We start from the raw sequence: 60948 nt of genomic DNA, 5'->3' as shown, positions 1-60948 counted from the left end.
TGTACTGGTCGGGGTCCGGGAATCGTACTGGTTGAATACCAGGAATTGTACTGGTCGGATTCCAGGAACTGTACGGGTCGTATTCCATGAATTGTACTGGTCGGGGTCCGGGAATTGTACTGGTTGAATACCAGGAATTGTACTGGTTGAATACCAGGAATTGTACTGGTCGTGTTCCGTGAACTGTACTGGTCGTATTCCATGAACTGTACGCGTCGGATTCCAGGAACTGTACGCGTCGGATTCCAGGAACTGTACGGGTCGGATTCCATGAATCGTACGTGTCGGAGCCCGGGAATTGTACTGGTCGTATTCCATGAACTGTACGTGTCGGATTCCAGGAATTGTACTGGTCGGGGTCCGGGAATCGTACTGGTTGAATACCAGGAATTGTACTGGTCGTGTTCCATGAACTGTACGCGTCGGATTCCAGGAACTGTACGGGTCGTATTCCAGGAACTCTACGGGTCGGATTCCATGAATCGTACGTGTCGGAGCCCGGGAATTGTACTGGTCGTATTCCATGAACTGTACGTGTCGGATTCCAGGAATTGTACTGGTCGGGGTCCGGGAATCGTACTGGTTGAATACCAGGAATTGTACTGGTCGTGTTCCATGAACTGTACGCGTCGGATTCCAGGAACTGTACGCGTCGGATTCCAGGAACTGTACGCGTCGGATTCCAGGAACTGTACGCGTCGGATTCCAGGAACTGTACGTGTCGGATTCCAGGAATTCTACTGGTCGGGGTTGAATACCAGGAATTGTACTGGTCGTGTTCCATGAACTGTACGGGTCGGATTCCATGAATCGTACGGGTCGTGTTCCATGAATTGTACTGTGTTGAAATTGTGGAATTATATGTAGGCAACCTGGAAATTGACGTGACCGTCTATTGGTCAACAGCTGATTGCAGTGATTGGTTTTTGGTCAGATATGGCCCTTCCCACTAGTAATTTTTGAGCCAATAGACGTTTGGTTTGCCCATGGTGAAATTGTGGAATTATATGTAGGCAACCTGGAAATTGACGGGTTGTGTTCCATGAATTGTACTGCGTTGAAATTGTGGAATTATATGTAGGCAACCTGGAAATTGACGTGACCATCTATTGGTCAACAGCTGATTGCAGTGATTGTTTTTTGGTCAGATATGGCCCTTCCCACTGGTAATTTTTGAGCCAATAGACGTTTGGTTTGCCCATGGTGAAATTGTGGAATTATATGTATAAAACCTGGAAATTGACTTGGATGGGTTTTTTTTTTTTTATGGCGGGCGTTACCGTTACACCCCCTTCGCAGTGATTGGTCAATGGCCAGTTGCAAGGCTGGGCTGAGTCTATAAAAGCAGTCGCTGTCAGTGCCGCCTTCAGAAGTCAAGCGAGCAAGCGCAAAAAAGGATGGGTCAATATCTGGAAAGTCCTCCTCCTGATTATGACCAGCAAGGTATGATATTTTCTTTGCATGTGCACTTGCAAAAAAAAAAATCATGGGGTCTCTTGACAGATGAGACACCTCCACGATGGATCCCGAGCATTGTGCTCACTACACTGGAGCCCCAAATGAACATGGCAATGGAAACAAGTCAAGGGTAAGTTGGCGATGTCTACATCCAGGATGGCAACCTAAATTCCTTAAAGATGACATGTAATTCCTTAAAGATGACATGCAATTCCTTAAAAATGACACGCAATTCCTTAAAAATGACACGCAATTCCTTAAAGATGACGTGTAAAATTCCTTAAAGATGACGTGCAGTTCCTTAAAAATGGCGCGCAATTCCTTAAAAATGGCGCGCAATTCCTTAAAGGTGACATGTAATTCCTTAAAGATGACATGTAATTCCCGGAAAGATGCGTTCATATTTGTAAACACTACTCAGTGAATTGCGTTTAGTGTTTTTTTATTTTTTTTTTCTATCTAGATTCACTTGGCCATGTTATGAGAGCGGATGGGCGTTTACAGAGCAAATGTGCCTCATCTCCATATCTATTATATGCATCTTATACTTTTCCACTACAAAATCGTAAAATAAAGTCTGTTTGTTGAAGAAAGCTTTTCTGAGTCACGCAGTTTTTGCTTTCACCACAAGGTGTCGCTTGACTGGCTAATTCTTAGCGTTTTTGTGTGGGGAGGAGGTGCCTTTGGCCAATCGGAAGGTGATTGGCTGCAGTACCGTGACATCACCAACACCAGACTATTTAAGCCTGCGTTTGTCCAACCCCCATTCATTCGCATCGAAGTGTGAGGGCAAGCACAAGAAAGCGCCGCTGCAGGTTCCAAGGATGAGTGAGGTGAGTTCCTGGAAATGTGCGTCGCCTTTGGGGAAAAGAGTCCGGTTTCAGGAATTCAAATCTCAAGCGAGTTCCCGCTCCAAGAATTCATCCACAACCAAGGTACAGTTCTAGAAATCTACCGATAGCCGATAGCTTTTCCCTGGCCTCCGAGGCGGGCCCCTTGCGTGTTTGAGGCCCCGCGAAGCGTCGCGTCGCGTGGTCGTTGCTTCGTTGCCCCGTCCGCGCCCGGTTCCTGGAATTGGACCCCGAACCAAAGTCCAGTTCCTGGAATTGGACCCCCAACCAAAGTCCAGTTCCTGGAATTGGACCCCCAACCAAAGTCCAGTTCCTGGAATTGAACCCCCAACTAAAGTCCAGTTCCTGGAATTGGACCCCCAACCAAAGTCCAGTTCCTGGAATTGGACCCCCAACCAAAGTCCAGTTCCTGGAATTGGACCCCCAACCAAAGTCCAGTTCCTGGAATTGGACCCCCAACCAAAGTCCAGTTCCTGGAATTGGACCCCCAACCAAAGTCCAGTTCCCGGAACTGTGCGGAGCGGGACCCAAGCGTAGCTAGCCCCCGCGAGGCCCCGCGCAGCGGGGCCGAGGACACCGGCCTCGCCTATGCCCGGTTCCTGGAATTGGACCCCCAAACCCAGTCCAGTTCCTGGAATTTGACCCCAAACCAAGGTCCAGTTCCAGGAATTCTACGGAGCACTCACTCCAGCCCCCAGTAAGTTCTGTGTCGCTATTGTGGAAGACATGACCCACACCCATGTATTATACATTGTTTTTTGTTGTTGTATAGGTGAACGTGAATTGCAATGAGGAGGAGCTCCCGGAAGAACCTTTCGAGCCTTTGACACAGGAGGTTTCTGTGCCATTAACACAGGCCTCCCCGCTGAGAACTACCAAAGATGTGAACAGGTCTGAGCAGAATGTGGGGGCTGGATGGCAACTTTCAAGGGAGCCCGGGGATCTCGTCTCTACTCCACAGTCCGAGGAAAAAAAGGTACACATTGGAGTAATTAAGGTGATATCCAGGAAGTCCCATGTCACTATTGTGGAAGTTTCCCCCCCCACCCCATTGCCATGGCTTCCAAATTGGATTTTGTCATTGTATAGATGTACATGACTGAAGACGAAGATGAGATGGACGTCATGGAACAAATTGTCTTTCCCTTAACACAAGAAGTCTCCCTGCCCTTAACACAGAAGGTCTCCTCCCTGCACCGGGTGAGTAGAATTCCTGGAAGTGGTTCAATCAAATGCAACACTGGCTCATGCCACCAAAATATGACTGTTTCCTTTCTGGTGACAGACAGGCTCACCTGGGGAAAAGAAGCAGCAAAGGAAGAGTGAAGACAGCAGCAAAAAGGTGAAAACATCTGACAAAACAGTGGGAGATGGACGGCAAGTTTCAAGGGAGGCTTCTCCCCAGTTGATGGAATTGGAGAATGTACGCCCGAGGGAAGCTGAGGTGAAATCCAGGAAGTCCCATGTCTCCTGTTGTTAAACTTGTTAAACTAACCCTAACCCTAACCCTAACCCATAGCTATGTCTTCTATTTTGCTTTTTGTACTATAGTCTGACTTCAGTGACTGGGAAGATGCGGAACAGATAATGGAACATGCCTTGTTGGTAGAAAAACATGTCCAGCGCCCTTGAAATTTGTGAGTATAATTCCTGGAAGTAATTCTGTCATTGTAATACACCGACATGAAATATTTCTTAACCCCCGGGGGGGGGGTTAGGGTTAGGGTTAACCCTAACCTTAACCCTAACCCGCAAAATATAACATACTGTGTCCTTAGGATTGTGATACCACTCACACTCTCAAGTCCCGCAAGAAGAAGAAGATGAAGGAGAAGATCAAGTTAAAGAAAAAGGACAAATTCCATCCAAAAAGGGAACGAAACACAGCAAAAGAGATCTCCCAAACCAAATTCAGAGCCAACAACACTTCCAGAAAAAATCAGTCATCATAATTCTGTAAGTAGACTTGGGCTGCGGAGGGGGACTCTAATGTGGAAATCCTAAAATTAAACCTTTGTCATTTTTATGTCTTTCAGGGTCAACGAAGAAAACTCGCACTCACACCACAATTTTATTCCATGGCCAAAACTCTCTTCGAAAGAGAGATCCAGGAAAAGTTGGTCCTGAAAAAAAGGATACGGGAGATCGTGGCTGAACAACCAGCATTTCGACAGCTATGCCGTGAGCTGGAACTATGTATTGAGAACATTTGAAACCAAGTCCGAATGATGATCAAAAGATGTGAAAATTAAAGTCAATTTGGAATGTTGGAGTTCTGGTGGGTCTTCTTCCAGGTTTTTTACATTGTATGTTTTAAGACAATGCTGCATGCCTCTCACAATGTGTCAGGGTCGGTGGTTCCATTTTCCGCTTAAGTCCATTTCGAGGAATCCAAACCCAACCAAGGTCGAGTTCCAGGATTCTTACCGATCGGCGAAGCGGGCCCCAAACACGTCGAGAACACCGGCATGGTGAGTCCCGGGCTGGGTGGTTCCATTCCCGGCCTGAGTCCATTTTCAGGAATTGAGCCCCAACCAGTTCCAGGTCCAGTTCCAGGAATCCAACCCCAACCAACCAAGATCCAGTTCCAGGATTCCGACCGATGGGCTAAACCTGAGAGCACCGGCCTGGTGGGTGGTTCCGATTCCGTCCCCCGCTTAAGTCCATTTCCAGGAATCCAACCCCCATCCAAGGTCCAATTCCAGGATTCCTACCGATCGGCTAACCTGCCCCGCGAAGTCCACTTCCAGGAATCCAACCCCAAACAAGGTCCAGTTCCAGGATTCCTACCGATCGGCTAACCTGACCCCCAAGCCCATTTCCAGGAATCCAACCCCAACCAACCGAGGTTCATTTCCAGGATTCCTACCGATCGGCTAACCTGCCCCGCTAGGTCGAATTCCAGGAATTCAACCTCAACCGAGGTCAACTTCCTGGAATCCTACCGATGGGCTAAACCTGACCCCCGAAGTCCACGATGGGCTAAACCTGCCCCGCGAAGCCGGGCCGAGAGCACCGGGCCCGGGGTGGGTGGTTCCGATTCCGTCCCCCGCTTAAGTCAATTTCCAGGAAAACAACCGCAAAAAAACCGAGGTTCATTTCCAGGATTCCTACCGATCGGTTAACCTGCCAGGTAGGTCGAATTCCAGGAATTCAACCTGGAGGACCGAGGTCAACTTCCATGAAAGCTACCGATGGGCTAAACCTGACCTCCGAAGTCGATTTCCAGGAATGCTACCGATGGGCTAAACCTGCCCCGCGAAGCCGGGCCGAGAGCACCGGCCCGGGGGGGTGGTTTGAAGTCGATTTCCAGGAATGCTACCGATGGGCTAAACCTGCCCCGCGAAGCCGGGCCGAGAGCACCGGCCCGGGGGGGTGGTTCGAAGTCGATTTCCAGGAATGCTACCGATGGGCTAAACCTGCCCCGCGAAGCCGGGCCGAGAGCACCGGCCCGGGGTGGGTGGTTCCGATTCCGTCCCCGGCTTGAGTCGATTTCCAGGAATTCAACCCCGAACCAACCGAGGTTCATTTCCAGGATTTCTACCGATGGGCTAACCTAACCCCCGAAGTCGATTTCCAGGAAAACAACCGCAAAAAAACCGAGGTTCATTTCCAGGATTCCTACCGATCGGTTAACCTGCCAGGTAGGTTGAATTCCAGGAATTCAACCTGGAGGACCGAGGTCAACTTCCATGAAAGCTACCGATGGGCTAAACCTGACCTCCGAAGTCGATTTCCAGGAATGCTACCGATGGGCTAAACCTGCCCCGCGAAGCCGGGCCGAGAGCACCGGCCCGGGGGGGTGGTTCGAAGTCGATTTCCAGGAATGCTACCGATGGGCTAAACCTGCCCCGCGAAGCCGGGCCGAGAGCACCGGCCCGGGGTGGGTGGTTCCGATTCCGTCCCCGGCTTGAGTCGATTTCCAGGAATTCAACCCCGAACCAACCGAGGTTCATTTCCAGGATTTCTACCGATGGGCTAACCTAACCCCCGAAGTCGATTTCCAGGAAAACAACCGCAAAAAAACCGAGGTTCATTTCCAGGATTCCTACCGATCGGTTAACCTGCCAGGTAGGTCGAATTCCAGGAATTCAACCTGGAGGACCGAGGTCAACTTCCATGAAAGCTACCGATGGGCTAAACCTGACCTCCGAAGTCGATTTCCAGGAATGCTACCGATGGGCTAAACCTGCCCCGCGAAGCCGGGCCGAGAGCACCGGCCCGGGGGGGTGGTTCGAAGTCGATTTCCAGGAATGCTACCGATGGGCTAAACCTGCCCCGCGAAGCCGGGCCGAGAGCACCGGCCCGGGGGGGTGGTTCGAAGTCGATTTCCAGGAATGCTACCGATGGGCTAAACCTGCCCCGCGAAGCCGGGCCGAGAGCACCGGCCCGGGGTGGGTGGTTCCGATTCCGTCCCCGGCTTGAGTCGATTTCCAGGAATTCAACCCCGAACCAACCGAGGTTCATTTCCAGGATTTCTACCGATGGGCTAACCTAACCCCCGAAGTCGATTTCCAGGAATTTAACCCCAACCACCACCCAAGGTCCAGTTCCAGGATTCCTACCGATGGGCTAAACCTGCTCTGCGAAGCCGGGCCGAGAGCACCGGCCCGGGGTGGGTGGTTCCGATTCCGTCCCTGGCTTGAGTCGATTTCCAGGAATTCGACCCCAACCATCCAAGGTCCAGTTCCAGGATTCCTACCGATGGGCTAAACCTGCTCCGCGAAGCCGGGCCGAGAGCACCGGCCCGGGGTGGGTGGTTCCGATTCCGTCCCTGGCTTGAGTCGATTTCCAGGAATTCAACCCCGAACCAACCGAGGTTCATTTCCAGGATTTCTACCGATGGGCTAACCTAACCCCCGAAGTCGATTTCCAGGAAACCAACCCCAAACAACCGGGGTTCATTTCCAGGATTCCTACCGATCGGTTAACCTGCCCGCTAGGTCGAATTCCAGGAATTCAACCTGGAGGACCGAGGTCGAATTCCAGGAATGCGACCGATGGGCTAAACCTGACCCCCGAAGTCCAATTCCAGGAATTCAACCTGGACCGAGGTCGATTTCCAGGATTTCGACCGATGGGCTAAACCTGGCCCGCGCAGCGGGCCCCAAGCGCACCGAGGCCCCGCGAAGCGGGGCCGAGAACACCGCCACGGTAGCACCCGGGGAGGGAGGTTCCGTTTCCGGCTTGAGTCGATTTCCAGGAATTCGACACATCCAGGGTCGATTTCCAGGATTTCGACCGATGGGCTAAACCCGGCCCGCGAAGCGGGCCCCAAGCGCACCGAGGCCCCGCGAAGCGGGGCCGAGAACACCGCCATGGTAGCACCCGGGGAGGGAGGTTCCGTTTCCGGCTTGAGTCGATTTCCAGGAATTCGACACATCCAGGGTCGATTTCCAGGATTTCGACCGATGGGCTAAACCCGGCCCGCGAAGCGGGCCCCAAGCGCACCGAGGCCCCGCGAAGCGGGGCCGAGAACACCGCCATGGTAGCACCCGGGGAGGGAGGCTCCGTTTCCGGCTTGAGTCGATTTCCAGGAATTCGACACATCCAGGGTCGATTTCCAGGATTTCGACCGATGGGCTAAACCTGGCCCGCGAAGCGGGCCCCAAGCGCACCGAGGCCCCGCGAAGCGGGGCCGAGAACACCGCCATGGTAGCACCCGGGGAGGGAGGCTCCGTTTCCGGCTTGAGTTGATTTCCAGGAATTCGACACATCCAGGGTCGATTTCCAGGATTTCGACCGATGGGCTAAACCTGGCCCGCGAAGCGGGCCCCAAGCGCACCGAGGCCCCGCGAAGCGGGGCCGAGAACACCGCCATGGTAGCACCCGGGGAGGGAGGTTCCGTTTCCGGCTTGAGTCGATTTCCAGGAATTCGACACATCCAGGGTCGATTTCCAGGATTTCGACCGATGGGCTAAACCCGGCCCGCGAAGCGGGCCCCAAGCGCACCGAGGCCCCGCGAAGCGGGGCCGAGAACACCGCCATGGTAGCACCCGGGGAGGGAGGTTCCGTTTCCGGCTTGAGTCGATTTCCAGGAATTCGACACATCCAGGGTCGATTTCCAGGATTTCGACCGATGGGCTAAACCCGGCCCGCGAAGCGGGCCCCAAGCGCACCGAGGCCCCGCGAAGCGGGGCCGAGAACACCGCCATGGTAGCACCCGGGGAGGGAGGTTCCGTTTCCGGCTTGAGTCGATTTCCAGGAATTCGACACATCCAAGGTCGATTTCCAGGATTTCGACCGATGGGCTAAACCCGGCCCGCGAAGCGGGCCCCAAGCGCACCGAGGCCCCGCGAAGCGGGGCCGAGAACACCGCCATGGTAGCACCCGAGGAGGGAGGTTCCGTTTCCGGCTTGAGTCGATTTCCAGGAATTCGACACATCCAAGGTCGATTTCCAGGATTTCGACCGATGGGCTAAACCCGGCCCGCGAAGCAGGCCCCAAGCGCACCGAGGCCCCGCGAAGCGGGGCCGAGAACACCGCCATGGTAGCACCCGGGGAGGGAGGTTCCGTTTCCGGCTTGAGTCGATTTCCAGGAATTCGACACATCCAAGGTCGATTTCCAGGATTTTGACCGATGGGCTAAACCCGGCCCGCGAAGCGGGCCCCAAGCGCACCGAGGCCCCGCGAAGCGGGGCCGAGAACACCGCCATGGTAGCACCCGGGGAGGGAGGTTCCGTTTCCGGCTTGAGTCGATTTCCAGGAATTCGACACATCCAGGGTCGATTTCCAGGATTTCGACCGATGGGCTAAACCCGGCCCGCGAAGCGGGCCCCAAGCGCACCGAGGCCCCGCGAAGCGGGGCCGAGAACACCGCCATGGTAGCACCCGGGGAGGGAGGTTCCGTTTCCGGCTTGAGTCGATTTCCAGGAATTCGACACATCCAAGGTCGATTTCCAGGATTTCGACCGATGGGCTAAACCCGGCCCGCGAAGCGGGCCCCAAGCGCACCGAGGCCCCGCGAAGCGGGGCCGAGAACACCGCCATGGTAGCACCCGGGGAGGGAGGTTCCGTTTCCGGCTTGAGTCGATTTCCAGGAATTCGACACATCCAGGGTCGATTTCCAGGATTTCGACCGATGGGCTAAACCCGGCCCGCGAAGCGGGCCCCAAGCGCACCGAGGCCCCGCGAAGCGGGGCCGAGAACACCGCCATGGTAGCACCCGGGGAGGGAGGTTCCGTTTCCGGCTTGAGTCGATTTCCAGGAATTCGACACATCCAAGGTCGATTTCCAGGATTTCGACCGATGGGCTAAACCCGGCCCGCGAAGCGGGCCCCAAGCGCACCGAGGCCCCGCGAAGCGGGGCCGAGAACACCGCCATGGTAGCACCCGGGGAGGGAGGTTCCGTTTCCGGCTTGAGTCGATTTCCAGGAATTCGACACATCCAGGGTCGATTTCCAGGATTTCGACCGATGGGCTAAACCCGGCCCGCGAAGCGGGCCCCAAGCGCACCGAGGCCCCGCGAAGCGGGGCCGAGAACACCGCCATGGTAGCACCCGGGGAGGGAGGTTCCGTTTCCGGCTTGAGTCGATTTCCAGGAATTCGACACATCCAAGGTCGATTTCCAGGATTTCGACCGATGGGCTAAACCCGGCCCGCGAAGCGGGCCCCAAGCGCACCGAGGCCCCGCGAAGCGGGGCCGAGAACACCGCCATGGTAGCACCCGGGGAGGGAGGTTCCGTTTCCGGCTTGAGTCGATTTCCAGGAATTCGACACATCCAGGGTCGATTTCCAGGATTTCGACCGATGGGCTAAACCTGGCCCGCGCAGCGGGCCCCAAGCGCACCGGGGCCCCGCGAAGCGGGGCCGAGAACACCGCCATGGTAGCACCCGGGGAGGGAGGTTCCGTTTCCGGCTTGAGTCGATTTCCAGGAATTCGACACATCCAGGGTCGATTTCCAGGATTTCGACCGATGGGCTAAACCTGGCCCGCGCAGCGGGCCCCAAGCGCACCGAGGCCCCGCGAAGCGGGGCCGAGAACACCGCCATGGTAGCACCCGGGGAGGGAGGTTCCGTTTCCGGCTTGAGTCGATTTCCAGGAATTCGACCCCATCCAAGGTCCATTTCCAGGATTTCGACCGATGGGCTAAACCCGGCCCGCGCAGCGGGCCCCAAGCGCACCGAGGCCCCGCGAAGCGGGGCCGAGAACACCGCCATGGTAGCACCCGGGGAGGGAGGTTCGGTTTCCGGCTTTTGTCGATTTCCAGGAATTCGACACATCCAGGGTCGATTTCCAGGATTTCGACCGATGGGCTAAACCTGGCCCGCGAAGCGGGCCCCAAGCGCACCGAGGCCCCGCGGAGCGGGGCCGAGAACACCGCCATGGTGCCACCCGGGGAGGGAGGTTCGGTTCCCGGCTTGAGTCGATTTCCAGGAATGCGACCCCATCCAAGGTCCATTTCCAGGATTTCGACCGATGGGCTAAACCCGGCCCGCGCAGCGGGCCCCAAGCGCACCGAGGCCCCGCGAAGCGGGGCCGAGAACACCGCCATGGTAGCACCCGGGGAGGGAGGTTCCGTTTCCGGCTTGAGTCGATTTCCAGGAATTCGACACATCCAGGGTCGATTTCCAGGATTTCGACCGATGGGCTAAACCTGGCCCGCGCAGCGGGCCCCAAGCGCACCGAGGCCCCGCGAAGCGGGGCCGAGAACACCGCCATGGTAGCACCCGGGGAGGGAGGTTCCGTTTCCGGCTTGAGTCGATTTCCAGGAATTCGACACATCCAAGGTCGATTTCCAGGATTTCGACCGATGGGCTAAACCTGGCCCGCGAAGCGGGCCCCAAGCGCACCGAGGCCCCGCGAAGCGGGGCCGAGAACACCGCCATGGTAGCACCCGGGGAGGGAGGTTCCGTTTCCGGCTTGAGTCGATTTCCAGGAATTCGACACATCCAGGGTCGATTTCCAGGATTTCGACCGATGGGCTAAACCTGGCCCGCGCAGCGGGCCCCAAGCGCACCGAGGCCCCGCGAAGCGGGGCCGAGAACACCGCCATGGTAGCACCCGGGGAGGGAGGTTCCGTTTCCGGCTTGAGTCGATTTCCAGGAATTCGACACATCCAGGGTCGATTTCCAGGATTTCGACCGATGGGCTAAACCCGGCCCGCGAAGCGGGCCCCAAGCGCACCGAGGCCCCGCGAAGCGGGGCCGAGAACACCGCCATGGTAGCACCCGGGGAGGGATGTTCCGTTTCCGGCTTGAGTCGATTTCCAGGAATTCGACACATCCAGGGTCGATTTCCAGGATTTCGACCGATGGGCTAAACCTGGGCCGCGCAGCGGGCCCCAAGCGCACCGAGGCCCCGCGAAGCGGGGCCGAGAACACCGCCATGGTAGCACCCGGGGAGGGAGGTTCCGTTTCCGGCTTGAGTCGATTTCCAGGAATTCGACACATCCAGGGTCGATTTCCAGGATTTCGACCGATGGGCTAAACCCGGCCCGCGAAGCGGGCCCCAAGCGCACCGAGGCCCCGCGAAGCGGGGCCGAGAACACCGCCATGGTAGCACCCGGGGAGGGAGGTTCCGTTTCCGGCTTGAGTCGATTTCCAGGAATTCGACACATCCAAGGTCGATTTCCAGGATTTCGACCGATGGGCTAAACCCGGCCCGCGAAGCGGGCCCCAAGCGCACCGAGGCCCCGCGAAGCGGGGCCAAGAACACCGCCATGGTAGCACCCGGGGAGGGAGGTTCCGTTTCCGGCTTGAGTCGATTTCCAGGAATTCGACACATCCAAGGTCGATTTCCAGGATTTCGACCGATGGGCTAAACCTGGCCCGCGAAGCGGGCCCCAAGCGCACCGAGGCCCCGCGAAGCGGGGCCGAGAACACCGCCATGGTACCACCCGGGGAGGGAGGTACGGTTTCCGGCTTGAGTCGATTTCCAGGAATTCGACCCCATCCAAGGTCCGTTTCCAGGATTTCGACCGATGGGCTAAACCTGGCCCGCGCAGCGGGCCCCAAGCGCACCGAGGCCCCGCGAAGCGGGGCCGAGTACCGCCATGGTAGCACCCGGGGAGGGAGGTTCGGTTTCCGGCTTGAGTCGATTTCCAGGAATTCGACACATCCAGGGTCGATTTCCAGGATTTCGACCGATGGGCTAAACCTGGCCCGCGAAGCGGGCCCCAAGCGCACCGAGGCCCCGCGAAGCGGGGCCGAGAACACCGCCATGGTAGCACCCGGGGAGGGAGGTTCCGTTTCCGGCTTGAGTCGATTTCCAGGAATTCGACACATCCAGGGTCGATTTCCAGGATTTCGACCGATGGGCTAAACCCGGCCCGCGAAGCGGGCCCCAAGCGCACCGAGGCCCCGCGAAGCGGGGCCGAGAACACCGCCATGGTAGCACCCGGGGAGGGAGGTTCCGTTTCCGGCTTGAGTCGATTTCCAGGAATTCGACACATCCAAGGTCGATTTCCAGGATTTCGACCGATGGGCTAAACCCGGCCCGCGAAGCGGGCCCCAAGCGCACCGAGGCCCCGCGAAGCGAGGCCGAGTACCGCCATGGTAGCACCGGGGAGGGAGGTTCGGTTCCCGGCTTGAGTCGATTTCCAGGAATTCGACCCCATCCAAGGTCCATTTCCAGGATTTCGACCGATGGGCTAAACCTGGCCCGCGAAGCGGGCCCCAAGCACACCGAGGCCCCGCGAAGCGGGGCCGAGAACACCGCCATGGTACCACCCGGGGAGGGAGGTTCGGTTCCCGGCTTGAGTCGATTTCCAGGAATTCGACCCCATCCAAGGTCCATTTCCAGGATTTCGACCGATGGGCTAAAACTGGCCCGCGCAGCGGGCCCCAAGCGCACCGAGGCCCCGCGAAGCGGGGCCGAGTACCGCCATGGTAGCACCCGGGGAGGGAGGTTCGGTTCCCGGCTTGAGTCGATTTCCAGGAATTCGACCCCATCCAAGGTCGATTTCCAGGATTTCGACCGATGGGCTAAACCTGGCCCGCGCAGCGGGCCCCAAGCGCACCGAGGCCCCGCGGAGCGGGGCCGAGAACACCGCCATGGTACCACCCGGGGAGGGAGGTTCGGTTCCCGGCTTGAGTCGATTTCCAGGAATTCGACCCCATCCAAGGTCCATTTCCAGGATTTCGACCGATGGGCTAAACCTGGCCCGCGCAGCGGGCCCCAAGCGCACCGAGGCCCCGCGAAGCGGGGCCGAGTACCGCCATGGTAGCACCCGGGGAGGGAGGTTCGGTTCCCGGCTTGAGTCGATTTCCAGGAATTCGACCCCATCCAAGGTCGATTTCCAGGATTTCGACCGATGGGCTAAACCTGGCCCGCGCAGCGGGCCCCAAGCGCACCGAGGCCCCGCGAAGCGGGGCCGAGTACCGCCATGGTAGCACCCGGGGAGGGAGGTTCGGTTCCCGGCTTGAGTCGATTTCCAGGAATTCGACCCCATCCAAGGTCCATTTCCAGGATTTCGACCGATGGGCTAAACCTGGCCCGCGAAGCGGGCCCCAAGCACACCGAGGCCCCGCGAAGCGGGGCCGAGAACACCGCCATGGTACCACCCGGGGAGGGAGGTTCGGTTCCCGGCTTGAGTCGATTTCCAGGAATTCGACCCCATCCAAGGTCCATTTCCAGGATTTCGACCGATGGGCTAAACCTGGCCCGCGCAGCGGGCCCCAAGCGCACCGAGGCCCCGCGAAGCGGGGCCGAGTACCGCCATGGTAGCACCCGGGGAGGGAGGTTCGGTTCCCGGCTTGAGTCGATTTCCAGGAATTCGACCCCATCCAAGGTCCATTTCCAGGATTTCGACCGATGGGCTAAACCTGGCCCGCGCAGCGGGCCCCAAGCGCACCGAGGCCCCGCGAAGCGGGGCCGAGTACCGCCATGGTAGCACCCGGGGAGGGAGGTTCGGTTCCCGGCTTGAGTCGATTTCCAGGAATTCGACCCCATCAAAGGTCGATTTCCAGGATTTCGACCGATGGGCTAAACCTGGCCCGCGCAGCGGGCCCCAAGCGCACCGAGGCCCCGCGAAGCGAGGCCGAGTACCGCCATGGTAGCACCCGGGGAGGGAGGTTCGGTTCCCGGCTTGAGTCGATTTCCAGGAATTCGACCCCATCCAAGGTCGATTTCCAGGATTTCGACCGATGGGCTAAACCTGGCCCGCGCAGCGGGCCCCAAGCGCACCGAGGCCCCGCGGAGCGGGGCCGAGAACACCGCCATGGTAGCACCCGGGGAGGGAGGTTCCGTTTCCGGCTTGAGTCGATTTCCAGGAATTCGACACATCCAGGGTCGATTTCCAGGATTTCGACCGATGGGCTAAACCTGGCCCGCGCAGCGGGCCCCAAGCGCACCGAGGCCCCGCGAAGCGGGGCCGAGAACACCGCCATGGTAGCACCCGGGGAGGGAGGTTCGGTTCCCGGCTTCAGTCGATTTCCAGGAATTCGACCCCATCCAAGGTCCGTTTCCAGGATTTCGACCGATGGGCTAAACCTGGCCCGCGAAGCGGGCCCCAAGCACACCGAGGCCCCGCGAAGCGGGGCCGAGAACACCGCCATGGTAGCACCCGGGGAGGGAGGTTCGGTTCCCGGCTTGAGTCGATTTCCAGGAATTCGACCCCATCCAAGGTCGATTTCCAGGATTTCGACCGATGGGCTAAACCTGGCCCGCGCAGCGGGCCCCAAGCGCACCGAGGCCCCGCGAAGCGGGGCCCAGTACCGCCATGGTAGCACCCGGGGAGGGAGGTTCGGTTCCCGGCTTGAGTCGATTTCCAGGAATTCGACCCCATCCAAGGTCCATTTCCAGGATTTCGACCGATGGGCTAAACCTGGCCCGCGAAGCGGGCCCCAAGCACACCGAGGCCCCGCGAAGCGGGGCCGAGAACACCGCCATGGTACCACCCGGGGAGGGAGGTTCGGTTCCCGGCTTGAGTCGATTTCCAGGAATTCGACCCCTTCCAAGGTCGATTTCCAGGATTTCGACCGATGGGCTAAACCTGGCCCGCGCAGCGGGCCCCAAGCGCACCGAGGCCCCGCGAAGCGCGGCCGAGTACCGCCATGGTAGCACCCGGGGAGGGAGGTTCGGTTCCCGGCTTGAGTCGATTTCCAGGAATTCGACCCCATCCAAGGTCGATTTCCAGGATTTCGACCGATGGGCTAAACCTGGCCCGCGCAGCGGGCCCCAAGCGCACCGAGGCCCCGCGGAGCGGGGCCGAGAACACCGCCATGGTAGCACCCGGGAGGGAGGTTCCGTTTCCGGCTTGAGTCGATTTCCAGGAATTCGACACATCCAGGGTCGATTTCCAGGATTTCGACCGATGGGCTAAACCTGGCCCGCGCAGCGGGCCCCAAGCGCACCGAGGCCCCGCGAAGCGGGGCCGAGTACCGCCATGGTAGCACCCGGGGAGGGAGGTTCGGTTCCCGGCTTTAGTCGATTTCCAGGAATTCGACATCATCCAACGTCCATTTCCAGGATTTCGACCGATGGGCTAAACCTGGCCCGCGCAGCGGGCCCCAAGCGCACCGAGGCCCCGCGAAGCGGGGCCGAGAACACCGCCATGGTGCCACCCGGGGAGGGAGGTTCTGTTCCCGGCTTGAGTCGATTTCCAGGAATTCGACCCCATCCAAGGTCCATTTCCAGGATTTCGACCGATGGGCTAAACCCGGCCCGCGCAGCGGGCCCCAAGCGCACCGAGGCCCCGCGGAGCGGGGCCGAGAACACCGCCATGGTAGCACCCGGGGAGGGAGGTTCGGTTTCCGGCTTGAGTCGATTTCCAGGATTTCGACATCATCCAACGTCCATTTCCAGGATTTCGACCGATGGGCTAAACCTGGCCCGCGAAGCGGGCCCCTAGCGCACCGAGGCCCCGCGAAGCGGGGCCGAGAACACCGCCATGGTGCCACCCGGGGAGGGAGGTTCGGTTCCCGGCTTGAGTCGATTTCCAGGAATTCGACCCCATCCAAGGTCCATTTCCAGGATTTCGACCGATGGGCTAAACCTGGCCCGCGCAGCGGGCCCCAAGCGCACCGAGGCCCCGCGAAGCGGGGCCGAGTACCGCCATGGTAGCACCCGGGGAGGGAGGTTCCGTTCCCGGCTTGAGTCGATTTCCAGGAATTCGACCCCATCCAAGGTCCATTTCCAGGATTCCGACCGATGGGACAAACCTGGCCCGCGCAGCGGGCCCAAAGCGCACAGAGGCCCCGCGAAGCGGGGCCGAGAACACCGCCATGGTAGCACCCGGGGAGGGAGGTTCGGTTTCCGGCTTGAGTCGATTTCCAGGAATTCGACCACATCCAAGGTCGATTTCCAGGATTTCGACCGATGGGCTAAACCTGGCCCGCGCAGCGGGCCCCAAGCGCACCGAGGCCCCGCGAAGCGGGGCCGAGTACCGCCATGGTAGCACCCGGGGAGGGAGGTTCGGTTCCCGGCTTGAGTCAATTTCCAGGAATTCGACCCCAATCCTAGGTCGATTTCCAGGATTTCGACCGATGGGCTAAACCTGGCCCGCGCAGCGGGCCCCAAGCGCACCGAGGCCCCGCGGAGCGGGGCCGAGAACACCGCCATGGTAGCACCCGGGGAGGGAGGTTCCGTTCCCGGCTTGAGTCGATTTCCAGGAATTCGACCCCATCCAAGGTCCATTTCCAGGATTCCGACCGATGGGCCAAACCTGGCCCGCGCAGCGGGCCCAAAGCGCACAGAGGCCCCGCGAAGCGGGGCCGAGAACACCGCCATGGTAGCACCCGGGGAGGGAGGTTCGGTTTCCGGCTTGAGTCGATTTCCAGGAATTCGACACATCCAGGGTCGATTTCCAGGATTTCGACCGATGGGCTAAACCTGGCCCGCGAAGCGGGCCCCAAGCGCACCGAGGCCCCGCGAAGCGGGGCCGAGAACACCGCCATGGTACCACCCGGGGAGGGAGGTTCGGTTCCCGGCTTGAGTCGATTTCCAGGAATTCGACATCATCCAAGGTCGATTTCCAGGATTTCGACCGATGGGCTAAACCTGGCCCGCGAAGCGGGCCCCAAGCGCACCGAGGCCCCGCGGAGCGGGGCCGAGAACACCGCCATGGTACCACCCGGGGAGGGAGGTTCGGTTCCCGGCTTTAGTCGATTTCCAGGAATTCGACATCATCCAACGTCCATTTCCAGGATTTCGACCGATGGGCTAAACCTGGCCCGCGCAGCGGGCCCCAAGCGCACCGAGGCCCCGCGAAGCGGGGCCGAGAACACCGCCATGGTACCACCCGGGGAGGGAGGTTCGGTTCCCGGCTTGAGTCGATTTCCAGGAATTCGACCCCATCCAAGGTCGATTTCCAGGATTTCGACCGATGGGCTAAACCTGGCCCGCGAAGCGGGCCCCAAGCACACCGAGGCCCCGCGAAGCGGGGCCGAGAACACCGCCATGGTAGCACCCGGGGAGGGAGGTTCGGTTACCGGCTTGAGTCGATTTCCAGGAATTCGACCACATCCAAGGTCGATTTCCAGGATTTCGACCGATGGGCTAAACCTGGCCCGCGCAGCGGGCCCCAAGCGCACCGAGGCCCCGCGAAGCGGGGCCGAGTACCGCCATGGTAGCACCCGGGGAGGGAGGTTCGGTTCCCGGCTTGAGTCGATTTCCAGGAATTCGACCCCATCCAAGGTCGATTTCCAGGATTTCGACCGATGGGCTAAACCTGGCCCGCGCAGCGGGCCCCAAGCGCACCGAGGCCCCGCGGAGCGGGGCCGAGAACACCGCCATGGTAGCACCCGGGGAGGGAGGTTCGGTTCCCGGCTTGAGTCGATTTCCAGGAATTCGACCCCATCCAAGGTCCATTTCCAGGATTTCGACCGATGGGCTAAACCTGGCCCGCGCAGCGGGCCCCAAGCGCACCGAGGCCCCGCGGAGCGGGGCCGAGTACCGCCATGGTAGCACCCGGGGAGGGAGGTTCGGTTCCCGGCTTGAGTCGATTTCCAGGAATTCAACCCCATCCAAGGTCCATTTCCAGGATTCCGACCGATGGGCTCGACCTGGCCCGCGCAGCGGGCCCCAAGCGCACCGAGGCCCCGCGGAGCGGGGCCGAGAACACCGGCATGGTTGGTCCCGGGTTTGGTGGGTCCAGCTCCCCTTCGGTCGAATTCCAGGAATTCAACCTGGAGCGAGGTCAACTTCCAGGAATGCTACCGATGGGCTCGACCTGGCCCGCGCAGCGGGCCCCAAGCGCACCGAGGCCCCGCGGAGCGGGGCCGAGAACACCGGCATGGTTGGTCCCGGGTTTGGTGGGTCCAGCTCCCCTTCGGTCGAATTCCAGGAATTCAACCTGGAGCGAGGTCAACTTCCAGGAATGCTACCGATGGGCTCGACCTGGCCCGCGCAGCGGGCCCCAAGTGCACCGAGGCCCCGCGGAGCGGGGCCGAGAACACCGGCATGGTTGGTCCCGGGTTTGGTGGGTCCAGCTCCCCTTCGGTCGAATTCCAGGAATTCAACCTGGAGCGAGGTCAACTTCCAGGAATGCTACCGATGGGCTCAACCTGGCCCGCGAAGCGGGCCCCAAGCGCACCAAGGCCCCCGCGAAGCTAACCCTAACCCTAGTTCCAATTCCAGGAATTCAACCTGTACCGAGGTCAACTTCCAGGAATCCGGGAGCATCGCTGGGTCATTCACCCGTCTACGCCCAGTTCATGGAACTGGACCCCCAACCAAGGTCCAGTTCCTGGAATTGGGCGGAGCGGGTCCCAAGCGGAGCTAGCCCCCGCGAGGCTCCGCGAAGCGGGGCCGAGAACACCGGGATTGAGGCTCGCCGGTCCGCTGGGTCATTCACCCGTCTACGCCCAATTCCTGGAATCTGACCCTGAACCAAGGTTCAGTTCCAGGAATTGGGCGGAGCGGGTCCCAAGCGGAGCTAGCCCCCCCCGGGATTGCGGCTCGCGGGGTCGCTGGTTCCGTGGCCGGCCTCCGCCCAGTTCCTGGAATTGGACCCCCAACCAAGGTCCAGTTCCAGGAACTGTGCGGAGCGGATCCCAAGCGCAATTTTTAAAGAAATAAACTAGTGATTGGTCAACTTTGCTCTCAAGGCAACAGATAAACAAGCCAAACAAGAAATATAAACCTTTATACAACAACAATCTCAGTTATAACAACATATGTACAGTAATTTACACAGGATTTTCTGTTTTTAATTTTAAACAGATAAACAAGCCAAACAAGAAATATAAACATATATACAGTAACAATCTAAGTTATAACAACATATTTACAGTAATTTAGACAGGATTTTCTTGTTTTTAATTTAAAACAGATAAACAAACCAAACAAGAAATCTAAACATATATACAAGAAGTTGTATTAACATATTTACAGCAATTTCTCTGTGTTAAGTGTCAATGTCCATGGCAATTTCAGCAGTCGCTCTTTCTTTATTCTCTGTTTGGGTTTCCATTTCTCCGCCTTCCAAGTCTGTTGTGCTCCCATTTTGGCTATCGCCATCCTCATAGGAGGTGCTGGTATCATCGTTTGTCCCCTCCTCATCCGTACTGGTTTTGTCCCCCTCGGAGGCGCCAGTGTCATCATCGGTGTCATCGTCGTCGTCATCCTCGTCGTCGTCATCATTCTTGTCATCCTCGCTGCCATCGTCCTCGTCATCCTCATCGTCCTCGTCGTCGTCCTCGTCGTCGTCCTCGTCGTCCTCGTCCTTGTCCTGGCCTGCGCCCTCCTGGCCTTCTGCTGCTAATGATTTTGAAAGAAAAAGAGTCATTTTTTTTGCTAGCAAGTATTAACATGCAATGAAAGGACTAATGCAAATAAAGGTCTATCATGATTGATTGTGAAAGACTTACATTGTCCTCTCTTTGTTTTGCTGGAGGATTTGACCAGAGAGCGCAGGATGGACATGCGGATTTGGTGGCTTTCTTGCGCAGATGCCTCCGACCCCAGCATGTAAAACTTTTGGGCGGTTTTGGGGTCGTGGCACATGCTTTTGTTGATTCGCTTCGTCTCGGGCTCGGCGAGACTGCGACCAGCCTGTAGGAGAGTAGGTGAAAATATTCAACAATGACAAGAATCCCGTTCTGAGTACGGAAGTAGCAATATTAATCAAAGTCACACACCCATGTTGCAATGGCCGTCCGTATATCCCGGAGGTTGGGTTTACCGGGCAGCCCCATTTGACGCCACGCCTTCGTGAAATACTCCCCCATTTTAACACACTCGCTGCCTTGTGTGTTAAAAAAGAAGGTTTGTGGATTTTTGTGGAAGCCGCGAAGATGCGGCCTCAATTTCTCCAGCTTCAGCAGACAGTGCATGGTGACCTGGTTGACCGTCACCATAGCCGGCCCAAAGGATTGGGCCGTCTTGTGATCCGGTACCTGCGTGTGAAAGTCCAATGTAGAAGAAAATGTTATGCGGTGCCAATCGATTTCTATGACAACTTGAAAATCTCCGTCGTTAACACTTACCCTGATGATGAAGGTGCCCTTGTACAGTTCCGCTTCCAGGATGTTCTCTGGCTTGATGGACATGAAGACGCACTTGCGGTGCCCCGACATGATTGCCATCACTCCCACCAGCAGCCCTGTGCAGTATTGAAGAGCGGCGGTGTTGTGCAACCCTTTGGCCAGCTCATTTATGGCCGCCTTCGCCTCGCTCGGAGCCCTTTTAACGAACATGAGCATGTTCCTCGAGCTCACCAGTTTGTCTGTAGAAAAATTGGGCCAATTACTCAGCGACATCAGGCTTTAAGTGAAAGAGTAACCTGTTTGTACAGAAACTAACCTTTCTTAGCTCTCTTGTACTCGAGCCTCTGTTTGACGATGGCTGCCCCCAGCCCCTTCTTCCAGCTGGCCAACCTCGACAGAGCATAATTTATATGTTGTTTTGTTGCCCTGACCTTCGGTAAATTCGACACTGCAACAAAGTTGAGGAAGGCCTCGACGTCAACAATAACGTGCTTTTGGCTCGTGGGTTTGAGGGTTTCTTGAAGTTTCTTGAGAAAACTGAAGAGCAAACGATGGAAAGGATAAGCAGTGTTAATACAGAAATGAATGCAATGACTTGGATTTGTAGAGAACAAAGCAGAGCTACATACTCATGAAGCCTGTTCGTGTCGTGCAGGAACTGGAGGCCCTTATTGATGTCGGAGCCGGCCTCCACCCCAGACATGTGCAAAATAAACCTTTTGGCATACGATCGGCGTTGGTTTATATTTCGCCGTGCTTGGGAGGTCTGGCTGGGTCCGGTCAGGTGTTCTGTAAATGCTCTGAGAAGGTTTTCTAAAAGTAAAAATTACAGGTAGCATCTTCACAGGAGAGCGGTATCTTTGTGTATGTAAACACCACTAATACTCACCTAGGTTTGGTGTGCGGCACAGTGGGGTGGTGCACGGCTGGATCTTCCACATGGAGAGGGCTGTCGATGTGGACGGGGTTGGAGGAGCATCGTCAATTGTTGCAGATGGCGAGGCGGGAGTGGCAGCGGGTGCAGCGGCGGGCGTGGCAGCAGGTGCAGCGGCGGGAGTGGCAGCAGGTGCAGCGGCGGGAGTGGCAGCAGGGGCAGCGGCGGGAGTGGCAGCAGGGGCAGCGGCGGGAGTGGCAGCAGGGGCAGCGGCGGGAGTGGCAGCAGGGGCAGCGGCGGGAGTGGCAGCAGGTGCAGCGGCGGGAGAGGCAGGCGCAGCGGCGGGAGCGGCAGCAGGTCCAGCGGCGGGAGAGGCGGGTGCAGCGGCGGGAGCGGCAGCAGGTTCAGCGGCCGGAGTGGCAGCAGGTGGAGCGGCAGGTGCAGCGGCGGGAGTGGCATCAGTTGCAGCCACGGGAGTGGCAGCAGGGGCAGGCGCTGCGGCAAGAGCGGCAGGTGCATCGGTAGCAGGAGTTGGAGGTGGTGTTTCAGCAGCTCTTTGATGCAGGAGAGTCTGCGTCAAGTTCTGCAGGCCTTCAACTTCCTGTAGCAGCATTTGCAATTGTACCTTGACCAAAGCCAACCCATCGGCCACATGGGTCAACGTTAAACTTTGATCCCCTGCTGCTTCTGTGGGAGCCATCGCCACTCGCCCGGGGGATGGAATGAAGAGGTTCCTCCCTGGTGTCAGTGGCACCTGGCACCCGGTAAGCTCCTCGCGGTGGGGTGGTGTGCCGAGAAGTTCTGGGGGAATTTGAACCGCTTCTGCTTCTCCTTGTTCGGTTTCTATCATGTGCCTCAATTGCCGCTTAATCGCAGCTTTTTTGGCTTTTGCCATAATTTTGGCCAATGTCTTTCCCTGTAGAATAATAAGCAAAGATTGAACGGAATATGAAGTAAAATTACAGTGTGTGTTTTACAAAGTTGCTGCGTAAAGTGGACATACTGGTTCAACTCCATGGAGCAAAAGGAGGTGCTTATCGAGTCGCGTGAATTCTTTAGAATCGCAATGCTCCACGGGGCACCTGAGTTTCCCGCTGTAGCGGAGGTTTTTCTTCGCAAGGTACAGACGCCTCATTGTGTCATCCTTGTACCCGTGCACTCCCTTGACGTGGCGGGACAGGGAGGCATAGGACTTGTTGCAGAGAGGACATTGTCTCTAGGGTGAAAAAGCCATTTGGATGTTAAAAAAAATAAAATAAAAATTAATCTAGATCAATATTCACAAATGGTCATGAGTAAAGTTCATGAGGTCAAGTTCCAGGAATGGGACCTCCATGCTGGTCTGAAGGGAGCGATTTACCATATTTCTGAATTCCTTCTCTGAGGTGAGAGCTGCTCCACATATTACCCGTAAGAGATGAAAAACTTTGAGTGGCGTCGTAGTGGATATTGAGGTTGTTGCCAATCTGGATGGGTAAGGTCACTTTTCAGGAATTGGACCTCCATACGTTAAGTATATCACAGGCAAAGACAGACAGTGCAATGCTTGATAATGTCTATTTCCTGGAAGAGTACATGTAAAAATGTATTTTTCCTGGAAGACTACCTGTACTAAATTGCCTCTTTCCTGGAACATTACATGTAAGAACATGTATATTTCCTGGAAGAGTACGTGTGGTAACATGTCTCCTTCCTGAAAAACTACATGTAAAAATGTATTTTTCCTGGAAAACTACATGTAAAAATGTCTTTTTCCTGGAATATTACATGTAATAACATGTGTATTTCCTGGAAGAGTACATCGGCTTCCAGGATAGCGACATAAAAAAAGATAGGCTTTTAGCAAAAAGTGCCCAAGTCATTAATTGATGAAGCAGGTGAAAATGAGCACTAATTTGTCAATATTAATCATTTTTTTAAAAATACAATGCACGGAACCAGGAGAGCGACACAGGTTGAGTCTTACCTTCATGGTGGCACAGTTGGAAATGAGAAAAAACGGTTGAGGGGCCCCCGCCTCCTCTTATAGGATGGTTCAAAAATGAAGACACACCCCTTTTGGGGAGTGCCAAATTGAGTCTGTATCCTGGAAGAGGACATGTACTGACATGTCTCTGTCTCTATCCTGGAACACTACATGTATATATCCTGGAAGATTACACTGGCTTCCAGAATAGTGACATAAAAAAAGATAGGCTTTTAGCTTGAAAATGCCCAAGTCCTTAATTGATAAAGAAGGCGGAAATGAGCAGTAATTTGTCAATATTAATAATTAAAACAAAAAACTAAAGAAAGAACTAGAATGCGTGGACCCAGCAGAGTGACACAGGGTTAGTTTTAACTTCATGGTGGCAAATTTGGAAATGAGAACACAGGTAGAGGGGCCCGTCGTTTAATTGGGTGCTTCCAGATTGAAGGCACACCTCATGTACTAACACGTCTCCTTCCTGGAAAACTACATGTAAAAATGTCTTTTTCCTGGAATATTACATGTAATAACATGTATATTTCCTGGAAGAGTACATCGGCTTCCAGGATAGCGACATAAAAAAAGACAGGCTTTTAGCAAAAAGTGCCCAAGTCATTAATTGATGAAGCAGGTGAAAATGAGCACTAATTTGTCAATAATAATCATTTTTTTAAAAATACAATGCACGGAACCAGGAGAGCAACACAGGTTGAGTCTTACCTTCATGGTGGCACAGTTGGAAATGAGAAAAACGGTTAAAGGGGCCCCCGCCTCTTCTTATAGGATGGTTCAAAAATGAAGACACACCCCTTTTGGGGAGTGCCAAATTGAGTCTGTATCGTGGAAGAGGACATGTTTCTATCCTGAAATATTACATGTATATATCCTGGAAGCGAACATGTCTCTATCCTGAAATATTACATGTATATATCCTGGAAGAGTACATTGGCTTCCAGAATCGTTACATACAGAATTAGGGTTTTAGTTAGAAAATGCCTGAGTCATTCATTAATAAAGCAGGTGGAAATGAGCAGTAATTTGTCAATATTAATCATTAAAAATAAAAAATAAACTAGAATGTGTGGAACCAGGAGAGTGAAACAGGATTAGTCTTACCTTCATAGTGGCAAAGTTTGAAACGAAAATGCATGTAGGGCTTTTATAGAGTTAGGGTTTTAGCTTGAAAATGCCCAAGTCATGAATTGATAAAGCGGGTGAAAATGAGCAGTAATTTGTCAATATTAATCATTAAAAAATTAAAAAATATATATATAATGTGTTGAACCAAGAGAATGAAACAGGATGAGTCTTACCTTCATAGTGGCAAAGCTTGAAACAAAAAAGCAGGTAGGGCTTTTATAGAGTTAGGGTTTTGAACTTGAAAATGCCCAAGTCATGAATTGATAAAGCGGGTGAAAATGATCAGTAATTTGTCAATATGAATGATTTTTAGAAATAGAATGTGTGGAACCAGGAGCGTGACACATGGTGAGTCTTACCTTCATGGTGGCAATGAGTGAATGGTGGATAAGGTAATTTTCCAGGAATTGGGCTGACCTTCCAAGATATAGACCAAGTTGTATTTTCCAGGAATTGGGCTGACCTTCCAAGTTCTAGAGCAACTTGGAAAGAATTCTTGAGCCGGCAGCATCTTGTGTCAATATGTAGGACTTTTGGTCAAGTTCCAGGAAGCGGACCCCAATTCCAACTTTTGTGCCCTCAGTTAGAAAAGTCAAATTTTGTGAGACTGGGTGAGTTTTACCTTCATGTTGGCAATGAGTGAATGGGGGATAAGGTAATTTTCCAGGAATTGGGCTGACCTTCCAAGATATAGACCAAGTTGTATTTTCCAGGAATTGGGCTGACCTTCCAAGTTCTAGACCAACTTGGAACGAATTTTTGAGCCGGCAGCATCTTGTGTCAATATGTAGGACTTTTGGTCAAGTTCCAGGAAGCGGACCCCAATTCCAAATTTTGTGCCCTCAGTTAGAAAAGTCAAATTTTGTGTGCTAAAATTATTATACGGTCTCTTGGCGCCATCATGTGGCCAAGTAGGTCAACTGCAGTTTTTTGAATTTTTAAATTGCATTTTTTTGCTCCAAAAAAGCATTTTTATGACACGAAAATTAGCCTTAGATACATTTCAGAAGAGAGTGATGCATTTTTGCCGTTTTTAGGAGTTTTAAATGTTTAGTTCCAAATTTGTCAAATTCCAGGAAATGTGCCGCCGCTAATGTGGATTCCAAATCGCGGGGTTCTAACGGGATGCTATCGGGGCATAATTAGGGTTAGGCGCCGGGCTGACCCCGACGCCCCGAAGTCGGAAATGACGTCGGTTTCGCGGAAGCCTTATGAATGGCGGTCTATGGGAAGCTGGAATTCGACTTGGAAGTTAGCCACTGTGCTAACGCGCGCTCCATTGACTTTGAATGGCGGGGGCATAACTCCCGCGCGCCAGTTGGAACCGGGTTTGGAGCGAGGTCGCGATTCCGGGTTCCGGTGAAAATGTCGGCTAATCGAAACGGGAAAAATCGCCGCGGATAGTGCGAAATTCGTAGGCGCCGGCGACGCGTTTCGTTTGAAAAGGTTTTTTGTTTAAGTATTTTTTAAGGGCCGTTTTAAAAACGCGGGTGCGGTTCGGGCGAGCGGACACCAGGTGTCGCGTGTGAGCCCGGTCGAATTCCAGGAATCGCGCACGGGTCGTATTCCGTGAACCGCGCCGGTCGGAGTCCGGGAATTGTACTTGTCGTGTTCCGTGAACCGTGCGCGTCGGTTTTCGGGAACGGCGGGGTCGTATTCCGTGAATCGTACGCGTCGCATTCCGGGAACTGTACGGGTCGTAATTCCGTGAATTGTACCGGTCGGGGTCCGGGAATTGTGCTGGTCGAATACCGGGAATTGCGCTGGTCGTGTTCCGTGAACTGTACGCGTCGGATTCCAGGAATTGTACGCGTCGGATTCCAGGAACTGTACGGGTCGGATTCCAGGAACTGTACGCGTCGGATTCCAGGAACTGTACGGGTCGGATTCCATGAACTGTATGTGTCGGATTCCAGGAATTGTACTGGTCGTATTCCATGAACTGTACATGTCGGATTCCAGGAATTGTACTGGTCGGGGTCCGGGAATCGTACTGGTTGAATACCAGGAATTGTACTGGTCGGATTCCAGGAACTGTACGGGTCGTATTCCATGAATTGTACTGGTCGGGGTCCGGGAATTGTACCGGTCGAATACCAGGAATTGTACTGGTTGAATACCAGGAATTGTACTGGTCGTGTTCCGTGAACTGTACTGGTCGTATTCCGTGAACTGTACGCGTCGGATTCCGGGAAATGTACGCGTCGGATTCCGGGAACTGTACGGGTCGGATTCCATGAATCGTACGTGTCGGAGCCCGGGAATTGTACTGGTCGTATTCCATGAACTGTACGTGTCGGATTCCAGGAATTGTACTGGTCGGGGTCCGGGAATCGTACTGGTTGAATACCAGGAATTGTACTGGTCGTGTTCCATGAACTGTACGCGTCGGATTCCAGGAACTGTACGGGTCGTATTCCAGGAACTCTACGGGTCGGATTCCATGAATCGTACGTGTCGGAGCCCGGGAATTGTACTGGTCGTATTCCATGAACTGTACGTGTCGGATTCCAGGAATTGTACTGGTCGGGGTCCGGGAATCGTACTGGTTGAATACCAGGAATTGTACTGGTCGTGTTCCATGAACTGTACGCGTCGGATTCCAGGAACTGTACGCGTCGGATTCCAGGAACTGTACGCGTCGGATTCCAGGAACTGTACGCGTCGGATTCCAGGAACTGTACGTGTCGGATTCCAGGAATTCTACTGGTCGGGGTTGAATACCAGGAATTGTACTGGTCGTGTTCCATGAACTGTACGGGTCGGATTCCATGAATCGTACGGGTCGTGTTCCATGAATTGTACTGTGTTGAAATTGTGGAATTATATGTAGGCAACCTGGAAATTGACGTGACCGTCTATTGGTCAACAGCTGATTGCAGTGATTGGTTTTTGGTCAGATATGGCCCTTCCCACTAGTAATTTTTGAGCCAATCGACGTTTGGTTTGCCCATGGTGAAATTGTGGAATTATATGTAGGCAACCTGGAAATTGACGGGTTGTGTTCCATGAATTGTACTGCGTTGAAATTGTGGAATTATATGTAGGCAACCTGGAAATTGACGTGACCATCTATTGGTCAACAGCTGATTGCAGTGATTGTTTTTTGGTCAGATATGGCCCTTCCCACTGGTAATTTTTGAGCCAATAGACGTTTGGTTTGCCCATGGTGAAATTGTGGAATTATATGTATAAAACCTGGAAATTGACTTGGATGGGTTTTTTTTTTTTTATGGCGGGCGTTACCGTTACACCCCCTTCGCAGTGATTGGTCAATGGCCAGTTGCAAGGCTGGGCTGAGTCTATAAAAGCAGTCGCTGTCAGTGCCGCCTTCAGAAGTCAAGCGAGCAAGCGCAAAAAAGGATGGGTCAATATCTGGAAAGTCCTCCTCTTGATTATGACCAGCAAGGTATGATATTTTCTTTGCATGTGCACTTGCAAAAAAAAAAATCATGGGGTCTCTTGACAGATGAGACACCTCCACGATGGATCCCGAGCATTGTGCTCACTACACTGGAGCCCCAAATGAACATGGCAATGGAAACAAGTCAAGGGTAAGTTGGCGATGTCTACATCCAGGATGGCAACCTAAATTCCTTAAAGATGACATGTAATTCCTTAAAGATGACATGCAATTCCTTAAAAATGACACGCAATTCCTTAAAAATGACACGCAATTCCTTAAAGATGACGTGTAAAATTCCTTAAAGATGACGTGCAATTCCTTAAAAATGGCGCGCAATTCCTTAAAAATGGCGCGCAATTCCTTAAAGGTGACATGTAATTCCTTAAAGATGACATGTAATTCCCGGAAAGATGCGTTCATATTTGTAAACACTACTCAGTGAATTGCGTTTAGTGTTTTTTTATTTTTTTTTTCTATCTAGATTCACTTGGCCATGTTATGAGAGCGGATGGGCGTTTACAGAGCAAATGTGCCTCATCTCCATATCTATTATATGCATCTTATACTTTTCCACTACAAAATCGTAAAATAAAGTCTGTTTGTTGAAGAAAGCTTTTCTGAGTCACGCAGTTTTTGCTTTCACCACAAGGTGTCGCTTGACTGGCTAATTCTTAGCGTTTGTGTGTGGGGAGGAGGTGCCTTTGGCCAATCGGAAGGTGATTGGCTGCAGTACCGTGACATCACCAACACCAGACTATTTAAGCCTGCGTTTGTCCAACCCCCATTCATTCGCATCGAAGTGTGAGGGCAAGCACAAGAAAGCGCCGCTGCAGGTTCCAAGGATGAGTGAGGTGAGTTCCTGGAAATGTGCGTCGCCTTTGGGGAAAAGAGTCCGGTTTCAGGAATTCAAATCTCAAGCGAGTTCCCGCTCCAAGAATTCATCCACAACCAAGGTACAGTTCTAGAAATCTACCGATAGCCGATAGCTTTTCCCTGGCCTCCGAGGCGGGCCCCTTGCGTGTTTGAGGCCCCGCGAAGCGTCGCGTCGCGTGGTCGTTGCTTCGTTGCCCCGTCCGCGCCCGGTTCCTGGAATTGGACCCCGAACCAAAGTCCAGTTCCTGGAATTGGACCCCCAACCAAAGTCCAGTTCCTGGAATTGGACCCCCAACCAAAGTCCAGTTCCTGGAATTGAACCCCCAACTAAAGTCCAGTTCCTGGAATTGGACCCCCAACCAAAGTCCAGTTCCTGGAATTGGACCCCCAACCAAAGTCCAGTTCCTGGAATTGGACCCCCAACCAAAGTCCAGTTCCTGGAATTGGACCCCCAACCAAAGTCCAGTTCCTGGAATTGGACCCCCAACCAAAGTCCAGTTCCCGGAACTGTGCGGAGCGGGACCCAAGCGTAGCTAGCCCCCGCGAGGCCCCGCGCAGCGGGGCCGAGGACACCGGCCTCGCCTATGCCCGGTTCCTGGAATTGGACCCCCAAACCCAGTCCAGTTCCTGGAATTTGACCCCAAACCAAGGTCCAGTTCCAGGAATTCTACGGAGCACTCACTCCAGCCCCCAGTAAGTTCTGTGTCGCTATTGTGGAAGACATGACCCACACCCATGTATTATACATTGTTTTTTGTTGTTGTATAGGTGAACGTGAATTGCAATGAGGAGGAGCTCCCGGAAGAACCTTTCGAGCCTTTGACACAGGAGGTTTCTGTGCCATTAACACAGGCCTCCCCGCTGAGAACTACCAAAGATGTGAACAGGTCTGAGCAGAATGTGGGGGCTGGATGGCAACTTTCAAGGGAGCCCGGGGATCTCGTCTCTACTCCACAGTCCGAGGAAAAAAAGGTACACATTGGAGTAATTAAGGTGATATCCAGGAAGTCCCATGTCACTATTGTGGAAGTTTCCCCCCCCACCCCATTGCCATGGCTTCCAAATTGGATTTTGTCATTGTATAGATGTACATGACTGAAGACGAAGATGAGATGGACGTCATGGAACAAATTGTCTTTCCCTTAACACAAGAAGTCTCCCTGCCCTTAACACAGAAGGTCTCCTCCCTGCACCGGGTGAGTAGAATTCCTGGAAGTGGTTCAATCAAATGCAACACTGGCTCATGCCACCAAAATATGACTGTTTCCTTTCTGGTGACAGACAGGCTCACCTGGGGAAAAGAAGCAGCAAAGGAAGAGTGAAGACAGCAGCAAAAAGGTGAAAACATCTGACAAAACAGTGGGAGATGGACGGCAAGTTTCAAGGGAGGCTTCTCCCCAGTTGATGGAATTGGAGAATGTACGCCCGAGGGAAGCTGAGGTGAAATCCAGGAAGTCCCATGTCTCCTGTTGTTAAACTTGTTAAACTAACCCTAACCCTAACCCTAACCCATAGCTTTGTCTTCTATTTTGCTTTTTGTACTATAGTCTGACTTCAGTGACTGGGAAGATGCGGAACAGATAATGGAACATGCCTTGTTGGTAGAAAAACATGTCCAGCGCCCTTGAAATTTGTGAGTATAATTCCTGGAAGTAATTCTGTCATTGTAATACACCGACATGAAATATTTCTTAACCCCCGGGGGGGGGGTTAGGGTTAGGGTTAACCCTAACCTTAACCCTAACCCGCAAAATATAACATACTGTGTCCTTAGGATTGTGATACCACTCACACTCTCAAGTCCCGCAAGAAGAAGAAGATGAAGGAGAAGATCAAGTTAAAGAAAAAGGACAAATTCCATCCAAAAAGGGAACGAAACACAGCAAAAGAGATCTCCCAAACCAAATTCAGAGCCAACAACACTTCCAGAAAAAATCAGTCATCATAATTCTGTAAGTAGACTTGGGCTGCGGAGGGGGACTCTAATGTGGAAATCCTAAAATTAAACCTTTGTCATTTTTATGTCTTTCAGGGTCAACGAAGAAAACTCGCACTCACACCACAATTTTATTCCATGGCCAAAACTCTCTTCGAAAGAGAGATCCAGGAAAAGTTGGTCCTGAAAAAAAGGATACGGGAGATCGTGGCTGAACAACCAGCATTTCGACAGCTATGCCGTGAGCTGGAACTATGTATTGAGAACATTTGAAACCAAGTCCGAATTAGGATCAAAAGATGTGAAAATTAAAGTCAATTTGGAATGTTGGAGTTCTGGTGGGTCTTCTTCCAGGTTTTTTACATTGTATGTTTTAAGACAATGCTGCATGCCTCTCACAATGTGTCAGGGTCGGTGGTTCCATTTTCCGCTTAAGTCCATTTCGAGGAATCCAAACCCAACCAAGGTCGAGTTCCAGGATTCTTACCGATTGGCGAAGCGGGCCCCAAACACGTCGAGAACACCGGCATGGTGAGTCCCGGGCTGGGTGGTTCCATTCCCGGCCTGAGTCCATTTTCAGGAATTGAGCCCCAACCAGTTCCAGGTCCAGTTCCAGGAATCCAACCCCAACCAACCAAGATCCAGTTCCAGGATTCCGACCGATGGGCTAAACCTGAGAGCACCGGCCTGGTGGGTGGTTCCGATTCCGTCCCCCGCTTAAGTCCATTTCCAGGAATCCAACCCCCATCCAAGGTCCAATTCCAGGATTCCTACCGATCGGCTAACCTGCCCCGCGAAGTCCACTTCCAGGAATCCAACCCCAAACAAGGTCCAGTTCCAGGATTCCTACCGATCGGCTAACCTGACCCCCAAGCCCATTTCCAGGAATCCAACCCCAACCAACCGAGGTTCATTTCCAGGATTCCTACCGATCGGCTAACCTGCCCCGCTAGGTCGAATTCCAGGAATTCAACCTCAACCGAGGTCAACTTCCTGGAATCCTACCGATGGGCTAAACCTGACCCCCGAAGTCCATTTCCAGGAATGCTACCGATGGGCTAAACCTGCCCCGCGAAGCCGGGCCGAGAGCACCGGGCCCGGGGTGGGTGGTTCCGATTCCGTCCCCTGCTTAAGTCCATTTCCAGGAATACAACCGTAAAAAAACCGAGGTTCATTTCCAGGATTCCTACCGATCGGTTAACCTGCCAGGTAGGTCGAATTCCAGGAATTCAACCTGGAGGACCGAGGTCAACTTCCATGAAAGCTACCGATGGGCTAAACCTGACCTCCGAAGTCGATTTCCAGGAATGCTACCGATGGGCTAAACCTGCCCCGCGAAGCCGGGCCGAGAGCACCGGCCCGGGGGGGTGGTTCGAAGTCGATTTCCAGGAATGCTACCGATGGGCTAAACCTGCCCCGCGAAGCCGGGCCGAGAGCACCGGCCCGGGGTGGGTGGTTCCGATTCTGTCCCCCGCTTAAGTCAATTTCCAGGAAAACAACCGCAAAAAAACCGAGGTTCATTTCCAGGATTCCTACCGATCGGTTAACCTGCCAGGTAGGTCGAATTCCAGGAATTCAACCTGGAGGACCGAGGTCAACTTCCATGAAAGCTACCGATGGGCTAAACCTGACCTCCGAAGTCGATTTCCAGGAATGCTACCGATGGGCTAAACCTGCCCCGCGAAGCCGGGCCGAGAGCACCGGCCCGGGGGGGTGGTTTGAAGTCGATTTCCAGGAATGCTACCGATGGGCTAAACCTGCCCCGCGAAGCCGGGCCGAGAGCACCGGCCCGGGGGGGTGGTTCGAAGTCGATTTCCAGGAATGCTACCGATGGGCTAAACCTGCCCCGCGAAGCCGGGCCGAGAGCACCGGCCCGGGGTGGGTGGTTCCGATTCCGTCCCCGGCTTGAGTCGATTTCCAGGAATTCAACCCCGAACCAACCGAGGTTCATTTCCAGGATTTCTACCGATGGGCTAACCTAACCCCCGAAGTCGATTTCCAGGAAAACAACCGCAAAAAAACCGAGGTTCATTTCCAGGATTCCTACCGATCGGTTAACCTGCCAGGTAGGTCGAATTCCAGGAATTCAACCTGGAGGACCGAGGTCAACTTCCATGAAAGCTACCGATGGGCTAAACCTGACCTCCGAAGTCGATTTCCAGGAATGCTACCGATGGGCTAAACCTGCCCCGCGAAGCCGGGCCGAGAGCACCGGCCCGGGGGGGTGGTTCGAAGTCGATTTCCAGGAATGCTACCGATGGGCTAAACCTGCCCCGCGAAGCCGGGCCGAGAGCACCGGCCCGGGGGGGTGGTTCGAAGTCGATTTCCAGGAATGCTACCGATGGGCTAAACCTGCCCCGCGAAGCCGGGCCGAGAGCACCGGCCCGGGGTGGGTGGTTCCGATTCCGTCCCCGGCTTGAGTCGATTTCCAGGAATTCAACCCCGAACCAACCGAGGTTCATTTCCAGGATTTCTACCGATGGGCTAACCTAACCCCCGAAGTCGATTTCCAGGAATTTAACCCCAACCACCACCCAAGGTCCAGTTCCAGGATTCCTACCGATGGGCTAAACCTGCTCTGCGAAGCCGGGCCGAGAGCACCGGCCCGGGGTGGGTGGTTCCGATTCCGTCCCTGGCTTGAGTCGATTTCCAGGAATTCGACCCCAACCATCCAAGGTCCAGTTCCAGGATTCCTACCGATGGGCTAAACCTGCTCCGCGAAGCCGGGCCGAGAGCACCGGCCCGGGGTGGGTGGTTCCGATTCCGTCCCTGGCTTGAGTCGATTTCCAGGAATTCAACCCCGAACCAACCGAGGTTCATTTCCAGGATTTCTACCGATGGGCTAACCTAACCCCCGAAGTCGATTTCCAGGAAACCAACCCCAAACAACCGGGGTTCATTTCCAGGATTCCTACCGATCGGTTAACCTGCCCGCAAGGTCGAATTCCAGGAATTCAACCTGGAGGACCGAGGTCGAATTCCAGGAATGCGACCGATGGGCTAAACCTGACCCCCGAAGTCCAATTCCAGGAATTCAACCTGGACCGAGGTCGATTTCCAGGATTTCGACCGATGGGCTAAACCTGGCCCGCGCAGCGGGCCCCAAGCGCACCGAGGCCCCGCGAAGCGGGGCCGAGAACACCGCCACGGTAGCAACCGGGGAGGGAGGTTCCGTTTCCGGCTTGAGTCGATTTCCAGGAATTCGACACATCCAGGGTCGATTTCCAGGATTTCGACCGATGGGCTAAACCCGGCCCGCGAAGCGGGCCCCAAGCGCACCGAGGCCCCGCGAAGCGGGGCCGAGAACACCGCCATGGTAGCACCCGGGGAGGGAGGTTCCGTTTCCGGCTTGAGTCGATTTCCAGGAATTCGACACATCCAGGGTCGATTTCCAGGATTTCGACCGATGGGCTAAACCCGGCCCGCGAAGCGGGCCCCAAGCGCACCGAGGCCCCGCGAAGCGGGGCCGAGAACACCGCCATGGTAGCACCCGGGGAGGGAGGCTCCGTTTCCGGCTTGAGTCGATTTCCAGGAATTCGACACATCCAGGGTCGATTTCCAGGATTTCGACCGATGGGCTAAACCTGGCCCGCGAAGCGGGCCCCAAGCGCACCGAGGCCCCGCGAAGCGGGGCCGAGAACACCGCCATGGTAGCACCCGGGGAGGGAGGCTCCGTTTCCGGCTTGAGTCGATTTCCAGGAATTCGACACATCCAGGGTCGATTTCCAGGATTTCGACCGATGGGCTAAACCTGGCCCGCGAAGCGGGCCCCAAGCGCACCGAGGCCCCGCGAAGCGGGGCCGAGAACACCGCCATGGTAGCACCCGGGGAGGGAGGTTCCGTTTCCGGCTTGAGTCGATTTCCAGGAATTCGACACATCCAGGGTCGATTTCCAGGATTTCGACCGATGGGCTAAACCCGGCCCGCGAAGCGGGCCCCAAGCGCACCGAGGCCCCGCGAAGCGGGGCCGAGAACACCGCCATGGTAGCACCCGGGGAGGGAGGTTCCGTTTCCGGCTTGAGTCGATTTCCAGGAATTCGACACATCCAGGGTCGATTTCCAGGATTTCGACCGATGGGCTAAACCCGGCCCGCGAAGCGGGCCCCAAGCGCACCGAGGCCCCGCGAAGCGGGGCCGAGAACACCGCCATGGTAGCACCCGGGGAGGGAGGTTCCGTTTCCGGCTTGAGTCGATTTCCAGGAATTCGACACATCCAAGGTCGATTTCCAGGATTTCGACCGATGGGCTAAACCCGGCCCGCGAAGCGGGCCCCAAGCGCACCGAGGCCCCGCGAAGCGGGGCCGAGAACACCGCCATGGTAGCACCCGAGGAGGGAGGTTCCGTTTCCGGCTTGAGTCGATTTCCAGGAATTCGACACATCCAAGGTCGATTTCCAGGATTTCGACCGATGGGCTAAACCCGGCCCGCGAAGCAGGCCCCAAGCGCACCGAGGCCCCGCGAAGCGGGGCCGAGAACACCGCCATGGTAGCACCCGGGGAGGGAGGTTCCGTTTCCGGCTTGAGTCGATTTCCAGGAATTCGACACATCCAAGGTCGATTTCCAGGATTTTGACCGATGGGCTAAACCCGGCCCGCGAAGCGGGCCCCAAGCGCACCGAGGCCCCGCGAAGCGGGGCCGAGAACACCGCCATGGTAGCACCCGGGGAGGGAGGTTCCGTTTCCGGCTTGAGTCGATTTCCAGGAATTCGACACATCCAGGGTCGATTTCCAGGATTTCGACCGATGGGCTAAACCCGGCCCGCGAAGCGGGCCCCAAGCGCACCGAGGCCCCGCGAAGCGGGGCCGAGAACACCGCCATGGTAGCACCCGGGGAGGGAGGTTCCGTTTCCGGCTTGAGTCGATTTCCAGGAATTCGACACATCCAAGGTCGATTTCCAGGATTTCGACCGATGGGCTAAACCCGGCCCGCGAAGCGGGCCCCAAGCGCACCGAGGCCCCGCGAAGCGGGGCCGAGAACACCGCCATGGTAGCACCCGGGGAGGGAGGTTCCGTTTCCGGCTTGAGTCGATTTCCAGGAATTCGACACATCCAGGGTCGATTTCCAGGATTTCGACCGATGGGCTAAACCCGGCCCGCGAAGCGGGCCCCAAGCGCACCGAGGCCCCGCGAAGCGGGGCCGAGAACACCGCCATGGTAGCACCCGGGGAGGGAGGTTCCGTTTCCGGCTTGAGTCGATTTCCAGGAATTCGACACATCCAAGGTCGATTTCCAGGATTTCGACCGATGGGCTAAACCCGGCCCGCGAAGCGGGCCCCAAGCGCACCGAGGCCCCGCGAAGCGGGGCCGAGAACACCGCCATGGTAGCACCCGGGGAGGGAGGTTCCGTTTCCGGCTTGAGTCGATTTCCAGGAATTCGACACATCCAGGGTCGATTTCCAGGATTTCGACCGATGGGCTAAACCTGGCCCGCGCAGCGGGCCCCAAGCGCACCGGGGCCCCGCGAAGCGGGGCCGAGAACACCGCCATGGTAGCACCCGGGGAGGGAGGTTCCGTTTCCGGCTTGAGTCGATTTCCAGGAATTCGACACATCCAGGGTCGATTTCCAGGATTTCGACCGATGGGCTAAACCTGGCCCGCGCAGCGGGCCCCAAGCGCACCGAGGCCCCGCGAAGCGGGGCCGAGAACACCGCCATGGTAGCACCCGGGGAGGGAGGTTCCGTTTCCGGCTTGAGTCGATTTCCAGGAATTCGACCCCATCCAAGGTCCATTTCCAGGATTTCGACCGATGGGCTAAACCCGGCCCGCGCAGCGGGCCCCAAGCGCACCGAGGCCCCGCGAAGCGGGGCCGAGAACACCGCCATGGTAGCACCCGGGGAGGGAGGTTCGGTTTCCGGCTTTTGTCGATTTCCAGGAATTCGACACATCCAGGGTCGATTTCCAGGATTTCGACCGATGGGCTAAACCTGGCCCGCGAAGCGGGCCCCAAGCGCACCGAGGCCCCGCGGAGCGGGGCCGAGAACACCGCCATGGTGCCACCCGGGGAGGGAGGTTCGGTTCCCGGCTTGAGTCGATTTCCAGGAATGCGACCCCATCCAAGGTCCATTTCCAGGATTTCGACCGATGGGCTAAACCCGGCCCGCGCAGCGGGCCCCAAGCGCACCGAGGCCCCGCGAAGCGGGGCCGAGAACACCGCCATGGTAGCACCCGGGGAGGGAGGTTCCGTTTCCGGCTTGAGTCGATTTCCAGGAATTCGACACATCCAGGGTCGATTTCCAGGATTTCGACCGATGGGCTAAACCTGGCCCGCGCAGCGGGCCCCAAGCGCACCGAGGCCCCGCGAAGCGGGGCCGAGAACACCGCCATGGTAGCACCCGGGGAGGGAGGTTCCGTTTCCGGCTTGAGTCGATTTCCAGGAATTCGACACATCCAAGGTCGATTTCCAGGATTTCGACCGATGGGCTAAACCTGGCCCGCGAAGCGGGCCCCAAGCGCACCGAGGCCCCGCGAAGCGGGGCCGAGAACACCGCCATGGTAGCACCCGGGGAGGGAGGTTCCGTTTCCGGCTTGAGTCGATTTCCAGGAATTCGACACATCCAGGGTCGATTTCCAGGATTTCGACCGATGGGCTAAACCTGGCCCGCGCAGCGGGCCCCAAGCGCACCGAGGCCCCGCGAAGCGGGGCCGAGAACACCGCCATGGTAGCACCCGGGGAGGGAGGTTCCGTTTCCGGCTTGAGTCGATTTCCAGGAATTCGACACATCCAGGGTCGATTTCCAGGATTTCGACCGATGGGCTAAACCCGGCCCGCGAAGCGGGCCCCAAGCGCACCGAGGCCCCGCGAAGCGGGGCCGAGAACACCGCCATGGTAGCACCCGGGGAGGGATGTTCCGTTTCCGGCTTGAGTCGATTTCCAGGAATTCGACACATCCAGGGTCGATTTCCAGGATTTCGACCGATGGGCTAAACCTGGGCCGCGCAGCGGGCCCCAAGCGCACCGAGGCCCCGCGAAGCGGGGCCGAGAACACCGCCATGGTAGCACCCGGGGAGGGAGGTTCCGTTTCCGGCTTGAGTCGATTTCCAGGAATTCGACACATCCAGGGTCGATTTCCAGGATTTCGACCGATGGGCTAAACCCGGCCCGCGAAGCGGGCCCCAAGCGCACCGAGGCCCCGCGAAGCGGGGCCGAGAACACCGCCATGGTAGCACCCGGGGAGGGAGGTTCCGTTTCCGGCTTGAGTCGATTTCCAGGAATTCGACACATCCAAGGTCGATTTCCAGGATTTCGACCGATGGGCTAAACCCGGCCCGCGAAGCGGGCCCCAAGCGCACCGAGGCCCCGCGAAGCGGGGCCAAGAACACCGCCATGGTAGCACCCGGGGAGGGAGGTTCCGTTTCCGGCTTGAGTCGATTTCCAGGAATTCGACACATCCAAGGTCGATTTCCAGGATTTCGACCGATGGGCTAAACCTGGCCCGCGAAGCGGGCCCCAAGCGCACCGAGGCCCCGCGAAGCGGGGCCGAGAACACCGCCATGGTACCACCCGGGGAGGGAGGTACGGTTTCCGGCTTGAGTCGATTTCCAGGAATTCGACCCCATCCAAGGTCCGTTTCCAGGATTTCGACCGATGGGCTAAACCTGGCCCGCGCAGCGGGCCCCAAGCGCACCGAGGCCCCGCGAAGCGGGGCCGAGTACCGCCATGGTAGCACCCGGGGAGGGAGGTTCGGTTTCCGGCTTGAGTCGATTTCCAGGAATTCGACACATCCAGGGTCGATTTCCAGGATTTCGACCGATGGGCTAAACCTGGCCCGCGAAGCGGGCCCCAAGCGCACCGAGGCCCCGCGAAGCGGGGCCGAGAACACCGCCATGGTAGCACCCGGGGAGGGAGGTTCCGTTTCCGGCTTGAGTCGATTTCCAGGAATTCGACACATCCAGGGTCGATTTCCAGGATTTCGACCGATGGGCTAAACCCGGCCCGCGAAGCGGGCCCCAAGCGCACCGAGGCCCCGCGAAGCGGGGCCGAGAACACCGCCATGGTAGCACCCGGGGAGGGAGGTTCCGTTTCCGGCTTGAGTCGATTTCCAGGAATTCGACACATCCAAGGTCGATTTCCAGGATTTCGACCGATGGGCTAAACCCGGCCCGCGAAGCGGGCCCCAAGCGCACCGAGGCCCCGCGAAGCGAGGCCGAGTACCGCCATGGTAGCACCGGGGAGGGAGGTTCGGTTCCCGGCTTGAGTCGATTTCCAGGAATTCGACCCCATCCAAGGTCCATTTCCAGGATTTCGACCGATGGGCTAAACCTGGCCCGCGAAGCGGGCCCCAAGCACACCGAGGCCCCGCGAAGCGGGGCCGAGAACACCGCCATGGTACCACCCGGGGAGGGAGGTTCGGTTCCCGGCTTGAGTCGATTTCCAGGAATTCGACCCCATCCAAGGTCCATTTCCAGGATTTCGACCGATGGGCTAAAACTGGCCCGCGCAGCGGGCCCCAAGCGCACCGAGGCCCCGCGAAGCGGGGCCGAGTACCGCCATGGTAGCACCCGGGGAGGGAGGTTCGGTTCCCGGCTTGAGTCGATTTCCAGGAATTCGACCCCATCCAAGGTCGATTTCCAGGATTTCGACCGATGGGCTAAACCTGGCCCGCGCAGCGGGCCCCAAGCGCACCGAGGCCCCGCGGAGCGGGGCCGAGAACACCGCCATGGTACCACCCGGGGAGGGAGGTTCGGTTCCCGGCTTGAGTCGATTTCCAGGAATTCGACCCCATCCAAGGTCCATTTCCAGGATTTCGACCGATGGGCTAAACCTGGCCCGCGCAGCGGGCCCCAAGCGCACCGAGGCCCCGCGAAGCGGGGCCGAGTACCGCCATGGTAGCACCCGGGGAGGGAGGTTCGGTTCCCGGCTTGAGTCGATTTCCAGGAATTCGACCCCATCCAAGGTCGATTTCCAGGATTTCGACCGATGGGCTAAACCTGGCCCGCGCAGCGGGCCCCAAGCGCACCGAGGCCCCGCGAAGCGGGGCCGAGTACCGCCATGGTAGCACCCGGGGAGGGAGGTTCGGTTCCCGGCTTGAGTCGATTTCCAGGAATTCGACCCCATCCAAGGTCCATTTCCAGGATTTCGACCGATGGGCTAAACCTGGCCCGCGAAGCGGGCCCCAAGCACACCGAGGCCCCGCGAAGCGGGGCCGAGAACACCGCCATGGTACCACCCGGGGAGGGAGGTTCGGTTCCCGGCTTGAGTCGATTTCCAGGAATTCGACCCCATCCAAGGTCCATTTCCAGGATTTCGACCGATGGGCTAAACCTGGCCCGCGCAGCGGGCCCCAAGCGCACCGAGGCCCCGCGAAGCGGGGCCGAGTACCGCCATGGTAGCACCCGGGGAGGGAGGTTCGGTTCCCGGCTTGAGTCGATTTCCAGGAATTCGACCCCATCCAAGGTCCATTTCCAGGATTTCGACCGATGGGCTAAACCTGGCCCGCGCAGCGGGCCCCAAGCGCACCGAGGCCCCGCGAAGCGGGGCCGAGTACCGCCATGGTAGCACCCGGGGAGGGAGGTTCGGTTCCCGGCTTGAGTCGATTTCCAGGAATTCGACCCCATCAAAGGTCGATTTCCAGGATTTCGACCGATGGGCTAAACCTGGCCCGCGCAGCGGGCCCCAAGCGCACCGAGGCCCCGCGAAGCGAGGCCGAGTACCGCCATGGTAGCACCCGGGGAGGGAGGTTCGGTTCCCGGCTTGAGTCGATTTCCAGGAATTCGACCCCATCCAAGGTCGATTTCCAGGATTTCGACCGATGGGCTAAACCTGGCCCGCGCAGCGGGCCCCAAGCGCACCGAGGCCCCGCGGAGCGGGGCCGAGAACACCGCCATGGTAGCACCCGGGGAGGGAGGTTCCGTTTCCGGCTTGAGTCGATTTCCAGGAATTCGACACATCCAGGGTCGATTTCCAGGATTTCGACCGATGGGCTAAACCTGGCCCGCGCAGCGGGCCCCAAGCGCACCGAGGCCCCGCGAAGCGGGGCCGAGAACACCGCCATGGTAGCACCCGGGGAGGGAGGTTCGGTTCCCGGCTTCAGTCGATTTCCAGGAATTCGACCCCATCCAAGGTCCGTTTCCAGGATTTCGACCGATGGGCTAAACCTGGCCCGCGAAGCGGGCCCCAAGCACACCGAGGCCCCGCGAAGCGGGGCCGAGAACACCGCCATGGTAGCACCCGGGGAGGGAGGTTCGGTTCCCGGCTTGAGTCGATTTCCAGGAATTCGACCCCATCCAAGGTCGATTTCCAGGATTTCGACCGATGGGCTAAACCTGGCCCGCGCAGCGGGCCCCAAGCGCACCGAGGCCCCGCGAAGCGGGGCCCAGTACCGCCATGGTAGCACCCGGGGAGGGAGGTTCGGTTCCCGGCTTGAGTCGATTTCCAGGAATTCGACCCCATCCAAGGTCCATTTCCAGGATTTCGACCGATGGGCTAAACCTGGCCCGCGAAGCGGGCCCCAAGCACACCGAGGCCCCGCGAAGCGGGGCCGAGAACACCGCCATGGTACCACCCGGGGAGGGAGGTTCGGTTCCCGGCTTGAGTCGATTTCCAGGAATTCGACCCCTTCCAAGGTCGATTTCCAGGATTTCGACCGATGGGCTAAACCTGGCCCGCGCAGCGGGCCCCAAGCGCACCGAGGCCCCGCGGAGCGGGGCCGAGAACACCGCCATGGTAGCACCCGGGAGGGAGGTTCCGTTTCCGGCTTGAGTCGATTTCCAGGAATTCGACACATCCAGGGTCGATTTCCAGGATTTCGACCGATGGGCTAAACCTGGCCCGCGCAGCGGGCCCCAAGCGCACCGAGGCCCCGCAAAGCGGGGCCGAGTACCGCCATGGTAGCACCCGGGGAGGGAGGTTCGGTTCCCGGCTTTAGTCGATTTCCAGGAATTCGACATCATCCAACGTCCATTTCCAGGATTTCGACCGATGGGCTAAACCTGGCCCGCGCAGCGGGCCCCAAGCGCACCGAGGCCCCGCGAAGCGGGGCCGAGAACACCGCCATGGTGCCACCCGGGGAGGGAGGTTCTGTTCCCGGCTTGAGTCGATTTCCAGGAATTCGACCCCATCCAAGGTCCATTTCCAGGATTTCGACCGATGGGCTAAACCCGGCCCGCGCAGCGGGCCCCAAGCGCACCGAGGCCCCGCGGAGCGGGGCCGAGAACACCGCCATGGTAGCACCCGGGGAGGGAGGTTCGGTTTCCGGCTTGAGTCGATTTCCAGGATTTCGACATCATCCAACGTCCATTTCCAGGATTTCGACCGATGGGCTAAACCTGGCCCGCGAAGCGGGCCCCTAGCGCACCGAGGCCCCGCGAAGCGGGGCCGAGAACACCGCCATGGTGCCACCCGGGGAGGGAGGTTCGGTTCCCGGCTTGAGTCGATTTCCAGGAATTCGACCCCATCCAAGGTCCATTTCCAGGATTTCGACCGATGGGCTAAACCTGGCCCGCGCAGCGGGCCCCAAGCGCACCGAGGCCCCGCGAAGCGGGGCCGAGTACCGCCATGGTAGCACCCGGGGAGGGAGGTTCCGTTCCCGGCTTGAGTCGATTTCCAGGAATTCGACCCCATCCAAGGTCCATTTCCAGGATTCCGACCGATGGGACAAACCTGGCCCGCGCAGCGGGCCCAAAGCGCACAGAGGCCCCGCGAAGCGGGGCCGAGAACACCGCCATGGTAGCACCCGGGGAGGGAGGTTCGGTTTCCGGCTTGAGTCGATTTCCAGGAATTCGACCACATCCAAGGTCGATTTCCAGGATTTCGACCGATGGGCTAAACCTGGCCCGCGCAGCGGGCCCCAAGCGCACCGAGGCCCCGCGAAGCGGGGCCGAGTACCGCCATGGTAGCACCCGGGGAGGGAGGTTCGGTTCCCGGCTTGAGTCAATTTCCAGGAATTCGACCCCAATCCTAGGTCGATTTCCAGGATTTCGACCGATGGGCTAAACCTGGCCCGCGCAGCGGGCCCCAAGCGCACCGAGGCCCCGCGGAGCGGGGCCGAGAACACCGCCATGGTAGCACCCGGGGAGGGAGGTTCCGTTCCCGGCTTGAGTCGATTTCCAGGAATTCGACCCCATCCAAGGTCCATTTCCAGGATTCCGACCGATGGGCCAAACCTGGCCCGCGCAGCGGGCCCAAAGCGCACAGAGGCCCCGCGAAGCGGGGCCGAGAACACCGCCATGGTAGCACCCGGGGAGGGAGGTTCGGTTTCCGGCTTGAGTCGATTTCCAGGAATTCGACACATCCAGGGTCGATTTCCAGGATTTCGACCGATGGGCTAAACCTGGCCCGCGAAGCGGGCCCCAAGCGCACCGAGGCCCCGCGAAGCGGGGCCGAGAACACCGCCATGGTACCACCCGGGGAGGGAGGTTCGGTTCCCGGCTTGAGTCGATTTCCAGGAATTCGACATCATCCAAGGTCGATTTCCAGGATTTCGACCGATGGGCTAAACCTGGCCCGCGAAGCGGGCCCCAAGCGCACCGAGGCCCCGCGGAGCGGGGCCGAGAACACCGCCATGGTACCACCCGGGGAGGGAGGTTCGGTTCCCGGCTTGAGTCGATTTCCAGGAATTCGACCCCATCCAAGGTCCATTTCCAGGATTTCGACCGATGGGCTAAACCCGGCCCGCGCAGCGGGCCCCAAGCGCACCGAGGCCCCGCGGAGCGGGGCCGAGAACACCGCCATGGTAGCACCCGGGGAGGGAGGTTCGGTTTCCGGCTTGAGTCGATTTCCAGGAATTCGACCCCATCCAAGGTCCATTTCCAGGATTTCGACCGATGGGCTAAACCCGGCCCGCGCAGCGGGCCCCAAGCGCACCGAGGCCCCGCGGAGCGGGGCCGAGAACACCGCCATGGTAGCACCCGGGGAGGGAGGTTCGGTTTCCGGCTTGAGTCGATTTCCAGGATTTCGACATCATCCAACGTCCATTTCCAGGATTTCGACCGATGGGCTAAACCTGGCCCGCGAAGCGGGCCCCTAGCGCACCGAGGCCCCGCGAAGCGGGGCCGAGAACACCGCCATGGTGCCACCCGGGGAGGGAGGTTCGGTTCCCGGCTTGAGTCGATTTCCAGGAATTCGACCCCATCCAAGGTCCATTTCCAGGATTTCGACCGATGGGCTAAACCTGGCCCGCGCAGCGGGCCCCAAGCGCACCGAGGCCCCGCGAAGCGGGGCCCAGTACCGCCATGGTAGCACCCGGGGAGGGAGGTTCGGTTCCCGGCTTGAGTCGATTTCCAGGAATTCGACCCCATCCAAGGTCCATTTCCAGGATTTCGACCGATGGGCTAAACCTGGCCCGCGAAGCGGGCCCCAAGCACACCGAGGCCCCGCGAAGCGGGGCCGAGAACACCGCCATGGTACCACCCGGGGAGGGAGGTTCGGTTCCCGGCTTGAGTCGATTTCCAGGAATTCGACCCCTTCCAAGGTCGATTTCCAGGATTTCGACCGATGGGCTAAACCTGGCCCGCGCAGCGGGCCCCAAGCGCACCGAGGCCCCGCGAAGCGCGGCCGAGTACCGCCATGGTAGCACCCGGGGAGGGAGGTTCGGTTCCCGGCTTGAGTCGATTTCCAGGAATTCGACCCCATCCAAGGTCGATTTCCAGGATTTCGACCGATGGGCTAAACCTGGCCCGCGCAGCGGGCCCCAAGCGCACCGAGGCCCCGCGGAGCGGGGCCGAGAACACCGCCATGGTAGCACCCGGGAGGGAGGTTCCGTTTCCGGCTTGAGTCGATTTCCAGGAATTCGACACATCCAGGGTCGATTTCCAGGATTTCGACCGATGGGCTAAACCTGGCCCGCGCAGCGGGCCCCAAGCGCACCGAGGCCCCGCAAAGCGGGGCCGAGTACCGCCATGGTAGCACCCGGGGAGGGAGGTTCGGTTCCCGGCTTTAGTCGATTTCCAGGAATTCGACATCATCCAACGTCCATTTCCAGGATTTCGACCGATGGGCTAAACCTGGCCCGCGCAGCGGGCCCCAAGCGCACCGAGGCCCCGCGAAGCGGGGCCGAGAACACCGCCATGGTGCCACCCGGGGAGGGAGGTTCTGTTCCCGGCTTGAGTCGATTTCCAGGAATTCGACCCCATCCAAGGTCCATTTCCAGGATTTCGACCGATGGGCTAAACCCGGCCCGCGCAGCGGGCCCCAAGCGCACCGAGGCCCCGCGGAGCGGGGCCGAGAACACCGCCATGGTAGCACCCGGGGAGGGAGGTTCGGTTTCCGGCTTGAGTCGATTTCCAGGATTTCGACATCATCCAACGTCCATTTCCAGGATTTCGACCGATGGGCTAAACCTGGCCCGCGAAGCGGGCCCCTAGCGCACCGAGGCCCCGCGAAGCGGGGCCGAGAACACCGCCATGGTGCCACCCGGGGAGGGAGGTTCGGTTCCCGGCTTGAGTCGATTTCCAGGAATTCGACCCCATCCAAGGTCCATTTCCAGGATTTCGACCGATGGGCTAAACCTGGCCCGCGCAGCGGGCCCCAAGCGCACCGAGGCCCCGCGAAGCGGGGCCGAGTACCGCCATGGTAGCACCCGGGGAGGGAGGTTCCGTTCCCGGCTTGAGTCGATTTCCAGGAATTCGACCCCATCCAAGGTCCATTTCCAGGATTCCGACCGATGGGACAAACCTGGCCCGCGCAGCGGGCCCAAAGCGCACAGAGGCCCCGCGAAGCGGGGCCGAGAACACCGCCATGGTAGCACCCGGGGAGGGAGGTTCGGTTTCCGGCTTGAGTCGATTTCCAGGAATTCGACCACATCCAAGGTCGATTTCCAGGATTTCGACCGATGGGCTAAACCTGGCCCGCGCAGCGGGCCCCAAGCGCACCGAGGCCCCGCGAAGCGGGGCCGAGTACCGCCATGGTAGCACCCGGGGAGGGAGGTTCGGTTCCCGGCTTGAGTCAATTTCCAGGAATTCGACCCCAATCCTAGGTCGATTTCCAGGATTTCGACCGATGGGCTAAACCTGGCCCGCGCAGCGGGCCCCAAGCGCACCGAGGCCCCGCGGAGCGGGGCCGAGAACACCGCCATGGTAGCACCCGGGGAGGGAGGTTCCGTTCCCGGCTTGAGTCGATTTCCAGGAATTCGACCCCATCCAAGGTCCATTTCCAGGATTCCGACCGATGGGCCAAACCTGGCCCGCGCAGCGGGCCCAAAGCGCACAGAGGCCCCGCGAAGCGGGGCCGAGAACACCGCCATGGTAGCACCCGGGGAGGGAGGTTCGGTTTCCGGCTTGAGTCGATTTCCAGGAATTCGACACATCCAGGGTCGATTTCCAGGATTTCGACCGATGGGCTAAACCTGGCCCGCGAAGCGGGCCCCAAGCGCACCGAGGCCCCGCGAAGCGGGGCCGAGAACACCGCCATGGTACCACCCGGGGAGGGAGGTTCGGTTCCCGGCTTGAGTCGATTTCCAGGAATTCGACATCATCCAAGGTCGATTTCCAGGATTTCGACCGATGGGCTAAACCTGGCCCGCGAAGCGGGCCCCAAGCGCACCGAGGCCCCGCGGAGCGGGGCCGAGAACACCGCCATGGTACCACCCGGGGAGGGAGGTTCGGTTCCCGGCTTGAGTCGATTTCCAGGAATTCGACCCCATCCAAGGTCCATTTCCAGGATTTCGACCGATGGGCTAAACCCGGCCCGCGCAGCGGGCCCCAAGCGCACCGAGGCCCCGCGGAGCGGGGCCGAGAACACCGCCATGGTAGCACCCGGGGAGGGAGGTTCGGTTTCCGGCTTGAGTCGATTTCCAGGAATTCGACCCCATCCAAGGTCCATTTCCAGGATTTCGACCGATGGGCTAAACCCGGCCCGCGCAGCGGGCCCCAAGCGCACCGAGGCCCCGCGGAGCGGGGCCGAGAACACCGCCATGGTAGCACCCGGGGAGGGAGGTTCGGTTTCCGGCTTGAGTCGATTTCCAGGATTTCGACATCATCCAACGTCCATTTCCAGGATTTCGACCGATGGGCTAAACCTGGCCCGCGAAGCGGGCCCCTAGCGCACCGAGGCCCCGCGAAGCGGGGCCGAGAACACCGCCATGGTGCCACCCGGGGAGGGAGGTTCGGTTCCCGGCTTGAGTCGATTTCCAGGAATTCGACCCCATCCAAGGTCCATTTCCAGGATTTCGACCGATGGGCTAAACCTGGCCCGCGCAGCGGGCCCCAAGCGCACCGAGGCCCCGCGAAGCGGGGCCGAGTACCGCCATGGTAGCACCCGGGGAGGGAGGTTCCGTTCCCGGCTTGAGTCGATTTCCAGGAATTCGACCCCATCCAAGGTCCATTTCCAGGATTCCGACCGATGGGACAAACCTGGCCCGCGCAGCGGGCCCAAAGCGCACAGAGGCCCCGCGAAGCGGGGCCGAGAACACCGCCATGGTAGCACCCGGGGAGGGAGGTTCGGTTTCCGGCTTGAGTCGATTTCCAGGAATTCGACCACATCCAAGGTCGATTTCCAGGATTTCGACCGATGGGCTAAACCTGGCCCGCGCAGCGGGCCCCAAGCGCACCGAGGCCCCGCGAAGCGGGGCCGAGTACCGCCATGGTAGCACCCGGGGAGGGAGGTTCGGTTCCCGGCTTGAGTCAATTTCCAGGAATTCGACCCCAATCCTAGGTCGATTTCCAGGATTTCGACCGATGGGCTAAACCTGGCCCGCGCAGCGGGCCCCAAGCGCACCGAGGCCCCGCGGAGCGGGGCCGAGAACACCGCCATGGTAGCACCCGGGGAGGGAGGTTCCGTTCCCGGCTTGAGTCGATTTCCAGGAATTCGACCCCATCCAAGGTCCATTTCCAGGATTCCGACCGATGGGCCAAACCTGGCCCGCGCAGCGGGCCCAAAGCGCACAGAGGCCCCGCGAAGCGGGGCCGAGAACACCGCCATGGTAGCACCCGGGGAGGGAGGTTCGGTTTCCGGCTTGAGTCGATTTCCAGGAATTCGACACATCCAGGGTCGATTTCCAGGATTTCGACCGATGGGCTAAACCTGGCCCGCGAAGCGGGCCCCAAGCGCACCGAGGCCCCGCGAAGCGGGGCCGAGAACACCGCCATGGTACCACCCGGGGAGGGAGGTTCGGTTCCCGGCTTGAGTCGATTTCCAGGAATTCGACATCATCCAAGGTCGATTTCCAGGATTTCGACCGATGGGCTAAACCTGGCCCGCGAAGCGGGCCCCAAGCGCACCGAGGCCCCGCGGAGCGGGGCCGAGAACACCGCCATGGTACCACCCGGGGAGGGAGGTTCGGTTCCCGGCTTTAGTCGATTTCCAGGAATTCGACATCATCCAACGTCCATTTCCAGGATTTCGACCGATGGGCTAAACCTGGCCCGCGCAGCGGGCCCCAAGCGCACCGAGGCCCCGCGAAGCGGGGCCGAGAACACCGCCATGGTACCACCCGGGGAGGGAGGTTCGGTTCCCGGCTTGAGTCGATTTCCAGGAATTCGACCCCATCCAAGGTCGATTTCCAGGATTTCGACCGATGGGCTAAACCTGGCCCGCGAAGCGGGCCCCAAGCACACCGAGGCCCCGCGAAGCGGGGCCGAGAACACCGCCATGGTAGCACCCGGGGAGGGAGGTTCGGTTACCGGCTTGAGTCGATTTCCAGGAATTCGACCACATCCAAGGTCGATTTCCAGGATTTCGACCGATGGGCTAAACCTGGCCCGCGCAGCGGGCCCCAAGCGCACCGAGGCCCCGCGAAGCGGGGCCGAGTACCGCCATGGTAGCACCCGGGGAGGGAGGTTCGGTTCCCGGCTTGAGTCGATTTCCAGGAATTCGACCCCATCCAAGGTCGATTTCCAGGATTTCGACCGATGGGCTAAACCTGGCCCGCGCAGCGGGCCCCAAGCGCACCGAGGCCCCGCGGAGCGGGGCCGAGAACACCGCCATGGTAGCACCCGGGGAGGGAGGTTCGGTTCCCGGCTTGAGTCGATTTCCAGGAATTCGACCCCATCCAAGGTCCATTTCCAGGATTTCGACCGATGGGCTAAACCTGGCCCGCGCAGCGGGCCCCAAGCGCACCGAGGCCCCGCGGAGCGGGGCCGAGTACCGCCATGGTAGCACCCGGGGAGGGAGGTTCGGTTCCCGGCTTGAGTCGATTTCCAGGAATTCAACCCCATCCAAGGTCCATTTCCAGGATTCCGACCGATGGGCTCGACCTGGCCCGCGCAGCGGGCCCCAAGCGCACCGAGGCCCCGCGGAGCGGGGCCGAGAACACCGGCATGGTTGGTCCCGGGTTTGGTGGGTCCAGCTCCCCTTCGGTCGAATTCCAGGAATTCAACCTGGAGCGAGGTCAACTTCCAGGAATGCTACCGATGGGCTCGACCTGGCCCGCGCAGCGGGCCCCAAGCGCACCGAGGCCCCGCGGAGCGGGGCCGAGAACACCGGCATGGTTGGTCCCGGGTTTGGTGGGTCCAGCTCCCCTTCGGTCGAATTCCAGGAATTCAACCTGGAGCGAGGTCAACTTCCAGGAATGCTACCGATGGGCTCGACCTGGCCCGCGCAGCGGGCCCCAAGTGCACCGAGGCCCCGCGGAGCGGGGCCGAGAACACCGGCATGGTTGGTCCCGGGTTTGGTGGGTCCAGCTCCCCTTCGGTCGAATTCCAGGAATTCAACCTGGAGCGAGGTCAACTTCCAGGAATGCTACCGATGGGCTCAACCTGGCCCGCGAAGCGGGCCCCAAGCGCACCAAGGCCCCCGCGAAGCTAACCCTAACCCTAGTTCCAATTCCAGGAATTCAACCTGTACCGAGGTCAACTTCCAGGAATCCGGGAGCATCGCTGGGTCATTCACCCGTCTACGCCCAGTTCATGGAACTGGACCCCCAACCAAGGTCCAGTTCCTGGAATTGGGCGGAGCGGGTCCCAAGCGGAGCTAGCCCCCGCGAGGCTCCGCGAAGCGGGGCCGAGAACACCGGGATTGAGGCTCGCCGGTCCGCTGGGTCATTCACCCGTCTACGCCCAATTCCTGGAATCTGACCCTGAACCAAGGTTCAGTTCCAGGAATTGGGCGGAGCGGGTCCCAAGCGGAGCTAGCCCCCCCCGGGATTGCGGCTCGCGGGGTCGCTGGTTCCGTGGCCGGCCTCCGCCCAGTTCCTGGAATTGGACCCCCAACCAAGGTCCAGTTCCAGGAACTGTGCGGAGCGGATCCCAAGCGCAATTTTTAAAGAAATAAACTAGTGATTGGTCAACTTTGCTCTCAAGGCAACAGATAAACAAGCCAAACAAGAAATATAAACCTTTATACAACAACAATCTCAGTTATAACAACATATGTACAGTAATTTACACAGGATTTTCTGTTTTTAATTTTAAACAGATAAACAAGCCAAACAAGAAATATAAACATATATACAGTAACAATCTAAGTTATAACAACATATTTACAGTAATTTAGACAGGATTTTCTTGTTTTTAATTTAAAACAGATAAACAAACCAAACAAGAAATCTAAACATATATACAAGAAGTTGTATTAACATATTTACAGCAATTTCTCTGTGTTAAGTGTCAATGTCCATGGCAATTTCAGCAGTCGCTCTTTCTTTATTCTCTGTTTGGGTTTCCATTTCTCCGCCTTCCAAGTCTGTTGTGCTCCCATTTTGGCTATCGCCATCCTCATAGGAGGTGCTGGTATCATCGTTTGTCCCCTCCTCATCCGTACTGGTTTTGTCCCCCTCGGAGGCGCCAGTGTCATCATCGGTGTCATCGTCGTCGTCATCCTCGTCGTCGTCATCATTCTTGTCATCCTCGCTGCCATCGTCCTCGTCATCCTCATCGTCCTCGTCGTCGTCCTCGTCGTCGTCCTCGTCGTCCTCGTCCTTGTCCTGGCCTGCGCCCTCCTGGCCTTCTGCTGCTAATGATTTTGAAAGAAAAAGAGTCATTTTTTTTGCTAGCAAGTATTAACATGCAATGAAAGGACTAATGCAAATAAAGGTCTATCATGATTGATTGTGAAAGACTTACATTGTCCTCTCTTTGTTTTGCTGGAGGATTTGACCAGAGAGCGCAGGATGGACATGCGGATTTGGTGGCTTTCTTGCGCAGATGCCTCCGACCCCAGCATGTAAAACTTTTGGGCGGTTTTGGGGTCGTGGCACATGCTTTTGTTGATTCGCTTCGTCTCGGGCTCGGCGAGACTGCGACCAGCCTGTAGGAGAGTAGGTGAAAATATTCAACAATGACAAGAATCCCGTTCTGAGTACGGAAGTAGCAATATTAATCAAAGTCACACACCCATGTTGCAATGGCCGTCCGTATATCCCGGAGGTTGGGTTTACCGGGCAGCCCCATTTGACGCCACGCCTTCGTGAAATACTCCCCCATTTTAACACACTCGCTGCCTTGTGTGTTAAAAAAGAAGGTTTGTGGATTTTTGTGGAAGCCGCGAAGATGCGGCCTCAATTTCTCCAGCTTCAGCAGACAGTGCATGGTGACCTGGTTGACCGTCACCATAGCCGGCCCAAAGGATTGGGCCGTCTTGTGATCCGGTACCTGCGTGTGAAAGTCCAATGTAGAAGAAAATGTTATGCGGTGCCAATCGATTTCTATGACAACTTGAAAATCTCCGTCGTTAACACTTACCCTGATGATGAAGGTGCCCTTGTACAGTTCCGCTTCCAGGATGTTCTCTGGCTTGATGGACATGAAGACGCACTTGCGGTGCCCCGACATGATTGCCATCACTCCCACCAGCAGCCCTGTGCAGTATTGAAGAGCGGCGGTGTTGTGCAACCCTTTGGCCAGCTCATTTATGGCCGCCTTCGCCTCGCTCGGAGCCCTTTTAACGAACATGAGCATGTTCCTCGAGCTCACCAGTTTGTCTGTAGAAAAATTGGGCCAATTACTCAGCGACATCAGGCTTTAAGTGAAAGAGTAACCTGTTTGTACAGAAACTAACCTTTCTTAGCTCTCTTGTACTCGAGCCTCTGTTTGACGATGGCTGCCCCCAGCCCCTTCTTCCAGCTGGCCAACCTCGACAGAGCATAATTTATATGTTGTTTTGTTGCCCTGACCTTCGGTAAATTCGACACTGCAACAAAGTTGAGGAAGGCCTCGACGTCAACAATAACGTGCTTTTGGCTCGTGGGTTTGAGGGTTTCTTGAAGTTTCTTGAGAAAACTGAAGAGCAAACGATGGAAAGGATAAGCAGTGTTAATACAGAAATGAATGCAATGACTTGGATTTGTAGAGAACAAAGCAGAGCTACATACTCATGAAGCCTGTTCGTGTCGTGCAGGAACTGGAGGCCCTTATTGATGTCGGAGCCGGCCTCCACCCCAGACATGTGCAAAATAAACCTTTTGGCATACGATCGGCGTTGGTTTATATTTCGCCGTGCTTGGGAGGTCTGGCTGGGTCCGGTCAGGTGTTCTGTAAATGCTCTGAGAAGGTTTTCTAAAAGTAAAAATTACAGGTAGCATCTTCACAGGAGAGCGGTATCTTTGTGTAAGTAAACACCACTAATACTCACCTAGGTTTGGTGTGCGGCACAGTGGGGTGGTGCACGGCTGGATCTTCCACATGGAGAGGGCTGTCGATGTGGACGGGGTTGGAGGAGCATCGTCAATTGTTGCAGATGGCGAGGCGGGAGTGGCAGCGGGTGCAGCGGCGGGCGTGGCAGCAGGTGCAGCGGCGGGAGTGGCAGCAGGTGCAGCGGCGGGAGTGGCAGCAGGGGCAGCGGCGGGAGTGGCAGCAGGGGCAGCGGCGGGAGTGGCAGCAGGGGCAGCGGCGGGAGTGGCAGCAGGGGCAGCGGCGGGAGTGGCAGCAGGTGCAGCGGCGGGAGAGGCAGGCGCAGCGGCGGGAGCGGCAGCAGGTCCAGCGGCGGGAGAGGCGGGTGCAGCGGCGGGAGCGGCAGCAGGTTCAGCGGCCGGAGTGGCAGCAGGTGGAGCGGCAGGTGCAGCGGCGGGAGTGGCATCAGTTGCAGCCACGGGAGTGGCAGCAGGGGCAGGCGCTGCGGCAAGAGCGGCAGGTGCATCGGTAGCAGGAGTTGGAGGTGGTGTTTCAGCAGCTCTTTGATGCAGGAGAGTCTGCGTCAAGTTCTGCAGGCCTTCAACTTCCTGTAGCAGCATTTGCAATTGTACCTTGACCAAAGCCAACCCATCGGCCACATGGGTCAACGTTAAACTTTGATCCCCTGCTGCTTCTGTGGGAGCCATCGCCACTCGCCCGGGGGATGGAATGAAGAGGTTCCTCCCTGGTGTCAGTGGCACCTGGCACCCGGTAAGCTCCTCGCGGTGGGGTGGTGTGCCGAGAAGTTCTGGGGGAATTTGAACCGCTTCTGCTTCTCCTTGTTCGGTTTCTATCATGTGCCTCAATTGCCGCTTAATCGCAGCTTTTTTGGCTTTTGCCATAATTTTGGCCAATGTCTTTCCCTGTAGAATAATAAGCAAAGATTGAACGGAATATGAAGTAAAATTACAGTGTGTGTTTTACAAAGTTGCTGCGTAAAGTGGACATACTGGTTCAACTCCATGGAGCAAAAGGAGGTGCTTATCGAGTCGCGTGAATTCTTTAGAATCGCAATGCTCCACGGGGCACCTGAGTTTCCCGCTGTAGCGGAGGTTTTTCTTCGCAAGGTACAGACGCCTCATTGTGTCATCCTTGTACCCGTGCACTCCCTTGACGTGGCGGGACAGGGAGGCATAGGACTTGTTGCAGAGAGGACATTGTCTCTAGGGTGAAAAAGCCATTTGGATGTTAAAAAAAATAAAATAAAAATTAATCTAGATCAATATTCACAAATGGTCATGAGTAAAGTTCATGAGGTCAAGTTCCAGGAATGGGACCTCCATGCTGGTCTGAAGGGAGCGATTTACCATATTTCTGAATTCCTTCTCTGAGGTGAGAGCTGCTCCACATATTACCCGTAAGAGATGAAAAACTTTGAGTGGCGTCGTAGTGGATATTGAGGTTGTTGCCAATCTGGATGGGTAAGGTCACTTTTCAGGAATTGGACCTCCATACGTTAAGTATATCACAGGCAAAGACAGACAGTGCAATGCTTGATAATGTCTATTTCCTGGAAGAGTACATGTAAAAATGTATTTTTCCTGGAAGACTACCTGTACTAAATTGCCTCTTTCCTGGAACATTACATGTAAGAACATGTATATTTCCTGGAAGAGTACGTGTGGTAACATGTCTCCTTCCTGAAAAACTACATGTAAAAATGTATTTTTCCTGGAAAACTACATGTAAAAATGTCTTTTTCCTGGAATATTACATGTAATAACATGTGTATTTCCTGGAAGAGTACATCGGCTTCCAGGATAGCGACATAAAAAAAGATAGGCTTTTAGCAAAAAGTGCCCAAGTCATTAATTGATGAAGCAGGTGAAAATGAGCACTAATTTGTCAATATTAATCATTTTTTTAAAAATACAATGCACGGAACCAGGAGAGCGACACAGGTTGAGTCTTACCTTCATGGTGGCACAGTTGGAAATGAGAAAAAACGGTTGAGGGGCCCCCGCCTCCTCTTATAGGATGGTTCAAAAATGAAGACACACCCCTTTTGGGGAGTGCCAAATTGAGTCTGTATCCTGGAAGAGGACATGTACTGACATGTCTCTGTCTCTATCCTGGAACACTACATGTATATATCCTGGAAGATTACACTGGCTTCCAGAATAGTGACATAAAAAAAGATAGGCTTTTAGCTTGAAAATGCCCAAGTCCTTAATTGATAAAGAAGGCGGAAATGAGCAGTAATTTGTCAATATTAATAATTAAAACAAAAAACTAAAGAAAGAACTAGAATGCGTGGACCCAGCAGAGTGACACAGGGTTAGTTTTAACTTCATGGTGGCAAATTTGGAAATGAGAACACAGGTAGAGGGGCCCGTCGTTTAATTGGGTGCTTCCAGATTGAAGGCACACCTCATGTACTAACACGTCTCCTTCCTGGAAAACTACATGTAAAAATGTCTTTTTCCTGGAATATTACATGTAATAACATGTATATTTCCTGGAAGAGTACATCGGCTTCCAGGATAGCGACATAAAAAAAGACAGGCTTTTAGCAAAAAGTGCCCAAGTCATTAATTGATGAAGCAGGTGAAAATGAGCACTAATTTGTCAATAATAATCATTTTTTTAAAAATACAATGCACGGAACCAGGAGAGCAACACAGGTTGAGTCTTACCTTCATGGTGGCACAGTTGGAAATGAGAAAAACGGTTAAAGGGGCCCCCGCCTCTTCTTATAGGATGGTTCAAAAATGAAGACACACCCCTTTTGGGGAGTGCCAAATTGAGTCTGTATCGTGGAAGAGGACATGTTTCTATCCTGAAATATTACATGTATATATCCTGGAAGCGAACATGTCTCTATCCTGAAATATTACATGTATATATCCTGGAAGAGTACATTGGCTTCCAGAATCGTTACATACAGAATTAGGGTTTTAGTTAGAAAATGCCTGAGTCATTCATTAATAAAGCAGGTGGAAATGAGCAGTAATTTGTCAATATTAATCATTAAAAATAAAAAATAAACTAGAATGTGTGGAACCAGGAGAGTGAAACAGGATTAGTCTTACCTTCATAGTGGCAAAGTTTGAAACGAAAATGCATGTAGGGCTTTTATAGAGTTAGGGTTTTAGCTTGAAAATGCCCAAGTCATGAATTGATAAAGCGGGTGAAAATGAGCAGTAATTTGTCAATATTAATCATTAAAAAATTAAAAAATATATATATAATGTGTTGAACCAAGAGAATGAAACAGGATGAGTCTTACCTTCATAGTGGCAAAGCTTGAAACAAAAAAGCAGGTAGGGCTTTTATAGAGTTAGGGTTTTGAACTTGAAAATGCCCAAGTCATGAATTGATAAAGCGGGTGAAAATGATCAGTAATTTGTCAATATGAATGATTTTTAGAAATAGAATGTGTGGAACCAGGAGCGTGACACATGGTGAGTCTTACCTTCATGGTGGCAATGAGTGAATGGTGGATAAGGTAATTTTCCAGGAATTGGGCTGACCTTCCAAGATATAGACCAAGTTGTATTTTCCAGGAATTGGGCTGACCTTCCAAGTTCTAGAGCAACTTGGAAAGAATTCTTGAGCCGGCAGCATCTTGTGTCAATATGTAGGACTTTTGGTCAAGTTCCAGGAAGCGGACCCCAATTCCAACTTTTGTGCCCTCAGTTAGAAAAGTCAAATTTTGTGAGACTGGGTGAGTTTTACCTTCATGTTGGCAATGAGTGAATGGGGGATAAGGTAATTTTCCAGGAATTGGGCTGACCTTCCAAGATATAGACCAAGTTGTATTTTCCAGGAATTGGGCTGACCTTCCAAGTTCTAGACCAACTTGGAACGAATTTTTGAGCCGGCAGCATCTTGTGTCAATATGTAGGACTTTTGGTCAAGTTCCAGGAAGCGGACCCCAATTCCAAATTTTGTGCCCTCAGTTAGAAAAGTCAAATTTTGTGTGCTAAAATTATTATACGGTCTCTTGGCGCCATCATGTGGCCAAGTAGGTCAACTGCAGTTTTTTGAATTTTTAAATTGCATTTTTTTGCTCCAAAAAAGCATTTTTATGACACGAAAATTAGCCTTAGATACATTTCAGAAGAGAGTGATGCATTTTTGCCGTTTTTAGGAGTTTTAAATGTTTAGTTCCAAATTTGTCAAATTCCAGGAAATGTGCCGCCGCTAATGTGGATTCCAAATCGCGGGGTTCTAACGGGATGCTATCGGGGCATAATTAGGGTTAGGCGCCGGGCTGACCCCGACGCCCCGAAGTCGGAAATGACGTCGGTTTCGCGGAAGCCTTATGAATGGCGGTCTATGGGAAGCTGGAATTCGACTTGGAAGTTAGCCACTGTGCTAACGCGCGCTCCATTGACTTTGAATGGCGGGGGCATAACTCCCGCGCGCCAGTTGGAACCGGGTTTGGAGCGAGGTCGCGATTCCGGGTTCCGGTGAAAATGTCGGCTAATCGAAACGGGAAAAATCGCCGCGGATAGTGCGAAATTCGTAGGCGCCGGCGACGCGTTTCGTTTGAAAAGGTTTTTTGTTTAAGTATTTTTTAAGGGCCGTTTTAAAAACGCGGGTGCGGTTCGGGCGAGCGGACACCAGGTGTCGCGTGTGAGCCCGGTCGAATTCCAGGAATCGCGCACGGGTCGTATTCCGTGAACCGCGCCGGTCGGAGTCCGGGAATTGTACTTGTCGTGTTCCGTGAACCGTGCGCGTCGGTTTTCGGGAACGGCGGGGTCGTATTCCGTGAATCGTACGCGTCGCATTCCGGGAACTGTACGGGTCGTAATTCCGTGAATTGTACCGGTCGGGGTCCGGGAATTGTGCTGGTCGAATACCGGGAATTGCGCTGGTCGTGTTCCGTGAACTGTACGCGTCGGATTCCAGGAATTGTACGCGTCGGATTCCAGGAACTGTACGGGTCGGATTCCAGGAACTGTACGCGTCGGATTCCAGGAACTGTACGGGTCGGATTCCATGAACTGTATGTGTCGGATTCCAGGAATTGTACTGGTCGTATTCCATGAACTGTACATGTCGGATTCCAGGAATTGTACTGGTCGGGGTCCGGGAATCGTACTGGTTGAATACCAGGAATTGTACTGGTCGGATTCCAGGAACTGTACGGGTCGTATTCCATGAATTGTACTGGTCGGGGTCCGGGAATTGTACCGGTCGAATACCAGGAATTGTACTGGTTGAATACCAGGAATTGTACTGGTCGTGTTCCGTGAACTGTACTGGTCGTATTCCGTGAACTGTACGCGTCGGATTCCGGGAAATGTACGCGTCGGATTCCGGGAACTGTACGGGTCGGATTCCATGAATCGTACGTGTCGGAGCCCGGGAATTGTACTGGTCGTATTCCATGAACTGTACGTGTCGGATTCCAGGAATTGTACTGGTCGGGGTCCGGGAATCGTACTGGTTGAATACCAGGAATTGTACTGGTCGTGTTCCATGAACTGTACGCGTCGGATTCCAGGAACTGTACGGGTCGTATTCCAGGAACTCTACGGGTCGGATTCCATGAATCGTACGTGTCGGAGCCCGGGAATTGTACTGGTCGTATTCCATGAACTGTACGTGTCGGATTCCAGGAATTGTACTGGTCGGGGTCCGGGAATCGTACTGGTTGAATACCAGGAATTGTACTGGTCGTGTTCCATGAACTGTACGCGTCGGATTCCAGGAACTGTACGCGTCGGATTCCAGGAACTGTACGCGTCGGATTCCAGGAACTGTACGCGTCGGATTCCAGGAACTGTACGTGTCGGATTCCAGGAATTCTACTGGTCGGGGTTGAATACCAGGAATTGTACTGGTCGTGTTCCATGAACTGTACGGGTCGGATTCCATGAATCGTACGGGTCGTGTTCCATGAATTGTACTGTGTTGAAATTGTGGAATTATATGTAGGCAACCTGGAAATTGACGTGACCGTCTATTGGTCAACAGCTGATTGCAGTGATTGGTTTTTGGTCAGATATGGCCCTTCCCACTAGTAATTTTTGAGCCAATCGACGTTTGGTTTGCCCATGGTGAAATTGTGGAATTATATGTAGGCAACCTGGAAATTGACGGGTTGTGTTCCATGAATTGTACTGCGTTGAAATTGTGGAATTATATGTAGGCAACCTGGAAATTGACGTGACCATCTATTGGTCAACAGCTGATTGCAGTGATTGTTTTTTGGTCAGATATGGCCCTTCCCACTGGTAATTTTTGAGCCAATAGACGTTTGGTTTGCCCATGGTGAAATTGTGGAATTATATGTATAAAACCTGGAAATTGACTTGGATGGGTTTTTTTTTTTTTATGGCGGGCGTTACCGTTACACCCCCTTCGCAGTGATTGGTCAATGGCCAGTTGCAAGGCTGGGCTGAGTCTATAAAAGCAGTCGCTGTCAGTGCCGCCTTCAGAAGTCAAGCGAGCAAGCGCAAAAAAGGATGGGTCAATATCTGGAAAGTCCTCCTCTTGATTATGACCAGCAAGGTATGATATTTTCTTTGCATGTGCACTTGCAAAAAAAAAAATCATGGGGTCTCTTGACAGATGAGACACCTCCACGATGGATCCCGAGCATTGTGCTCACTACACTGGAGCCCCAAATGAACATGGCAATGGAAACAAGTCAAGGGTAAGTTGGCGATGTCTACATCCAGGATGGCAACCTAAATTCCTTAAAGATGACATGTAATTCCTTAAAGATGACATGCAATTCCTTAAAAATGACACGCAATTCCTTAAAAATGACACGCAATTCCTTAAAGATGACGTGTAAAATTCCTTAAAGATGACGTGCAATTCCTTAAAAATGGCGCGCAATTCCTTAAAAATGGCGCGCAATTCCTTAAAGGTGACATGTAATTCCTTAAAGATGACATGTAATTCCCGGAAAGATGCGTTCATATTTGTAAACACTACTCAGTGAATTGCGTTTAGTGTTTTTTTATTTTTTTTTTCTATCTAGATTCACTTGGCCATGTTATGAGAGCGGATGGGCGTTTACAGAGCAAATGTGCCTCATCTCCATATCTATTATATGCATCTTATACTTTTCCACTACAAAATCGTAAAATAAAGTCTGTTTGTTGAAGAAAGCTTTTCTGAGTCACGCAGTTTTTGCTTTCACCACAAGGTGTCGCTTGACTGGCTAATTCTTAGCGTTTGTGTGTGGGGAGGAGGTGCCTTTGGCCAATCGGAAGGTGATTGGCTGCAGTACCGTGACATCACCAACACCAGACTATTTAAGCCTGCGTTTGTCCAACCCCCATTCATTCGCATCGAAGTGTGAGGGCAAGCACAAGAAAGCGCCGCTGCAGGTTCCAAGGATGAGTGAGGTGAGTTCCTGGAAATGTGCGTCGCCTTTGGGGAAAAGAGTCCGGTTTCAGGAATTCAAATCTCAAGCGAGTTCCCGCTCCAAGAATTCATCCACAACCAAGGTACAGTTCTAGAAATCTACCGATAGCCGATAGCTTTTCCCTGGCCTCCGAGGCGGGCCCCTTGCGTGTTTGAGGCCCCGCGAAGCGTCGCGTCGCGTGGTCGTTGCTTCGTTGCCCCGTCCGCGCCCGGTTCCTGGAATTGGACCCCGAACCAAAGTCCAGTTCCTGGAATTGGACCCCCAACCAAAGTCCAGTTCCTGGAATTGGACCCCCAACCAAAGTCCAGTTCCTGGAATTGAACCCCCAACTAAAGTCCAGTTCCTGGAATTGGACCCCCAACCAAAGTCCAGTTCCTGGAATTGGACCCCCAACCAAAGTCCAGTTCCTGGAATTGGACCCCCAACCAAAGTCCAGTTCCTGGAATTGGACCCCCAACCAAAGTCCAGTTCCTGGAATTGGACCCCCAACCAAAGTCCAGTTCCCGGAACTGTGCGGAGCGGGACCCAAGCGTAGCTAGCCCCCGCGAGGCCCCGCGCAGCGGGGCCGAGGACACCGGCCTCGCCTATGCCCGGTTCCTGGAATTGGACCCCCAAACCCAGTCCAGTTCCTGGAATTTGACCCCAAACCAAGGTCCAGTTCCAGGAATTCTACGGAGCACTCACTCCAGCCCCCAGTAAGTTCTGTGTCGCTATTGTGGAAGACATGACCCACACCCATGTATTATACATTGTTTTTTGTTGTTGTATAGGTGAACGTGAATTGCAATGAGGAGGAGCTCCCGGAAGAACCTTTCGAGCCTTTGACACAGGAGGTTTCTGTGCCATTAACACAGGCCTCCCCGCTGAGAACTACCAAAGATGTGAACAGGTCTGAGCAGAATGTGGGGGCTGGATGGCAACTTTCAAGGGAGCCCGGGGATCTCGTCTCTACTCCACAGTCCGAGGAAAAAAAGGTACACATTGGAGTAATTAAGGTGATATCCAGGAAGTCCCATGTCACTATTGTGGAAGTTTCCCCCCCCACCCCATTGCCATGGCTTCCAAATTGGATTTTGTCATTGTATAGATGTACATGACTGAAGACGAAGATGAGATGGACGTCATGGAACAAATTGTCTTTCCCTTAACACAAGAAGTCTCCCTGCCCTTAACACAGAAGGTCTCCTCCCTGCACCGGGTGAGTAGAATTCCTGGAAGTGGTTCAATCAAATGCAACACTGGCTCATGCCACCAAAATAT

The 60948-nt window shown here is 55.9% G+C and overlaps 3 protein-coding genes across 3 annotated transcripts in view; all 3 read left to right on the top strand.

The window, feature by feature from the left end:
* The first annotated feature begins 1519 nt into the window (after window positions 1–1519).
* LOC144026246 (uncharacterized) lies at window positions 1520–4488 on the top strand. Its single transcript, XM_077532834.1, has 8 exons — window positions 1520–1588; window positions 2241–2291; window positions 3082–3285; window positions 3399–3509; window positions 3595–3753; window positions 3861–3946; window positions 4088–4265; window positions 4346–4488. The coding sequence occupies exons 1-6, from the start codon at window positions 1520–1522 to the stop codon at window positions 3939–3941; spliced, it is 675 nt and encodes a 224-aa protein (XP_077388960.1). The 3' UTR covers window positions 3942–3946; window positions 4088–4265; window positions 4346–4488.
* Window positions 4489–28146: 23658 nt separating this feature from the next.
* On the top strand, window positions 28147–31115 carry LOC144026245 (uncharacterized). Its single transcript, XM_077532833.1, has 8 exons — window positions 28147–28215; window positions 28868–28918; window positions 29709–29912; window positions 30026–30136; window positions 30222–30380; window positions 30488–30573; window positions 30715–30892; window positions 30973–31115. The coding sequence occupies exons 1-6, from the start codon at window positions 28147–28149 to the stop codon at window positions 30566–30568; spliced, it is 675 nt and encodes a 224-aa protein (XP_077388959.1). The 3' UTR covers window positions 30569–30573; window positions 30715–30892; window positions 30973–31115.
* A 27781-nt stretch (window positions 31116–58896) lies between these two features.
* LOC144026244 (uncharacterized) overlaps window positions 58897–60948 on the top strand; it is a 2969-nt gene continuing 917 nt past the window's right edge. The window contains exons 1-4 of the mRNA XM_077532832.1: window positions 58897–58965; window positions 59618–59668; window positions 60459–60662; window positions 60776–60886. Of these exons, the coding sequence (XP_077388958.1) occupies window positions 58897–58965; window positions 59618–59668; window positions 60459–60662; window positions 60776–60886 (435 nt within the window). The remainder of the gene's footprint in view (window positions 58966–59617; window positions 59669–60458; window positions 60663–60775; window positions 60887–60948) is intronic.

The sequence above is a fragment of the Festucalex cinctus genome, chromosome 9 (genome assembly GCF_051991245.1).
Source record: "Festucalex cinctus isolate MCC-2025b chromosome 9, RoL_Fcin_1.0, whole genome shotgun sequence".
NCBI lineage: Eukaryota > Metazoa > Chordata > Actinopteri > Syngnathiformes > Syngnathidae > Festucalex > Festucalex cinctus.
The sequence above is the reverse complement of the archived record's forward strand: the minus strand, read 5'-3'. Positions and strand labels throughout refer to the sequence as shown.

Bases quoted from the DNA above. Each gene is read 5' to 3' on its own strand.
- LOC144026246 (XM_077532834.1), top strand. From the start codon at position 1,520: ATGGATCCCGAGCATTGTGCTCACTACACTGGAGCCCCAAATGAACAT. The intron at 1,589-2,240 runs GTAAGTTGGCGA...TTCGCATCGAAG, and splicing joins GCAATGGAAACAAGTCAAGG to TGTGAGGGCAAGCACAAGAA. The intron at 3,286-3,398 runs GTACACATTGGA...GTCATTGTATAG, and splicing joins CACAGTCCGAGGAAAAAAAG to ATGTACATGACTGAAGACGA.
- LOC144026245 (XM_077532833.1), top strand. From the start codon at position 28,147: ATGGATCCCGAGCATTGTGCTCACTACACTGGAGCCCCAAATGAACAT. The intron at 28,216-28,867 runs GTAAGTTGGCGA...TTCGCATCGAAG, and splicing joins GCAATGGAAACAAGTCAAGG to TGTGAGGGCAAGCACAAGAA. The intron at 30,381-30,487 runs GTGAAATCCAGG...TTTGTACTATAG, and splicing joins TACGCCCGAGGGAAGCTGAG to TCTGACTTCAGTGACTGGGA.